The 60,853-nt window shown below is 49.6% G+C and overlaps 1 long non-coding RNA gene across 1 annotated transcript; it reads left to right on the forward strand.

Annotated features, from left to right (window-relative positions):
- Positions 1–22,403: 22,403 nt before the first annotated feature.
- LOC120765389 (uncharacterized) lies at positions 22,404–37,907 on the forward strand. Its single transcript, XR_005704418.2, has 3 exons — positions 22,404–22,693; positions 32,459–32,575; positions 35,902–37,907. It is a non-coding gene; the product is annotated as an uncharacterized LOC120765389 (long non-coding RNA).
- The last annotated feature ends 22,946 nt before the right edge of the window (positions 37,908–60,853 follow it).

Raw genomic sequence — 60,853 nt, forward strand, 5'->3', positions numbered from 1 at the left:
TGGATCTGCCCTGTGTGTGGAGAAAAAATGGGGTAGATGGCGGGGGCGGGGGGGGGGGTGCTAAAGAAATACAATGTACTGAATGGGGACCCAAAGAAGCCCTCCGTGCAGGTTACTACCTCAAAGAAAAATGCGCCTTTTAAGTTTGAGCTGTCAGCTTCCAGTAATTTTAATTCACTGGACTGGCATGATTCACCTTTGAGGTGACGGTAACTACCAGACTGGACAATGTAAAATGTGAGTACCTTGTTGTGGGGGACACTAAACACACAACCCCTGGGACTGAAATAGCCTCAGGGGTTTTACCATCTGACCTAGAGTGGTTTGTTCTCCTGGCATGCTGTGTCCATCCCCCTCACTTCCTTCCTAAGGGCCAAGTGATAGCCCAGGCTCTTTCCAACTCAAATTTACCACCATTGGTGCCCAGACCCCAGGACAATTCTCAATTGGTGGCATACTGGGGAGAAGTTGTGGGGGAGGATAAATCATTGATTTGGTGTGCCCATAGGAAAGGAAGTGATACCATCCAATTGCAAGGAATGATGGACACGGGGGCAGATGTCACTTTAACCCCACCACATAAGTGGCCAACGCATTGGGAGCTGCAACCCGTGGCTGGTAAGGTTTCAGGTGTAGGAGGGACAAGATTAGCACAAAAATCTAGGGGCATTGCACAAATGGAGGGACCAGATGGGAAATTGTCTTCTTTATACCTGTTCATTGTTGACTGTCCATATACCTTGTGGGGGAGAGATGCCATGTCCCAATGGGGGGTTGAATTACAGATCCAGAAAACCTCTCAGGATTTTTAGTGGCAGCCACTGAGGAGTGCCCTACCCAGAAATTTAATTGGCTAACCAATTGCCCCGTCTGGGTAGATCAGTGGCCATTAAGCAAACAGAAACTGAAGGTGCTCAATGAGCTCATGGAGGAGCAGCTATTAAAGGCAAACAGTTGTAGTTTGTTCAGATAGTTTATCCATGTTTCCCCTATGCTCTGTATGTTGTTGGTTTACTCCTGAAATTGTATACTCCCCTTCCTTCCCTACATGGTTATTCCCTGCCTATAGTCCCAGCCCCTTTTCTTGTTTTGTCTCCTACAGCCTGCCTATCCTCTCTGCCAGTTATTGTAAACCCTATCCCCCTTATCCAGAGAGTTCTGTGTCTATTATGCATCCCTTGAAGCCCCATTGGATTTTGTATCACAATCCCTCCCATACAGTAACCCCATTGGTTTCCCTAGTTGTACTCTCCTCCCCTCCCCTTTACTCCTCCCCAGTTACTTCCCATTGGCCAATTCCTTGTATCCACCCCTACCACCCACTACAAATAAAACCCAGTGCTTTCTGGCACTCCCTGCCTTTCCTTGCTCAGAAACCATGATGAATACACCTGTCGACTTGACTCCAAGGAAAGGACTCCTCACAATCATTTACCCTGATCCACGTGGCTTCCAAGGACCACAGGAGTGTGCCTCCACTCCATCACGTTCCACGCAACCTAAGGCTTTGCCAAGGGAGCACAGTTCCCCACTCCTTTGGCAGCTCCAGGGTATGTTACTAGCCAGTGAACCCCGTAGAGCAGGAAGGAGACTGCCACAGGAAACATCATAGAGACCAACAGTTCTTGGAATTCCCCGGTTTTTGTCATAAACAAGCCAGGGAAGGACAAGTGGTGTCTCCTTCACAATCTCGGAAAAATAAACAAAGTTATAGAGGACTATAAAGTTCCAGATTCCTCTACATGCAGCCTATGCTCTGCGGTTTGCATTCTCTGTTCCTACCATCAACAGAGAAGCTCCCTGGAAGTGCTACCACTGGCGGGTCCTTCCCCAAGGGATGAAAAACAGTCTGATGATCTGCCAGTGGTATGTGGCCAAGATCCTGTCCCCAGTGTGTGCCAAAGCAGGGGAGGCTGTCACCCGACATATGCATAATGTCCTACTGTGTGCCCCTAATGACATTGTACTCCCTTATCTGCTTGAGGAGACTATTGCTGCCCTGGCTGGGGCAGGATTTTAGTTGCAACAAGAAAAAGTGCAGAGGCTGCCACCTTGGAGGTATCTAGATCTTGAGATTTCCAACCGCACAATAACATGCCAAAGGTTGGAAACCAATGATAAACCTGAGACTCCGAGGGACCTCCATCAACTGTGTGGGTCATTGAACAGGGTCAGGCTCTGGCTGGGGATCACCATGGAAGATCTAGCTCCTCTCTTCAGTTTGTTAAATCGGGGAGATGAGCTGGACTCTCCAAGGGCCCTGACTCAGAACGCTCAACAGGTGTTGGAGAAGGTGCATTGACACTGTCTAGCCAGCAGGCCCATCGCTGCTGGCCTGACTTCCCGTTCAGTTACATGATCTTGGGGAAACTGCCACACCTCTATGGACTGATTTTTCAATGGGACAAAGACCCAAAGGACCCCCTCTTAACCACAGAGTGGGTGTTCCTAGGTCACCAGTTGTCCAAGAGTATCATCAGGTGACAAGAGCTGATGGCCCAGCTGATCAGAAGGCTAGGATGCATATACGCTTGTTGGCCAGCTGTGACTTTACATGCATTCATCTTCCCATTAAATTATTGACTGGATGCTAACCAAGGAGACCATGGAGCAATTGCTCCAAGAAAATGAGAGGCTGAAGTTTGCCTTGGACAGCTTCCCAGGAAAAATTTCAATTCACTGCCCAGGCCACAAATGGTTTAACACAGAATTTAATTTGGACCCAAAAGAAATACAGAGCTGTAGGCCCCTCAAGGCTTTGACAGTTTTCACTGATGCATCTGGAGGATCTCACAGGTCTGTAATAGCTTGGAAAGACCCTCAAATTTAGCAGTGGGAGGCTGATGTTGACATCGTTGAGGGATCCCCTCAAGTCACTGAGTTGGCTGCTGTCATCAGGGTCTTTGAGAGGTTCTCGGAACCAATAAATTTAGTAACTGATTCGGCCTGTGTTGCAGGAGCAGTGTCCAGGGCAGAGCATGTGGCGCTCAAAGGAGTCTCCAACCCAGTCATCTTTGGCTTGCTTATGAAACACATCCATCTGGTCTCCCACCATGAGCAACCAATTTTTGTAATGCATGTGAGGTCACATACCAACCTTCCAGGTGTCATAGCTGAAGGAAACAGTAGGGTGGATGCCCTAGCCACTCCAGTCCACTTGGTTGGCCCACCTGGCATCTTCCAATCAGCCAAGCTAAGCCATCAGCATTTCCACCAGAATGTTACGGGTCTGGTCCACCTGAGGCACGACTATGCAAAAGTGATCGTGGCCACATGCTCAAAGTGTCAGAAGACCAACATACCATCGTTGTGATCGGGGGTGAACCCCAGGGGGTTTGGGAGTTGCGAGGTGAGGCAGACGGGCATCATTTATGTCCCTCAGTTTGGGAGGTTGAAGTATGTCCATGACTCAGCTGACACCTTCTCCGATGCTGCATATGCCTCGGCCCACTCAGGGGAGAAGACCGCAGATGCACTCAAACACCCGCTGCAGGCCTTCGCCACGTTGGGGGTCCCCAAGTTGAGAAAAACTGACAACGGACTGCTGTTTACCTCCAAGGTGTTCGGTATTTTCCGGCAGATGTGGGGGATCAAACATCAACATGGAATCCCATTCTCCCCCACAGGCCAGGCAGTAACGGAACGCACACATCACACCCTCAAGCAGGTCTTGGAGCGCCAGTGGGAGGACTTCCAGCTCTCATCCCCTCAGATGCAGCTGTGTAAGGTGCTTTTTGTCATCAACTTCTTGAACTGTTCTTTCGAAAATATGAATCCACTGGTAGTCCGTCACTTCAACCAAAACATCAGGCCAAGAGACTGCCAGTCCTGATGAGGGACCTAGAGACTAAAAGGGTGGAAGGTCCTTTTGATCTTATCACCTGAGGACGTGGGTATGCCTGTGTATCCACCCCCACTGGGCCTAAGTGGATTCCCAAGAGGTTAGTAAAGCCCTATATACCGTCTAAGAAAAAAGATGTCACCCCCTGCGCTACACCTCTTCTGCCAGATTCCCCCAAAGGTGTCACGGTTGTGTCCAACCAATGCCAACACAAAGAAAAGGAAGAGCCCGTTTCCCCTTGTGATAGCATGTTAATTAGTTAGTTTAAGTTCTTCAAAGGTTCAGCATTTTCCTTATTTATTTAGTGCCTCCTAAATCTCCTCCTCCCTCCTTTGCTACCCTCCAAGCCCTGCCCTTTCCCCTGCCAGTCTTACATATGTCCAGGCCCTTTGTTCTAGACCCTTCCCCAGACAACACCTACCTAGCTGTCAATCCCCCCTGAACTCTCCCCCTACATCTAGAAAGTTCTGTTATATTTGATAAGCCATTGGTTGCATGAATATGTACCTTCCTCCCCTGTTCCATGATTGAAGTGCTTATCTGTCTGCCCCTGATTGAGTCCTCCTATGGTTTCCCCTGATTGGTTTGTGCCTGGTGCCCACCCCTTGTACCTCCCCCAGTTAAAACCCCATGTTCCCCCTTTGTTCAGCGCTCTTTTCCCTGCTCTCCCTTCCTTCAATAAACCCTCCTTGGACACAGCAGGCAAGACTCCCTCTTTTCCTTCCTCTCAGTGGCTCCTTGACACATTGTAACATTCGGCCACTTAGCAGAAGTGCAGCATAGCCTTCCTGCTCTGCAGGGACACCCTTGGGGGCAGCCCCTATCACAGCATGGCTAGTGCAGCAGCTCGGGCTAGCCTGAAAGGGCTCATCAAAAGCTGCACCTGTGTCATCCCCCTCGAGCTGAATTCTATCTGTTCCCCGTTGTCCTTCCTTTCTTTTTTGGAACCTTATTAACCTTTAACCAGGTGTGTTTCTCTGTTTCAACATTAGAGGCCACCATCCCAGAAGTGAAGATGGAGCTGTTCTGCCTTCTGTTCCTCTTCATTCTCAACCAGTCCATGGAGGTGTTAATCATTCCCCAACCACATAAAAATGTGTGGGTCACCCTCGCCCGTGTGATACGGACAAGATCTTCTCTGTTTATCTTCAGCCGCTGTTGATGACCCTCTGTCCACTCGCCTAGTGGGGATCCTGTTTAGACCTTCAGAATTTGATCAGTTTCCAATCAGAAGTAAACAAAGAGAAAGCTTCCTACCACACCACTGTCCGATCCTGTGTAATGTATAAAACCCCACTCCCAATCACAACAAATCTTTTGGCCCTGTGGCAAGAATGGGTTAAAAAGCTGCAGCAGACAGAGAAAGAATCACAGGTTTTTGAGATTATTGGTTCCTCCCATGCCCCCTTTTGCGTTCATTTCCATTTCAAACACCACAGATATTACCACTACATAAACAATTCAAGCATGTCAAGCAAACCAAAAGGGAATTTACATCTATCCAATGGTGTCAACCTTTGGTTGAAGTCACTATGCCCTCCATGGGGGATGAGTCACCTTCCCCTCTGAAATTAGACAAGGGAATGCTTTAATTTGCAGAGATCAGGCCATGGGCTGGCATCTCCTCTATCTTGTGGGAAGTCCATGCACCCTAGGACATTTGTCCCTGGCTTCACCCAAAATGACCCTAAATTCTAATTTGGATGGGCCAAAGATTCAGAAAAGGGGTCCAAAGAAATTTGATGAACACTGTGATGCCGAAATTTATCATTGGTCAAAGTCTGAAAGGGTTGCTGTATCCTCTTTTTGCCTTGGGTTGCAGCAGCAAAGTTGCTAGGTGAATTGGGCTGCCTGGAATGTTGGGTTACGAAGCAGGTGAACCTTTCTTTGACCACCCTTTGTGAGAGGAAACAACCAGGAAAGCCACCCCTCAAAACAGAGTGGCCATTGACTTTCTTTTATTAGCACATGGGAACAGGTGCCAAGAATTTGTGGGGATGTCTTGTTTTAATCTATCATCCAAGAGCCAAAGCATCCACACCTCCCCTGCAGAAATGAGAAAGATGATGGGAAAATGTTGGAGTCCAGGGCTCATGGAAAATCCCTCAAACTGCCCTGGGGGGTCCGAGACCCTTTGACCTTAGTCCATGGGAAAAAGTTCCAACACTTAGAGATGAATTAAAAGCAACAAAGATTTGAAATAAATAATAGTTTATTTTGTCATGGTGAAAATTTGTAGTTTTGGGTTTTAGTATGGAGATTGACGAGAGCAAGATGGAGGATTTTGGGTGGTGTCTCATCTTCTTCTTCTTCTTCTTCTTCTTCTTCTTCTTCTTCTTCTTCTTCTTCTTCTTCTACTCCATTTTCTGGTGTGACGGTGGTACAGAGACTTTGGAAGAACGGGTTTGATGCAGAAGTTGTGTGTTTAGAATAGGTAGCAATTATTGGCACAAAACTGTAAATATAGTACGTTTTAAGTGTTAATTGTACTAGAAACATTTGAAAGACCTTGGAATTCTCTGGCTGGGTGTGGCAGTGCGTGTTTTATTTTATTTGTTTTATGTATTTTATATTGGATTCTGTAATGGTTTGTTCCAGTGTACCCCCTGTTCTGTGTTGTGGCTCCTTCCTCCATGTGCCTGTTATATAACCATCCGTTAAGAGTCAATCACCCCTCTCCCTCACCTGTTGCTGTCAATCATCTCTCTCTCTCCTTGGGCGCCCTGCCAGTCACTTCGGGGCCCTTCCCTGGTTTCTGGAAAGATCCAGGGAGGGCGTCGAGTAATTGGAGGGAGCCTGGGAAATCCCCCACCCCCATTCAGTTGTTGGATCCCTATTTGAAGGTTTACGCCCATTGTTACACCCCCATGTACCCTGATTGGCCGACCCGTTGTCGCCACCCCTGCATCCTCCCCTGGTTAAAAGATCAGGAGCAGCTCTGTTCGGGGCTCCCTCTGAGCTGTGGCTGTCCGAGGCGGAGCTCCTTGCCAGACTCCCCTCCAATAAACCATCCTGTTACCCTGTCAGAGAGTGCCGACTCTTTATCCGCCGCCGCAGTCGTGACTTCCGTCAGGTCCCGTCGCTGGTGTGGGGGAACCAAGACCCCATAGGGAGGAGGTGGCTTGCCCAGCTTGCTGCCCCGACCCCATCACGCACTAGCCGCAGTGTGAGGCTGAGCTAGCCTGTGGGCTACGCTGACCAAGCGTTGTGGACATCGTGACAGCTGGGGTTCTTTCCAGCTGTGTTTCCCAGTGTGCTAAGCTAGGTTTTACAGTGTGTGGACCTTGAGATAAGAAACTGAATAAACATCTCTAGAGACCAAGAAGCTGCAAGTTCCATTCATCTTTTAACCCCAGTACAGGACTTTGTGTGAAAGAAAACTCACAACTCTCACAGGAAACCTCCAGCAAGAGACTCAGGTCTGGTTGGGAGATGTCCTAAATGCTTCTGTTGTGGAGGTCAGGAGGATAATCAATGATCTCCTATACATACAGAAGGCTGGCTGGAGGACATACTTAAAAACTTTGGACTATCAGGATGGTGGGCCTTGATTGCTAAGGACATTATGTCAATTGTTTTTGTTCTCCTCTTAGTCGTTTCATCTTTTATAATACTCAAGAAAGTGCTGCTAAGCATCTTCAAGAAGTTCTCCCTCCAAATGACAGCAGCAGCTGTCACCCCTGAGGCTTGGTGGGACAGCGCCGAGTCCATGGTGTGAAAAAATGACTTTCTATCTCTACCACTTCTCCCATTTATTGAAATAAGAAGGGGAATTGTGGTAGTGTGTTGATCAGTTCATCTAAATTCCTTATGTTTTCCCGAGTTTCTCCCCACCTGGCACCCTCCTGCCCTAAACCACGCCCAGTCCCCTGTCAATCAAATCTTCACCCATACCCTTTATTCCAGATCCTTCTCTTGGTCACACCCATCGGATTGTCTATCTTCCCTAGGCCTGCCCTTCCCTCTTCCTACTAAACTGTCAATCCTCTCTGAGCCCTTTCCCCTTATCTGGAATGTTCTATGAAGTTCTTTATACTATTGGTTGATTTGACATGTACCCTCCTCCCCTGTTCCCTGACTGGGTTGGTTATTTGGCAGTTATTGATTGGGCCTTCCTATGGTTTTCCTTAATTGGCTGGTGTCTGGTATCCATCCTTTTGTACCTCCCCCAGTTAAAACCCTGTTTTATCCCTTTGTCTGGGGTCTCTTGTTCCTGCCTTCCCATCCAGGAATGAACCTTTCTTGGATACAGCACACAAGAGTCCCTCCTTCCTTTCTCGCTGTCACTCCTCGACACTATATCACTGGCCTCTCAGGAGATGAACAGTTGCAGCCTCCCTGCTCTGCACTGCCACCCAAACCACAGAGTACCTGGAGGCAGCCCCCTATCTAGGCACAGTCCGTGCAGTAGCTGGGCTGGCAGAAGGACTCACAAAATTGCTGCAGGCCGTGTCAGGCAGTTTCCTTGGGGAAGAAAAGAATCCTGGCAAATTGCCTTGGGAAACCCCATCTTCAGTGCCATAAGCAAAAGGCTTATTCACATGCTTTCTATGCAAATGGTTACCAGAAAGTTCTTGGTGTTTGTATTACCACAAGTTAATTTTTGGTGCAAGAATTTTAATATTCCTAATCTTTGTCCCCCATTGGACCCTTCCCTCAGACCCCACCTTTACTCCCCACCCACACTGGGGTGTGTAAGTACCCCTCTCTAACCTTAGAGCTTTTGCCTTTTACCCCTTGATACTGCCTGGATCCTGTTCGGTCCAATACAGTGGATGCCTTATTGTTTGTTATTTCAGTATTATTAAATCTACTTGTCGGACAACGGGATCAAAGATGTCTCTCTCTCCATTAAGTTGCCATTGGGCAGAGTCCCAAGGAAACTCAAAGGGGTCTGATCATCTGGGCTCAGACTCCAGGGAGTTTCAACTGGATGTTTCATACACTCTACTATCCCCAACCAAATGGGATAGTTGAGAGGACAAATAGATTATTAAAAAGGATTAAAAACCAAAATGGGCAAAATTATTAGGTGAAGTAGTGGTACTTGTGAACAACAGATGGGGGGGTGAAGAGTTGCCCCAAAGTTAATGCTTTTTTGTCCCCAAGCACCCACAATCCTGCCTGCTCGTACTAGCTTGGAACACTCCAGCAACCCATCCAGTTCTGACAGTCAGTGCTGGCAAAAATCCTGAGCATCAGTAAGGTACCATTAGTGCGTGATACCCCTTTGAACAAATACACCTGGAGGGCAATAGATGTTTAAGGAAAAGAGCACAAAATTAACACTAGATGGATTATTTCCTCATTTGGAGGTTATAGTTACTTTCTCAGCTTTGGGAGGACTGAGAATCTGTGTTGGCAGGGTGAACACCAGGAGACACTGAGCAGTTTGACTATGTTGATGTTTTGTTCCATGCATTATTCCCTGTTTAATCAATTTAAATCACCATGGTGTTGTGAAATCAACTGACAGCATTAAATATGTAAGGCCACACTGCTGCTTTCCTCTGCATCCCTGCCTGCTCATCCAGCCTGTCCTGCCACCCTAATCCAGCCTGCTGCTTCAACCCGCACCATGACGCTCTCCAGGATCCTGGACCTCCAGTCCAAGTGCCCACTCACCACATGCACTTTTGACTGTTTCCGTGGGAGCTGCACCTGTGAAGCCATGCCTTTCTGACAGCTGTGCAGGCTTATTCAGTAGGAAGACAATCAATGCCCCTCATCATGTGGATGCCAGAAGCACTCCCTGAATAAAATTCTTAAATATAATGTTTGCCTTGTTAGGCTTAATTTTGCACCTGAACTAATTCTAAAAGAGCCCTTCACAGTTTCCCTCAGGGGAATGCAACACTAACCAAATGCTGCTAGACAAAAATAGTATCAAAGACACTCATAGTTGGATTTTTCACTGCAGCCTTCATACAGGGCTTTTGATAGTCATTTCTGGGGAGCAAGATCAGAGTGCCTCTGCATTCCTATTCACAGTGCTGCCTCCCAGAATACATTGATTCTTCTCTATTATGTTTCTTACAGGCCTTGCAGAATGAGGAAATTGAAAAGAAAGGAGGTCGAGGAATGCACAGGAAACAAGAGCGTACATTGGGGAGCCCTGCGAGAGGAGTAAGGGCCTGAGGTGAGAGGAGTTCACAGATTCCACTTTGTTATGAGATCACAGAGCCCTTGTTTGATGTGAGGTTCCAGAGCCCCACTGTGCTCTTCAGTGCTGCTCTGGACAACACTGGAGCAGCAGCGGTGGCAGTGGAGGCAGAATGTTGCGAGCAGGGGGCAGAATGTTCCTGACCCACTACCTCCTGCTCCTCTTTCTCCTGGCCCTGCAAGCACAGAATGCCCGGACTGCTCCAATACCTGGACACGGAGCAGGTAGGCAGGCAGGGGCCAGCACTTAGCCCTGGCTGGTGGCAGTGGGGCCAGGGCTAGGGCTGGCTGAGCCAGGAAGCCGCCACAGTGTGGGAGGTGGGGCAGCCACACCAAGAAAAGAGTGAGCGGCTGCAGCTGCTTCAGGGTGCAGCATGGAGACAGGTTCCTAAGGAGCAGGGAGGTGGGGGGGGCAGTTCAGGCCCAGAACCTCAGCACTGAGTTATCTGCCACTCAGCACTGATTAGCCATCATTCAGCTCTGGTTATGCATCACTCAGCACTGAGTTAGCCACCACCCAGCACTGCTTATCCAGCCTCCTGACCAGACTCCAGGGCTGACCTGCCCACAGCTTGTGTGGGCACGCCATGTGGGCTCTCACTTCATGTGAGAGCTGCCAGCTAAGTGTCCCAAGGGCAGCCAGACCCTCCCTGCAGCTGTGAGAATACAGACCTGCCTGTGTGTCCTCTGTGCCTTGAAGTGTGATCATGAGAGCAGTGCCTGTGATGGTAACTTCTTGGGGGTGTTTGCTTGTAGTTGTGGACACAGAGAGTGCTCCTTCAGCCCCTGAGCTAGAGCCGGATTCCATGTTGATTCCGAGCTGGTACCTCAAGCGTGAGTAGTCAGTCTGTATTTGATCTACTATGCTGATCAAGCATTTCTTTTCCTTATGCTATTAAAGCAAAATGTACCTTCATAGATTAACAGCCCTTTATAAATCTAACACAGGGAAGGATTATGACCAGGTCCCTGAGGAATTCCCTGAGGGATTCCCTGAAGTTCCAGACGAGCTGCTGACAGCTTTGGATGAAGCCCCATCTGGTTAGAATATCTCAGTCTGTTACCCCTGGGACCTGGGAAGCTGAGCTTTTGGTTTCTGTAGGGATGTGCTGTATCCTGGACAGCCAGAAGTGCTCAGTCAGAGTCTTGCTGCAGGGGAACTCCATTTCATACCTCCTGGGGTGAGCCATAGAGATGGTCCAGCACAGCCTCTGCTCCCAGCTGTGCTTCCAGATGAGTTCCAGGGGCATCTCCTGCTGCTGCTGCAGTTCTGCCATTGCTGGCCAGAGCTGCTGTGTGCAGACATTGGCATCCAGATGTTGGGAAAAGACCTGTGCTGAATATGTGTTCACACTCAGCACAGCATTGAGGCAGAAATGATACCCCATGAAATCCTGGCTGCCTGTGCCAAACCTCAGGGTCAGGGATGTGTTGGAGCTGGATCCCAAGTGTGAGGGTGAACCTGAAGGGATTCTCTGTGTGGGATTTGGTTAATTAAGTCTTGGGTTGTTTGGGTGTGCATTTTTTGTTGTATAGCAGAAAATCTGGGTGTGGATTTCTCTTGTCTTTGGGGACAGCAGGCTCATCCCTGCCACTTGCCAGAATTCCCAGGCTCTGGTACCATGCTCCTGGAAAGGGACAGTTACTTCTATGTGTCTCATATTTTTTCTGAGACAGAATCTGAGACTGTGCTGGGAACCATTCCTCTGGAAGGAATTGACAGCGTGCCAGGCTCACATGAAGAAATAAAACCAATAGAGGGCACCAGCCCACTTGTTCAGCCTGAGGAATTTTCAGGTGAGTGCTTGGGAGTTATTGTCCTAGGAAAAGAGCAGCATTTCAGCTGTATCCCTGCAGTGCTCTCCATGGATGAATTGCATGTGCCCTGCACAAAGCCCTGGCTTGCAGCTTGGAGGAAAAGACAGGGGCAGTGCTGCTCCCTGGCAGGGACTGATCTCTGAAGACAACAATCCTTGGGCATCTGAAGTGTTCTATGAGATTGTTCTTAGTGCAGAATACAAACATCGTCTCTTGCATTGTCTCTTACATTGTCCTTTCCCCTACCAGGTTCAGCTGCTGGGCAAAAAGCTGAGACTGCTGGACACTGTGACCCGAGCAAGTACTACGTCCTAGGGACAGTAGCAGCCTTAGCTTTGCTTCTGCTTGGGGCAGTGGCTGGGTATATTGTCATGTATCAGCTGCTGAAGAGAGACTTGTGAGTTATTTATTGCTGCCACTGGCAATGAAGTATTTGCACTGTGCTCGAGTGCCAAGGCAGCTCCTGGCAGTGCTCTGCAGAAACCTCTGTGCTCTAAATTAATATCTGTGAGGAGTCTTCTGGGAAATCTGTTTCTACAGGGAAACCCAGGAAGACAAAGAAAGACCAGGACAAGTCTACGCTGATTCTTCCTGGGGAAGCCATGGTCAGCCTAGAGGTAACGGTGGAGCAAAATCAGGAGAAGGACCAGGAATGGACGAGAGAGCCCAAGCCAGCAGGTTCAAGGAGAGCTGCCACCTGTTCCCTGAGGTCTTTGCAGCAGAGCTTGCCCAGCTGTACAAGAACATGGGCGCAGACCCCTCACCTCTGCCCACGTGTCCCTCCTGTGATCTGGCTGACAGCGCCTCTTCACAGGACCACTGGATTTCCCTGGACTCACCTCAGCCCACACCATCCTGGTGCCCCTGCTACCAATACCAGCAGGAATACTTTATATTAGAGGATGATGATTATTTTAGTGATAGTATATAAATAAATCTATTTTCAAAGGCAGGAAGTTCTTGCCTGTGGTGGCTGTTTCTGTTGGGGTAGAATGCATAGAGCTGGGAGCAGGGCTGGAACGCCTAGAGGAGCTGTGAGAAACCTGCACTGCAGTGCGGGACCTGTTTGTGCCAGCCTCAGCCTGCTTTCCCAGCAATGGCCATCAACATGGGCACTTGCAGGTTCTGTGTGGCTCCTTAATTACTGTTTTGGGATTTGACTTTACTTATGGTTCAGGGAGATTAAGGCTGAGGCAATATACACTTTGGTATTTCCCACTCAATCTAAATTGAGCAGAATGTATGATCGTGAAGAAGGAGGCCTTCCAGGTGGGAAGATGTGGGAACCAAGTTAGCTGAGATGGATAATACCTTAGCCCAGGCAGCTTAAGCCGAAAGCATAAACCTGAGACCATGGGAGGCAGGATATGGAAGTTAGGATACAAATGGCAGCTATTTCACCACCATTACAGTTCTATTTTTGGGCACTCCATCATTCCTGCTCCTCTATTTTTGCAGGACCAGACCAGGAACCACAGTGCAGACTGTGACAGGGAGAAGTGACAGAGTGCCCGTCTCACATCAAGGAATTGCCCTGGGTTCATGAGTCAGAGTCACCATGGTCCTAGCAGGTTTTTCCCCATGTCTGCTCCTGCTCAGCCACCTACAGCCAAAGCTGGAACTGTGAGTGCAGCAAAGCCATTGTCCAAGAAATGCGGCACAGCTCTCTGAGGCTGACTGTCATCTGCAGTGTGTGGGGAGGATATTGACAGAAGCAATTGCCAGAGCGATGCTTGAAGGCATCTCTGGACACTGTGGGGTTTGGGGAGGTTTTGTATACTTCTGACTCAGGCGGTAAAGACTGTCCCAAGACAATGCTATTATTCCCTTTGAAATGGTGAAGAGGAACCACTGAGCTGCTCACCCTTGTCCATCTTCTCTCCACAGCATGTCCAGCTCCACCTCTGGGCTGTCCGTCACTGGCCTCTCAGCAGCCTCTGTGATTTCCATCTCCTGAGAGGGCAGCCCAAGGCCCCTTTCAGAAGAGAGTTTTGCCTCAAGCCTTGAATCAAGCCCTACAAAGTCTTGTCATATGGACATCCATACTTGCAGCCCTGCAGTTGCTCATGTGAACTGACAGCTGTGGGACACACACAGGGTCATGCCCTGGAGTGCCGTTTCTGAAATGCCTCGGCTGCTTCTGAGCGAGCTGACTCCCGATGTGCCACTGCAGCAGGAAAATACCTCTGGACTCAACGGGGTGCAGCGAAAACCGCATCTGGGTTTCTCTTTGTCGTGATCTTGTGTGTTGCTCTGTCCAGTGGCCAGTCCCTTGGTTTCTCACCACATCGCTGTTCTTTCCCACTCCCCCTGTGTCCTGCTGCCCTTCCAAAGCTTCTTCCAGGGTCTCCATCCTGCCCCAGCGCAACTTTGCTCTCTGCTGTTCCCTCCTGCTCATTCCGTCTCTCCTCCTCTGTCCCTGCTGTGTCTTCATGCACCTCTGGTCCCATTCCCTGCCCTGCTTTTGCTCTTGTCTCTCTGTCCAGCTTCCCGTTCCTAACACTTCCCTCTTCCCTGCTCCGTTCCGCTCCCTGCGCCACGCTCAGCTCAGACTCGCAGGCGTCCTCTGCAGCCGGGACGCGGCGGGGAGCTCTCCTACAGCGGCACGACAGCGGCGAATGTGGCCCGGGCCAGGCGCCTCGGCCCTCGGGCCGCGGCGGGGCCGCTCCGAGGCCGCGGAAGCAGCCGGAGCCGCGGCCCGGGCAGCGGGGCCGGCACAGCCCCACAGCCCCGGGCCCGCCCCTCGCGGCCCCGCGCCGAAGGGCAGCGCGGCACGGGGAGCCCGCGGGCTGCGGCTGCGCTGCCTCCCGGCCGCGCCACACGCGGCGGGCGGCCTCGGGGGCACCACGGGTGCTCCGGGGACACTGATGCCGAGCCGCCGAGCAGCACAATGCCGCGGAGTGCATGAAGGGAGAGACAGGGTGTATAGCGAGCTAAGGAACAAAGAAGGGCAGTGTTCATCGGTGCCTCCCCTCTAGGAGCAGTGGCGGGCCCGAGATGGCGCCCAGACCCAAAGCCGAGGCACCTGGCTGGCCTGCCCGGGTTCTGGGTAGGACGTGTCACCGAGAGACCCTCCAGCCTGGTACGGCCCTCTGCTCATTATGTGAGCAGTCTTCAAGGTGAGCAGCGATCTGTGCTTGATTCCAGAGGGTATTCCACTCGGCATTGGCCGAGTTTATGCAGCTTGTCAGCTGGAGACTGCTTATGAACCTTGGAGACACCCCAGAGGTGGAAAGCTGTCAATGCCTCTGTGCTTGTGGCTCTAAACACCTGGGGTTTAACTGGTGCTTCCTGGGCAATTGTACCAAAGGTGCTCCGTATAAGGCCTCCCAAGAGATTCTGAGACAAAGGTGCCTGGCACACATAAGTCATGAATATTTCCTTCCTGGAAGAGCTGCTCAGCCGAAAGGCCACATGTGTTAACTCTTACCTGTGGGAACTGACACCTTTGTGTGTTCCATGGCAGTACATCATGGTGTCCAAGGAGAAACAAGAGGGAGCTCAGGGCCTCTGCAAGACTGCTTGAAGGATCTATGTATTTACTTCTAGTTTTTGTATTTACCTAGTATTTACTTCTGCCCCTTGCAATTAGGCAGACACAGGAAGGTTGTAGAGGTGAGTACCACGTTGTTGGAAATAAAACCAGGCAGGAGATAATTTTAACTCCTTTAATAGCCTTTATTAATTAGGGATGGCTCGAGGGAACGCCTACGCCACTGCTGCTCCCAATGGGCACCGCTAAGGAGGAGGTCTTCGACAGCTTTGCCACATGCGCTGCAGAGTCAGGAGCCTTGCCTCACGGAAGTTCCCAGGAATTCTCTCTAGTCTCTTTCAGTCTGGGGGTGTCTCCCTGCGAGTGCTTCTTAGATCCGGGTGAGAACCTAGAGAACCGTTAGATGTAGTCTGTGGATGCCTGAGCGCTTTCCTCACCTGATGCTGCCTTTCATTCCTTTGCAGTTTATGTTGGCTCGTCGTTATTAGGGGCTGTTAGTATCCACCACGCTTCTGTCTGAGCAGGGCACCCTGGGAGTAGCCCGATTTCCATAATGGGTGTGTGGCGGTGTGTGTGTGTTTTGTTTTATTGGTTTTATGTAATTTCATACTGAGTTTTGTATTTGGTTCGTTCCATGTACTCCCCTGTTTCTGCCTTGGTTTCTACTTGTTTACTCCTAAGTGGAAGTTTGCCCATTATCTGTCAATCATCCCTTCTCCCTTGTTCCAGGCTGTCAATCCCCTCTCCCTCCCCTTGGGTGCCCTGTCTATCACTCCAGGACCCTTCCCTGGCTTCTAGAAAGCTCCAGGGAGGGCGTCGAGTGATAGGCTGGGGCCCGGGAAATCCCTTCCTGCTAATTTGTGGTTGGTTCCTAGTTCCAAGGTTTACACCCCCAGTTACTCCCCAGTTTTCTGTTATTGGCTGACCGGTTGTCACCACCCCTTTCCCCACCTCTGATTATAAGCTGTTGCACGGCTGCTCCTGGTGCTCTCTCTGGGCAGCAGGCATAGAGTGCGGAGCTTCGTGCCCCCTCTCGTCCTAATAAACCTCCCTAAACACTGCTCAGGAGAGTTGCCTCTTCATTCAGTCACCGTGGTCGTGCCTTCCAACATCGTGCCCATCACTGAAGTGGGGATCCAAGACCCCACAGGGAGGAGGTGGCTCTCCCAGCCCGCCGCCCCGACCTATCCACGTTGCTGCAGTGAGAGAGGCTGAGCTGGCCTGTGGCTGCGCTGGACAGTGCTTAAAGGGACACTGGAACATGGGTGGTGTCAGGCGAGGAATAGACGAGAAGCGGGCAGTGCCTCCGGGTTGACAGGCAGGCAGAGAGGAGCTAGTAAGAAGCAGACAGTGTCAATGCTGTGACTGACAGGTGGGAAGCGGCAGACGAGGTGCAGGTGGCTTCGATGGGTTGGTAGACTAACAAGGGAGCAGTGGAGGCTTAATTTGGAACAAGGTAATGAGTTTCAGGATCCTGGGGGAAACTGGGAAAGGACTGTGGAGTCTTGGGGATGGGGATGTACAACATTTGGTAGAGAACTGGGGTTCGGGGTACAGAAGACAGATAACATTGATACATAGAACTGGAAACCTATACAGACAACAGATAACACAGATAACTGATAACCATGAACACTGCACCTTGAAGTTTATTCCTCTCAACCTGGTGCCCTGGTGCTCCCAGCAGAGGTGTGGGGATTTGACTGTGGGCTGCTCTGCACAGTCAAATGTCAGGACTCCAGGCCTGATAGTGGCACATAGGCTACACCTGCTGCAAAGGTAAAAAGGATCTTTGCTCAGTAGTGGGGCTCCTTGAGAGAGCTTTAATCAAGATTGGGGGAGGAAAAGGGATAAACCTGGCTCACTTGGGAGAAGGCTGAGCACTGCACACCTACATTAACATGACAGTAGAGGAGGGAAAAAGTGCTGCCTCCAAAGGTCATGGAACTGTAGCAGAAATAGTGAGAAAAGCAGGTTTCTTGCCAGAATGCTCTCAAGACAAAACTTGTACAAAAGAAAGACACTTGCAGTTGGGTTTTTTAATGCAGCCCTCATACAGGGATTTCAAAAGGGATTTCTGAAGAATAAGAGTGTCTCTGCATTCCTGTTCAAAGTGCTGTCTCTCAGAATACATCCACCCTTCTCTGCTTGTGCTCCTTATAGCCCTGTGCAGAATAAGGAAATCCAATAGTGGGAAGGTGGAAGAATTCACAGGCACCATGGGCATCCATTGGGGAGTTCACAGACACCACTCTGTTATGAGATCACAGAGCCATGCTTGATGTAAGGTTCCAGAGCCCCACTGTGCTCTTCAGTGCTGCTCTGGACAACACTGGAGCAGCAGCGGTGGCAGTGGAGGCAGAATGTTGCGAGCAGGGGGCAGAATGTTCCTGACCCACTACCTCCTGCTCCTCTTTCTCCTGGCCCTGCAAGCACAGAATGCCCGGACTGCTCCAATACCTGGACACGGAGCAGGTAGGCAGGCAGGGGCCAGCACTTAGCCCTGGCTGGTGGCAGTGGGGCCAGGGCTAGGGCTGGCTGAGCCAGGAAGCCACCACAGTGTGGGAGGTGGGGCAGCCACACCAAGAGAAGTGTGAGCGGCTGCAGCTGCTTCAGGGTGCAGCATGGAGACAGGTTCCTATGGAGCAGGGAGGTGAGGGGGCAGTTCAGGCCCAGAATCTCAGCACTGAGTTATCTGCCACTCAGCACTGGTTAGCCATCATTCAGCTCTGGTTATGCATCACTCAGCACTGAGTTAGCCACCACCCAGCACTGCTTATCCAGCCTCCTGACCAGACTCCAGGGCTGACCTGCCCACAGCTTGTGTGGGCACGCCATGTGGGCTCTCACTTCATGTGAGAGCTGCCAGCTAAGTGTCCCAAGGGCAGCCAGACCCTCCCTGCAGCTGTGAGAATACAGACCTGCCTGTGTGTCCCCTGTGCCTTGAACTGTGATCATGAGAGCAGTGCCTGTGATGGTAACTTCTTGGGGGTGTTTGCTTGTAGTTGTGGACACAGTGAGTGCTCCTTCAGCCCCTGAGCTAGAGCCGGATTCCATGTTGATTCCGAGCTGGTATCTCAAGCGTGAGTACTCAGTCTGTATTTGATCTACTATGCTGATCAAGCATTTCTTTTCCTTATGCTATTAAAGCAAAATGTACCTTCATAGGTTAACAGCCTTTTATAAATCTAACATAGGGAAGGATTATGACCAGGTCCCTGAGGAATTCCATGAAGGATTCCCTGAAGTTCCAGACGAGCTGCTGACAGCTTTGGATGAAGCCCCATCTGGTTAGAATATCTCACTCTGTTACCCCTGGGACCTGGGAAGCTGAGCTTTTGGTTTCTGTAGGGATGTGCTGTATCCTGGACAGCCAGAAGTGCTCAGTCAGAGTCTTGCTGCAGGGAAACTCCATTTCATACCTCCTGGGGTGAGCCATAGAGATGGTCCAGCACAGCCTCTGCTCCCAGCTGTGCTTCCAGATGAGTTCCAGGGGCATCTCCTGCTGCTGCTGCTGCAGTTCTGCCATTGCTGGCCAGAGCTGCTGTGTTGCAGACATTGGCATCCAGATGTTGGGAAAAGACCTGTGCTGAATATGTGTTCACACTCAGCACAGCACTGAGGCAGAAATGATATCCCATGAAATCCTGGCTGCCTGTGCCAAACCTCAGGGTCAGGGATGTGTTGGAGCTGGATCCCAAGTGTGAGGGTGAACCTGAAGGGATTCCCTGTGTGGGATTTGGTTAATTAAGTCTTGGGTTGTTTGGGTGTGCATTTTTTGTTGTATAGCAGAAAATCTGGGTGTGGATTTCTCTGTCTTTGGGGACAGCAGGCTCATCCCTGCCACTTGCCAGAATTCCCAGGCTCTGGTACCATGCTCCCGGCAAGGGACAGTTACTTCTATGTGTCTCATATTTTTTCTGAGACAGAATCTGAGACTGTGCTGGGAACCATTCCTCTGGAAGGAAGTGACAGTGTGCCAGGCTCACATGAAGAAATAAAACCAATAGAGGGCACCAGCCCACTTGTTCAGCCTGAGGAATTTTCAGGTGAGTGCTTGGGAGTTATTGTCCTAGGAAAAGAGCAGCATTTCAGCTGTATCCCTGCAGTGCTCTCCATGGATGAATTGCATGTGCCCTGCACACAGCCCTGGCTTGCAGCTTGGAGGAAAAGACAGGGGCAGTGCTGCTCCCTGGCAGGGACTGATCTCTGAAGACAACAATCCTTGGGCATCTGAAGTGTTCTATGAGATTGTTCTTAGTGCAGAATACAAACATCGTCTCTTGCATTGTCTCTTACATTGTCTTTTCCCCTACCAGGTTCAGCTGCTGGGCAAAAAGCTGAGACTGCTGGACACTGTGACCCGAGCAAGTACTACGTCCTAGGGACAGTAGCAGCCTTAGCTTTGCTTCTGCTTGGGGCAGTGGCTGGGTATATTGTCATGTATCAGCTGCTGAAGAGAGACTTGTGAGTTATTTATTGCTGCCACTGGCAATGAAGTATTTGCACTGTGCTCGAGTGCCAAGGCAGCTCCTGGCAGTGCTCTGCAGAAACCTCTGTGCTCTAAATTAGTATCTGTGAGGAGTCTTCTGGGAAATCTGTTTCTACAGGAAAACCCAGGAAGACAAAGAAAGACCAGGACAAGTCTACGCTGATTCTTCCTGGGGAAGCCATGGTCAGCCTAGAGGTAACGGTGGAGCAAAATCAGGAGAAGGACCAGGAATGGACGAGAGAGCCCAAGCCAGCAGGTTCAAGGAGAGCTGCCACCTGTTCCCTGAGGTCTTTGCAGCAGAGCTTGCCCAGCTGTACAAGAACATGGGCGCAGACCCCTCACCTCTGCCCACGTGTCCCTCCTGTGATCTGGCTGACAGCGCCTCTTCACAGGACCACTGGATTTCCCTGGACTCACCTCAGCCCACACCATCCTGGTGCCCCTGCTACCAATACCAGCAGGAATACTTTATATTAGAGGATGATGATTATTTTAGTGATAGTATGTAAATAAATCTATTTTCAAAGGCAGGAAGTTCTTGCCTGTGGTGGCTGTTTCTGTTGGGGTAGAATGCATAGAGCTGGGAGCAGGGCTGGAACGCCTAGAGGAGCTGTGAGAAACCTGCACTGCAGTGCGGGACCTGTTTGTGCCAGCCTCAGCCTGCTTTCCCAGCAATGGCCATCAACATGGGCACTTGCAGGTTCTGTGTGGCTCCTTAATTACTGTTTTGGGATTTGACTTTACTTATGGTTCAGGGAGATTAAGGCTGAGGCAATATACACTTTGGTATTTCCCACTCAATCTAAATTGAGCAGAATGTATGATCGTGAAGCAGGAGGCCTTCCAGGTGGGAAGATGTGGGAACCAAGTTAGCTGAGATGGATAATACCTTAGCCCAGGCAGCTTAAGCCGAAAGCATAAACCTGAGACCATGGGAGGCAGGATATGGAAGTTAGGATGCAAATGGCATCAGTCCAAAATAGGTCATGTCTCTGGGTCTGGTTCTTCATTGCTTCAGGATCTTTGACATATAAAGTCACATACCTATCGCATGTTCGGGATTGGACCCTTGCCCTTAGATAACGTTATATATTGTTAGATTAGCTACGCACCCAGGTCCTTGGATGCTGTCCCTCAGACCATGTTGTCTCTGCATTTGCTATTTCACCACCATTACAGTTCTATTTTTGAGCAGTCCATCAGTCCCGCTCCTCTATTTTTGCAGGACCAGACCAGGAACCACAGTGCAGACTGTGACAGGGAGAAGGGACAGAGTGCCCGTCTCACATCAAGGAATTGCCCTGGGTTCATGAGTCAGAGTCACCATGGTCCTAGCAGGTTTTTCCCCATGTCTGCTCCTGCTCAGCCACCTACAGCCAAAGCTGGAACTGTGAGTGCAGCAAAGCCATTGTCCAAGAAATGCGGCACAGCTCTCTGAGGCTGACTGTCATCTGCAGTGTGTGGGGAGGATATTGACAGAAGCAATTGCCAGAGCGATGCTTGAAGGCATCTCTGGACACTGTGGGGTTTGGGGAGGTTTTGTATACTTCTGACTCAGGCGGTAAAGACTGTCCCAAGACAATGCTATTATTCCCTTTGAAGTGGTGAAGAGGAACCACTGAGCTGCTCACCCTTATCCATCTTCTCTCCACAGCATGTCCAGCTCCACCTCTGGGCTGTCCGTCACTGGCCTCTCAGCAGCCTCTGTGATTTCCATCTCCTGAGAGGGCAGCCCAAGGCTCCTTTCAGAAGAGAGTTTTGCCTCAAGCCTTGAATCAAGCCCTACAAAGTCTTGTCATATGGACATCCACACTTGCAGCCCTGCAGTTGCTCATGTGAACTGACAGCTGTGGGACACACACAGGGTCATGCCCTGGAGTGCCGTTTCTGAAATGCCTCGGCTGCTTCTGAGGGAGCTGACTCCCGATGTGCCACTGCAGCAGGAAAATACCTCTGGACTCAACGGGGTGCAGCGAAAACCGCATCTGGGTTTCTCTTTGTCGTGATCTTGTGTGTTGCTCTGTCCAGTGGCCAAGTCCCTTGGTTTCTCACCACATCGCTGTTCTTTCCCACTCCCCCTGTGTCCTGCTGCCCTTCCAAAGCTTCTTCCAGGGTCTCCATCCTGCCCCAGCGCAACTTTGCTCTCTGCTGTTCCCTCCTGCTCATTCCGTCTCTCCTCCTCTGTCCCTGCTGTGTCTTCATGCACCTCTGGTCCCATTCCCTGCCCTGCTTTTGCTCTCGTCTCTCTGTCCAGCTTCCCGTTCCTAACACTTCCGTCTTCCCTGCTCGGTTCCGCTCCCTGCGCCACGCTCAGCTCAGACTCGCAGGCGTCCTCTGCAGCCGGGACGCGGCGGGGAGCTCTCCTACAGCGGCACGACAGCGGCGAATGTGGCCCGGGCCAGGCGCCTCGGCCCTCGGGCCGCGGCGGGGCCGCTCCGAGGCCGCGGAAGCAGCCGGAGCCGCGGCCCGGGCAGCGGGGCCGGCACAGCCCCACAGCCCCGGGCCCGCCCCTCGCGGCCCCGCGCCGAAGGGCAGCGCGGCACGGGGAGCCCGCGGGCTGCGGCTGCGCTGCCTCCCGGCCGCGCCACACGCGGCGGGCGGCCTCCGGGGCACCACGGGTGCTCCGGGGACACTGATGCCGAGCCGCCGAGCAGCACAATGCCGCGGAGTGCATGAAGGGAGAGACAGGGTGTATAGCGAGCTAAGGAACAAAGAAGGGCAGTGTTCATCGGTGCCTCCCCTCTAGGAGCAATGGAGGGCCCGAGATGGCGCCCAGACCCAAAGCCGAGGCACCTGGCTGGCCTGCCCGGGTTCTGGGTAGGACGTGTCACCAAGAGACCCTCCAGCCTGGTACGGCCCTCTGCTCATTATGTGAGCAGTCTTCAAGGTGAGCAGCGATCTGTGCTTGATTCCAGAGGGTATTCCACTCGGCATTGGCCGAGTTTATGCAGCTTGTCAGCTGGAGACTGCTTATGAACCTTGGAGACACCCCAGAGGTGGAAAGCTGTCAATGCCTCTGTGCTTGTGGCTCTAAACACCTGGGGTTTAACTGGTGCTTCCTGGGCAATTGTACCAAAGGTGCTCCGCATAAGGCCTCCCAAGAGATTCTGAGACAAATGTGCCTGGCACACATAAGTCATGAATATTTCCTTCCTGGAAGAGCTGCTCAGCCGAAAGGCCACTTGTGTTAACTCTTACCTGTGGGAACTGACACCTTTGTGTGTTCCATGGCAGTACATCATGGTGTCCAAGGAGAAACAAGAGGGAGCTCAGGGCCTCTGCAAGACTGCTTGAAGGATCTATGTATTTACTTCTAGTTTTTGTATTTACCTAGTATTTACTTCTGCCCTTTGCAATTAGGCAGACACAGGAAGGTTGTAGAGGTGAGTACCACCTTGTTGGAAATAAAACCGGGCAGGAGATTGTTTTAACTCCTTTAATAGCCTTTATTAATTAGGGATGGCTCGAGGGAACACCTACGCCACTGCTGCTCCCAATGGGCACCGCTGAGGAGGAGGTCTTCGACAGCTTTGCCACATGCGCTGCAGAGTCAGGAGCCTTGCCTCACGGAAGTTCCCAGGAATTCTCTCTAGTCTCTTTCAGTCTGGGGGTGTCTCCCTGCGAGTGCTTCTTAGATCCGGGTGAGAACCTAGAGAACCGTTAGATGTAGTCTGTGGATGGCTGAGCGCTTTCCTCACCTGATGCTGCCTTTCATTCCTTTGCAGTTTATGTTGGCTCGTCGTTATTAGGGGCTGTTAGTATCCACCACACTTCTGTCTGAGCAGGGCACCCTGGGAGTAGCCTGATTTCCATAATGGGTGGTGTCAGGCGAGGAATAGACAAGAAGTGGGCAGTGCCTCCGGGTTGACAGGCAGGCAGAGAGGAGCTAGTAAGAAGCAAACAGTGTCGATGCCGTGACTGACAGGTGGGAAGCAGCAGACGAGGCGCAGGCGGCTTCGATGGGTTGGTAGACGAACAAGGGAGCAGTGGAGGCTTAATTTGGAACAAGGTAATGAGTTTCGGGGTCCTGGGGGAAACTGGGAAGGGACTGTGCAGTCTTGGGGATGGGGATGTACAACATTTGGTAGAGAACTGGGGTTTGGGATACAGAAAACAGATAACATTGATACATAGAACTGGTAACTTATACATACAACAGATAACACAGATAACTGATAACCATGAACACTGCCCCTTGAAGTTTACTCCTCTCAATCCCCCTCTCTTTTTCTTTGATCGGGTTCTCAACCCACATCAATTCTTTTATTATTGCCTAGATACACTTGATATTGATTGTATAGTTTTTCTGCTGTGCTGAATTCTTCTCCATTAGATGTCAGTTTGACTGTATTTGTGGGATTTTTGTGATTATTTTCTGATATTTGGAGACTGGCTTGCACAGTGGAGGTAACTATGCTGATTAGGCAGGGGAGGATGCAAGGGGTAAGGAGAAGGCTGGCTATTGCACTTAAGGCTGTAAATATGATTTTCTTCCACCAGGCTCCTTTTAGGGACCAGAAATTGTCCCACCAGTCCATATTTATAAGGGCAGTCCATTCTTGGGTGCCCACATACTCTACTTTCCTTATTTCTTTTGAGATGTTCCTGATCACTTCGCTTTTATCATCTATTTCTAGACAGCACTCAGATGAATTAAATTTCCCGCAGATACCCCCTTCATTAGCTAGCAAGTAATCTACTGCCAATCTGATTTGATATACTACAATCCTGGTCTGGGCTAGCTGGTGACTAATGTGGTCTAGGGCTAAAGCTGTTTTGTTTGATATGACTTCAAGGACTGCTTGTAATCTGATGATATGATTTAGCATATAAATAGGAGTCCTATACCCCCATGACCCATCCTGAGCCCAGGTGGCTGGCCCATAAGTCTTGATTATTTCTTCTGGGGTCCATACTGTTCCCTTCCAGGTCTGAGTACTGTCGATAGTTCTTTTTTCTCTGTTTCTCTTATCCCAGCTGTCATATAAAGGCACCCCTAAGTCATTCCTTGACTCCCTAGGTAATAGAAAGAAGGCTGGTTTGATTATACCTATCGTGCAACTGCCAGTCCAGTCTCCAGGAAGGTGTGTATAGGCCTTGTCCCCGCATATCCAGAACAGGTGTTCTGGGGCTTTCCAGGAGGTGTTTTGAGTGTCGGAGGGACGTTCCCAATATTTAGACATTTCTCTAAGTCCCCAAAATGGGTTGATTCCCCTGCCAGTGCACTGGTGTAATCGGTATCCCTCATTATAGATGCACCCAGTTGTCCTCTTTCCAATTACCCAATAAGTCTCAGGTTCTCTGGGAATCCATTCTTGAGTGAGTTCTTGTATGAGTAGGGATCTTTTACAGGCCATCTTGCCTACAAAGGTTTTATACCGTCTCCCTGCTCTTCTTATACATTCCTCCCCAATAACCTTAGACTTCAAGTCCCATTGCTCTTTTGTCCTCTCTTTACTACGAGGGGGTTCCTGTTTCATTATTTTCCACCTCAAAATGACTAAGGGAGCTAAGCTGATCCCTTCCCAGGGCAGCACATCTGACATTTGGGTGCTCCCACAAATCCAGCAGTTGGTTATATTAAGCTCGTGGCTTATTTTTTCAACTAAGTCAATGAACAAATTTTTATTGAGGGGTTCCTCCATTTCCATTTTTTTCATGGTTAGAGGTTTTTCTTTTATGAGATCTCTTCCTCCCTTTATGTTGTTTATTTCTTCTAGACAAAACCATTCTCTGATAGGGCACTCCCCAGTCAGGCGCTGCTTAAATGTAGCAGCATTCCTTGCTATCCAATACTGTTTACCCTCTTCCTCGCAGGTGGAGAGTTGGGTAATGTCAAAGCAGGTGGGGTTCACATTAGTATGTACTCTGATTAGGGATTGCAAGTTCTCCCCATCATAGATTGGAGAATAGCACTTTGAGCAAGCTCTGCTAGTGTGTCTACTCATTATTAGGACTAATACTAGCCCTCCCAAGAGTCCAGTATGAACCTTCTCCATCTTGTTCTGGTCTCACCTGGCCTTGCCTCTTGGGTCCTGGAGCTCCTCAGAGCTAATCCTCAGAGTCCTCTTATGCGTCCCCGTCCTCTGGTCATTAATTTAGCTCCCCTAGAGTGTGCCCTATGAGAGAGTCTCAAGGTGCATATAAGGAATCATCTTAACCGTTATATAACAGTCTTAATTACCGTAACTTACAATACTCATACAAACTCACAACTTTTATATAACTTTTGTTTACAATTGTACTTAGGCACTCAAGATCGTTAGCTGTCTTAAATAGTTCTCTATCTGGTCTTTGGTTTATTTTTGAAGGTGAACTTCAGTGTACCAGGTTGCTGGGTGATGGTCCGCTCCGAGTGGCTGGGCAAAGTGTTTGGGTTCGACGGTTGATTGGGGGGTGACGGTTCGTTGGGTCCTTTTACTCTGGTTATATGTGTCCAGCCCTTCTCCTGAGTCCTGACCGCGGTATGAGTAGTAAGGAGTACCTGAAGTGGACCTTCAAATTTGGGCGTTAATGGAGTATTGGTCCAGGATTTTATTAATACCCAATCCCCAGGGTTAATTTGATGGGCCTTTGAATCAAGAGGTGAGGTTTGGGGAACATATCCTTTCTCTCTAAGATCCTCTGGGGTTTTTCCAATGGCTTGTAGATATTGCTGCGCTATAGTTTCCCCTTCTTGGTAGCTTCCCGTACTATAAGGTGTTAGTAAAAAAGGAAGTCCAAACATCATTTAATAGGGAAACCCCTAGGTCGGACCTGGGTCTTGTCCTGATTCTTAGAAGAGCGAGGGGTAAGCACTTGAGCCAGTTCATGTGAGGCTCTTCAATTAGCTTAGTTAACACATTTTTAAGAGTCTTGTTCATTCGCTCCACTCTTCCTGAGCTTTGGGGATGCCATGGTGTGTGGAGTCTCCATTTCCCTCCCAATGCATCAATAGTTCTTTGTAGTATTTGGGCGGTGAAGTGGGGTCCCCTACCTGAGTCGATGTTGTTTATGAGGCCATATCGAGGAATTATGTGTTTGAGTAGGGTTTCTACTACGACCTCCGCCATCTCCTTTTTGGTTGGAAAAGCCTCCACCCAGTGAGTTAGATGATCTGCTGTCACTGAAAGATGTTTATAACCTTGGGCTGGGGGCATCTCAGTGAAATCTATTTGTATATTCTGGAAAGGTCTTGATGCTAATTCCCTTCCCCCTGGTGTGGTCTTTCTCATAGCCCATTGGTTGACTTTCTGGCAAATAGCACACCCCTGGGTTATGGCCTTTTTTAAATCATATACCCCTATACATAGGTGTTTTCTTAAGAAATGGTCACATAATCCTTGGGTACCCCAATGAGTTAGCCCATGGATTTCACTTAACATCCTTCTTGCTAGGGGCTTATTTAGAAACTTTCTCCCATCAGGGGTTACCCATTCCCCACATCTGCCCTGTTGCATCTTCAATTCCTCCATTACCTTTAATTCTTTTTTACTGTATATTGGCTCTTCACTATCCTCTCTTTCCCCTGAGACCTTATTCAACACCATAATTTTGATTGGTTCCCCTGGCCCTTGAGCTGCTTTCTTCGCCTCCTGATCTGCCATCTGATTTCCTTTCTCTTCTGAAGGGTCTCCTTTTTGATGGCCTTTTACATGTACTATAGCTAATTCTAGGGGCTTTAGCAGAGATGTTAGCAAGGCCTTTATCAGTTCTTTGTGTACCAAGCCCTTTTCTTTTGAGTTTAGGTACCCACGCTCTTCCCAAATCTTCCCAAAAGTGTGGACTATCCCAAAGGCATACTTCGAGTCTGTGTATATTGTCTCTCGGTCCCCATCTAATAAGTCCAGTCCTCTTTTTAATGCATAGATCTCGCAGAGTTGAGCTGACCAATGACTAGGTAATTTTCCTGTTTCTAAGGCCTTCATATCTTCTCTGGTTGACCCTTCTATGACAGCATATCCGGATGCCCTTTCACTCTCGAAGACCCATCTGTAAACAGCTTCCTTCCATAGGGTAAGGGCACACTCTCCAAATCCTCCCTTACCTTCGTTTGAAAGCCCATAAGCTCTAGACAGTCATGTTCTAATTCCTGGGGAGGTTCCCCGGAAAGAAATTGCCCTGGATTTAGAGTTTTTGAGATAGTTAGAGTAAGATTTTCTGAGTTCATCGAAGTAATCTCATATTTAAGTAATCAGGAATCTGTTATCCACTCAGGGGCTTTTTGACTTAAAACTGTCTTTAGGTCGTGAGGGGTATGGACCTGTATCTTCCCTTGTAGGGTGAGTTTTTGAGTCTCCTCTACTAGCATAGCAGTCACGGTGATAGCTTGTAAACAAGTGGGCCATCCTCGGGCAACAGGGTCTAACAGTTTGGATAGGAAGGCTATGGGTTTTTTACACCTACCCCATTCTTGAGTTACTACTCCATATGCAACTCCCTCTTCAGTATTTACAAACAGGCCAAATTCCTTCTTTAATCAGGTAAGCTCAGGACAGGTGCTGTGGACAATTTATGTTTTAAATCTTTCAATTGGTTTTCATCTTCTTCTGTTCACTCTAGTGGCTCTGGGTCAACTAGCTTGTTGTAAAGAAATTTTACACTTTGAGTGTATTTGTCGAGCCACAATCTACAATACACGAAGAGGCCTAGGAGCTTCCGTATATCCTTCTTTGTTTTAGGTGCAGGTATAGCCTGGATCCCTGCAATCCTTTTGGGACAACTTTTTATATCCTTTTCCGATCAGGTGTCCTAGGTATATCACCTCCTGCTCAACAAACTGGAGTTTCTTCTTAGACACTCTCAGTCCTTTTCTCCCCAGGAAATTTAAGAGCTGTATGCTAACTGTTGTTACTTCAGCTCAATCCTCTCTGGATCTGATAAGTCGTCAACATATTGCAGCACTTGGACCTGTCCTCCAGGGGCAAACTGTTCTAATAGTTTCTCGAGAGCTTGCCCGAACAAATTTGGAGATTCGGTGAACCCATGTGGTAAGCAGGTCCACCTTAACTGCTGCTTTCTCCTTCTTTCTGGGTGTTCCCACTCGAATGCGAACCTATCTCTACATTCCTCGGCTAGGGGGCAGGCCCAAAAGGCTTCTTTTAAGTCAATGATCATGAACCACGCATGTTTCGGAGAAATCTGACTCAGTAGCGTATAAGGATTTGGAACCACAGGGTGTCTAGTGACAGTTTTCTTGTTAATTTCTCGTAGATCTTGCACGAGTCTATACTTCCCTTCGGCTTTCTTTACTGCAAGTATGGGGGTGTTATGAGGGGACATGCACTGTGGCGGTGCGTTTTTATTTTTGTTGAACTATTAATGAGCTCTATGTATGTTTTAAAATTCTTTGTAAGTTGGTTTGTTCCTTGTACCCCCTGTTTGTCCTTAGTGGTTCTCTCCCTGGACTTGTTACGTAATTGTTCGTTATATGTCAATCATCCCTACCCCCTCTACCCCAGTTGTCAATCCCCTCTCTCTCCCCTTGGGCGCCCTGTCCATCACTTAGGGGCCCTTCCCTGGGTTCTGGAAAGATCCAGGAAGGGCGTCGAGTGGTTGGTGGGTGCCCGAAGAGTCCCCTCCCCCTTTCTTGGGATTGGATCCCCATCTTGTGGTTAACACCCCTTGTTACGCCCCTTTGCTTTTCCATTGGTCGACCGGTTGTCGCCTCCCCTGAACCCTCCCCCTGTTAAAAGTGGTTGCACAGCTCTGCTCGGGGCTCTCTGAGCGCAGTTGCCTCCCGAGGTAGAGCTCCGTCCGTGACTCCCTCAATAAACCACCCTATCGCACTGTGCCTGAGAGTCAGCTTCTTTCCTGCCGCCGTGGTTGCATCACACCTTCTGCTCTGTCGCTTGGTGGGGAACCAAGTACCCACGGGGAGGAGGTGGCTTGCGTGCCTTGCTACCCCGACCCACAGAACACCAGTGGCAGTGTTGCTGAGCTAGCCTGCGGTCTGCATCAAGCGATAAGGCACCGCGACAGCGTTTCTGGTGCCCAACGTGGGGCCCCCCCGGCGACGGAGTGGACGCTGCGGCAAGGATTGGGGCTTGAAGAGCCCGAAGTAGTCCGTGGACGTCACGCTACCCTCGGTCAGAGCGGTTTTATGACTCGCTCCTGAGGGCGGAGAGAACAACTCCTGTACACCCGAGGAGCTCTCTCCAGGCGGCCGGTCAGCGACCCTGAGCTTCGCTGGATCCGAGGAGGGGTAAGTATCCCTGCTAGGGTGCTTACTAGGGAAGGTTTTCTCCCCGGGGAGGGGGAGGAAGACTGGATAGGGAAGGAATCGCTCAGGGCGGTTCTGGCTGCTCAGCCCGGGGGAATTGGGTTTGCCCTTTTTCTCCGTTTGGAACCCTCTTTCGGATCCCCTTTAGTTGTCTTTCGTTTGTATTTTTAGTTTGTGGTTGGTTGGTTGTTTTGTTGATTGCAGTTCCCCGAGGAGGTGGGATCCTCGCTCGGTTTTAAGTGAATTTTGCTGTTTGTTTTTGGTTTAATTTTATTTTGCTCAGGTGTCAGTTGAGGGCAACACCTTTTAAGAAAGCATGGGTGTGAAGCTTTCCGTTGCCCAAAGAGGCGTGTATGATAGTTTGAAAGTTGTTGTTAAAGATTCCAAGTTATATGTTTCAAAAGGCGAATTAAAGCGGTTTGTCGGCTGGCTCTTTTTGTACTTCCCGAGAATATCCCCCGATCAGCTCCACTCAGCCCGATTTTGGAGCAGTGTGGAGAGAAAATTATTTCAATTGGCAGGGACGGGGGATGAAGAGGTCCAAAAATATTTTAATTTGGTCGCACAGCTGAGTTCTGCAATCAAAAAGCAATATGAAGCACAAAAGGAGCCAGATAGGAGACAACCGTCCCCCTGTTCTCCTTCCCCCAAGCCTTCCCCAAAACCCCTCTGTCCCCAGAAGGGCATTTTGAAAGGAGCGGCAGGAGCTCATCCTGCCCGCTCAGGCTCCTTCAGAATGCCTGAATCCCCCCGCCCGAGCAGTCTCGGCCGGACTGCCCGGGGTCTCTCGAACCATCCTGGCCAGATGGTGTGAGAACCTTCCCTACCCTCATCATTCCCAGTTCATAAACCCCGTGTTAGCATTAGTATAGATGGAGAGATTCAACCCCAAGATGGCTCCCTCGTCCTTTCCCCACAAGATGGCGGAGACCGCATGGCTCGGTTCTCCCCATCCCCCTTTCCTCTTCCCCACAACCCCTTTCTTCTCGCCCCTACTCAGACCAACCCCTTCTTATCCCCAACCCCTCCCCTTTCTTGCAAGACTCCTCCCTCGTCTGCCCCCTGCGCCCCTCCCTTTTCTCCGCCTTCCCTGATGACCCCTCCTCCTGCCCCTCCCCTAACTCCTCCCTACGAGTCCGCCCCCAGGAACGCCCCTAAGATGTCATCGTCTGTCCAAACCACTCCCCCTCTCGGAAGGCGTGGCGCCTCGGCTTCCGGTTCCCACGCTCCCCCTTCCGGTTCCCGCAATAGGGGGCCGGATGGGGATGAGCCTGGGCCTGAGCCCGGGAGCCCACCCCAGTCCTCTCCTATCCCAAGCCTTGCCCCAGTTGTATATAAGCATACCCGCGGAGGGCATCACGTGCGTCCAGTTTATCACCCATTCCCTCAATCAGCTATCAAGGACTTGTGCAAAGCCCACAAAGATTACGGGCAAGAGAGTCCCTATTTCAGGGGACTTCTCCGCTCTGATCTTAATGTGGCTGCTGTAACACCTGCGGATCTGAGGCAGCTGTTCTCCTGCCTGATGAATTCCACAGAGTTTCAGCTCTGGGAATCGGCATAGAGACGGCTGCTATCAGATGCTTTGCCAAGCCTCCTCGTCGACCCTGACACTGCAGTCGATGAGGAAGGGAATGCCCTCACCCTAGACCATCTTATGGGTGAGGGACGCTGGACAGCACCTGTTGATCATGCAAATACCATCCCGCCCAAAGCGCTTGATGTTATACGGGACCATGCGATGACAGCGTTTTTTGGAATGGTCCCCGATGGCCCAGTAACTCCTTATTGTAAGATCTTTCAGGAGCCAAAGGAGTCCTTTACAGCTTTCGTAGAGCGGCTCACCAGAGCAGTGGAACTCCAAATCCCAGACGTGTCAGCAAGAAGGGGAATTCTAAGGGAAACGGCTTTCAATAACGCCAACTCAGTGTGTCGGACAGCGATACTCAGCCTTCCCTTAGACCGCCCCCCGCTCTATCAGATATGCTGCGCGTCTGCCAAGTTAAAGTCCCCTTACTGCAAGCCGGTGAGATGCAACAACAGATTGAGACTCCGAAAGTCGCAGCGGCCATCACACAACCATCTACGGGGCCAACCCCACAGAGAAGACCATATGTTCCCAATAGACAGCGCTGCTACCTCTGTGGGGATGTGGGGCATTGGGCAGCGCAATGCCACCTGAAGAAAGACTTGCACAATCTTAAAAACAAAAAAGGGGGAGGTGGGGGAGATGGGCAAGTGGGCCCGAATGACAATCAAAAAAATTAAATGGGGAGCGCAGGTCCACCTGGCGCCAGGACAGAAATAGGGTGGACCAAGTGAAGGGGGGAGCGGGAGACCACCAGAGCGCCAATGAAATGCTGCCCATTGCATTTAAAGAAAGAGATACAACTTCGCCGGAGGTGACAATTCGTACAGACCATGACCTTTCTAAACCAATTTTTTCAACAGATTCCAGGTATTCCCCGTACCGGTTGTGGCTCACTGAGGGTCTGCACCTGAGGACCGCCGACTGGGTCCTAGCGTCGGTAAATACCGAAGAGCAGGGCCCCTGGCCAGTCGAGGAAGGTGAGTTCATCGTGATCGGCGACTGCAAACACACACCGCTAGAGATCGAGATTCTCCCAGGCACGCTGATCAACAACCCTGGGAGACTCGTTCTCTGGCTGCGCTGTGTCCACCCACCTACTTACCTAGCAAAGGGCCAAATCATCGCCCAGATGATTCCTACCCGGGGACCAAAGGTACCATCTGAAACCCCGATGGTCTGTCCTGTACAGGCTATAACAGAAGAAAGACCCCGGGTAGCTTGTGAGTTTAGTGCGGGTGGGGAGGCCCTAAGAATCACGGGCCTGTTAGACACGGGGGCAGATGTGACGGTCGTGCCCGCCAAGGACTGGCCGTCGCATTGGGCTCTGCAAAACGTAGCCGGACACGTACAAGGTGTAGGGGGCTTAAAATTGGCCAAGCAATCAAAAAGCGTAGTTCAAATTAAGGGGCCGGGAGGGCAATTGGCTAATATTCACCCTTTCGTGTTAAATTACAAAGAGCCCCTGCTTGGAAGAGATCTTATGTCCCAATGGGGGGTCACAATTGACATTCCCGACCCCTCTCAGGATTTTTCCGTAGCGGTCACTGAGGAGCGCCGTACCCAAAAACTGAATTGGCTAACGGATTCCCCAGTCTGGGTAGAGCAGTGGCCGCTATCTAAAGAAAAATTAAAGGCGCTCGAAGAGCTCGTAGAGGAGCAGCTGGCCAAAGGCCACATTGTTGAGACAAATAGCCCTTGGAACTCCCTGATTTTTGTAATCAAGAAGCCGGGGAAGGACAAGTGGCGGCTCCTCCACGATCTCAGACAAATTAACAACGTCATAGAGGACATGGGGTCTCTACAACCAGGGATGCCTTCCCTGACCATGCTGCCCCAAAATTGGCAATTAGCAGTGATAGACATCAAAGATTGTTTTTTTCAAATTCCCCTACACCCTGACGATGCCCCGCGTTTTGCGTTCTCGGTGCCAACCATCAACCGAGCAGCCCCAAGGAAACGATACCACTGGCGAGTTCTCCCACAAGGGATGAAAAATTCTCCTGTCATCTGCCAGTGGTTCGTGGCTTCCTTGTTGTCCCCTGTCCGCGCAGCCGCGGACAAGGCTATCATCCATCATTATATGGATGATGTCCTTGTGTGTGCCCCGAACGATGACGTTCTGTCCCACGCGCTCGACCTGACAATCACTGCATTGATTGCTGCAGGGTTCGAGCTGCAAGAGGAGAAGGTTCAGCGGATGCCACCTTGGCGGTACCTTGGACTTGAAATCAGTAAGAGGACCATTGTTCCTCAAAAATTGGAAATCAAAACAAAGGTAAGCACCCTCGCAGATCTCCATCAGCTGTGTGGGGCATTGAATTGGGTAAGGCCCTGGCTAGGCCTGACCACCGAGGACCTAGCCCCCCTTTTCAATTTATTGAAAGGGGGAGAGGAGCTCAGTTCTCCCAGGACCCTTACCCCAGAGGCGAAGGAAGCCCTGGAGAAAGTGCAAGACTGTATGTCCACCAGGCAAGCCCACAGATGCGACCCGGGCTTGCCTTTCAAATTTATTGTAATGGGAAGATTGCCACACCTCCATGGGGTGATATTCCAATGGAGCGACACCATCAAAAAGGATCGAGGCGGGAATGATCCTCTCTTAATTATAGAGTGGGTCTTCCTTAGCCACTAGCGATCCAAGAGGATGACCCGGCCACAAGAGTTGGTAGCTGAGTTGATCCGCAAAGCAAGATCGCGGATCAGGGATTTGGCCGGGTGCGATTTTGAATGCATACACATACCAATTGGATTGAAATCGGGCCAAATTACTAAAGCAATGTTAGAACATCTGCTTCAAGAAAATGAAGCCCTGCAATTTGCCTTAGATTCCTTCACAGGTCAAATTTCAATACATCGGCCTGCCCACAAAATTTTTAATCAGGACGTTCAATTCGCTCTTTCCTTAAAAAGTGTTCAGAGTAGGAAACCACTCGAAGCTCTGACCATTTTCACCGACGCGTCCGGAAGATCCCACAAGTCAGTTATGACTTGGAAGGATCCTCAGACTCAGCAGTGGGAGGCAGATATTGCTGAGGTGGAAGGATCACCTCAAGTTGCCGAGTTGGCCGCCGTTGTTAGGGCATTCGAGAAGTTCCCTGAACCTTTCAATTTGGTTACTGACTCTGCCTATGTGGCGGGGGTGGTTTCTAGGGCAGAACAAGCCATCCTGCAGGAGGTATCTAACATTGCTCTTTTTGAATTGCTCTCGAAACTGATAAAGCTTGTTTCCCACCGAGAGCATCCCTTTTATGTTATGCATACGAGATCGCACACCGAGTTGCCAGGGTTCATTGCGGAGGGTAACAGGAGAGCTGATGCTCTCGCTGCCCCTGTCGCAATGGCCCCCCTGCCAAATGTTTTCGAGCAGGCGAAACTCAGCCACCAAGTCTTCCATCAAAATGCGCCTGGCCCTGTTCGCCGGTTCCACCTCACCCGGGAACAGGCCAAAGCGATTGTGGCCGCGTGTCCGTCCTGCTCCAAATACGCACTGCCCACCCTAAGTGTGGGAGTGAACCCCAGGGGTCTTAAAAGCTGCGAGGTGTGGCAAACAGACGTCACCCACATCCCAGAATTCGGCCGAGCCAAATTTGTTCATGTATCAGTGGACACTTTCTCCGGAACAGTCTTTGCCTCTGCCCACACAGGGGAGAAGTCCTCGGATGCCATCAAACATCTCATCCAGGCCTTCTCCTTCATGGGGATTCCGAGGGAGCTTAAAACTGATAATGGTCCGGCGTACTGTTCGAGGGAATTCTGCAGCTTCCTGCAGCAATGGGGGGTGGAGCACAAAACCGGCATCCCCCATTCCCCCACAGGTCAAGCCGTGGTCGAAAGGACCCATAGGGACATCAAACGGGTCCTACACCAACAACAACAGGTGCTTAAGACAGAACCACCCTCAATCCGATTGGCCAGGGCACTGTTTACGATCAATTTCTTAAACTGCTCCTTCGAGGGATTGAACCCCCCAGTCGTGCGGCACTTTAGTGCAAACCCTCAATTCCATCAAAAGGAGAAGCCGCCGGTCATGGTCAGGGATCCTGAGACAGGACGGATGGAGGGGCCTCACGATTTGGTCACGTGGGGTCGTGGATACGCTTGCGTGTCCACCCCCACTGGACCCAAGTGGGTTCCATCAAAGTGGGTGAGACCCTACGTCCCGAAAGTCTCTGGATCCCATGGAAAAAAGTCCATCCAGGTAACAGCAGCAGCGTGGAGGCGCAGGAGGAGGGAAGACGACCCATGGGAAGAGCTCCCTTTCCCCCCGGATATTTCAAGCTTCAATTAATATATGTTCTTTTAGTTTCTTTCAGTTCAGGATGAGCCCTGCCAGAGCACAGTTTCTTCCCCCGAGGAATTTCCATCACCTCCTCGGGGTCTGCCTGATCGTCAGCAGCCTCAGTCTCCAAACCGCTGGATGGATCATACCGCAGCCGAAGGCCAACGTGTGGGCGACGTTGGCCAGATCAATGGGCCAAGATCACATCTGCCTCACGGCTGCGTCAGCAGATGACCCTCTCTCGACCTGTCTCGTGGGGATCCCCTTTAAGCCCGAGGAGTTCCCCGCGGAACTTCTCAAATACTTGAGAACAGCTAACCAGGTCCGGCCCCACCCTTATACTTTAAAAGGCCCTATTAAGAATCCCTTTGCCATATGGTCAGGTTTTGAGCACTCCCTTCCCCAATTGGTTTCTTACCCCACCGAATTAGAGCTTCTAAGTTCGGTTAATGCCTCCTTTTGCGTTAAGTTCATTTATACCCCCCCAAAGGAACAGGATCAACTTTACCACCAGATCTGTCCCCATCGCCTAATGCCAGACGGCTGGTGCCAGGACACCGTAGAGGTCCATATACCAACTACCACCCGTCATAAGCCCCTTAAACTCCCAAAGGGAGTGTTCATGATCTGTGGTGACTGAGCGTGGGCAGGCATCCCCCCTCTCCCCACAGGAGGTCCTTGCACATTAGGCCAGTTGAGCTTGTTTACCCCCAACAAAACTTCTGTGGCTAATTGGCAACGCAAATTATCTCGTAATTCGGCTATTCAAAAAAGAGATCTCAGTGCAATTGACCCCGAATGTGATCATGAAATTGTCCATTGGTCAAAAGCTAAAGGAGTCACAGTCACCATTTTCTTGCCTTGGGTGGCGATTGCAAAGGCTCTAGGTGAATTGGCCCACCTAGAGTGCTGGGTGGCTAAACAGGCCAATTTAACAACTGATGCCTTGACGAACCTCCTAGGTGAGGAGGAAACATCGAGGCAGGCGACTCTTCAAAATCGGGCGGCCATTGATTACCTCCTCCTACTGCATGGCCACCGATGCGAAGAGTTTGAGGGACTCTGTTGTTTTAATTTGTCATCCAAGGCAGAGAACATCCATGCTACCATCCAGCGGATGAAAGACATGATACCATACATCAAACGGGAGACAGGTGGCTGGCTAGACGAACTTTTCGGGAACTGGGGACTCACCGGCTGGGTTTCATCCACTTTGAAGACTTTGTTACTGTGTTTGTTTATTTTACTACTGACTGTGATTTCCTTTGGACTCCTCAAAAGAATGATCTTAAATTTGATTTCCGCTTCACACCCCCCCTCAGTTAACCGAGTCACTGTAGAGCAAGAGGAAGAAGGAATGGAGATGGACGAGTTAGACAACGATGAGGGTAGGAACCCCGATTTGGAAGATCATGGACTGGGGTATCCTACCCAACATGAATGGTTCGCCTCCAGTTATCCCAATTCAGAATATCTCCCTCCTCCCTTTCAGTTTACCTCATCATAAAACAAAAAAGGGGGAGATGTGGCGGTGCGTTTTTATTTTTGTTGAACTATTAATGAGCTCTGTGTATGTTTTAAAATTCTTTGTAAGTTGGTTTGTTCCTTGTACCCCCTGTTTGTCCTTAGTGGTTCTCTCCCTGGACTTGTTACGTAATTGTTCGTTATATGTCAATCATCCCTACCCCCTCTACCCCAGTTGTCAATCCCCTCTCTCTCCCCTTGGGCGCCCTGTCCATCACTTAGGGGCCCTTCCCTGGGTTCTGGAAAGATCCAGGAAGGGCGTCGAGTGGTTGGTGGGTGCCCGAAGAGTCCCCTCCCCCTTTCTTGGGATTGGATCCCCATCTTGTGGTTAACACCCCTTGTTACGCCCCTTTGCTTTTCCATTGGTCGACCGGTTGTCGCCTCCCCTGAACCCTCCCCCTGTTAAAAGTGGTTGCACAGCTCTGCTCGGGGCTCTCTGAGCGCAGTTGCCTCCCGAGGTAGAGCTCCGTCCGTGACTCCCTCAATAAACCACCCTATCGCACTGTGCCTGAGAGTCAGCTTCTTTCCTGCCGCCGTGGTTGCATCACACCTTCTGCTCTGTCGCTTGGTGGGGAACCAAGTACCCACGGGGAGGAGGTGGCTTGCGTGCCTTGCTACCCCGACCCACAGAACGCCAGTGGCAGTGTTGCTGAGCTAGCCTGCGGTCTGCATCAAGCGATAAGGCACCGCGACAATGCACGGCTCTAGGATGCCCTATTTTCAGGAGTTTCTCTATTTTTCAGGAGTTGCTCTATTATTGGGGCTAGTCCTGTCTTTCCCTCTGGGGAGATAGGGTACTGCTTTATTTGGACTGGAGAATTTCCTATTTGTATCTCTATTTTGATTGGTGGAATATCTAAAAAGCCACTCTTCCCTTCCTCAGCCCAGACTCTCAGATCGATTTCTTATAAGTCCTTTACTGTCAATTTCATCATTTTCACTTGCATCTTGCCTTTCCCCGGGATAACCCCTATCCCCAGCTGGACTTGTAGGTCCCTTCCTAGCAGGTTGGTTTCTAGGTCAAGTAGATAAATGAAATCAGCAATTACTTGCCGGGAGTTTCCTTTTATTTCAACATTGTCTATAATGGAAGCCTTAAACGGCCTCCCCTCTGCTCCCATTAGTTCACAGGTCCTTTTGCTAATTGTCATTCCTGCGGGGAGCTTCTTAAGACTAGAGCGGTCTGCCCCAGTGTCAACTAGAAATTCAAAACTCTCATGTTGGGGACCCACTTCGAAATTTACTATGGGCTCTTCCTGGTGGTACATGGGGTCCCCTATTGTATAGAGCCCATGACACCCCTAGTCTTCATCCCCTTCCCCTTTCAGCAACCTTTCTAATTTGTCTTGTTCTCTTGTGATCGCCTCATCAAATGTCACCTTACGGCAATCCTTTCTTAAATGCCCTTTTTCCCCACAATAGAAACACCTTCGTTCCTCTCCCGTCCTCTTCTGGATTCCCCAAGGTGGTACTACTTCTTTTCTTTCTTTTTTTGGCCTGGCGTCTCTCTTATCAGAGGGGCCCTGACTTGGTATTGCCCCGACACTCTCTCTTCCTACTGCCACCATTATTCTTGCTTTTGCTTTGGTCTTTTCTTCTTCCCTTCTCAAACAGACCCTTAAGGCCTCTCTCAGTAGCTCATTCACCCCTTTCTCTTGCCAGTCCTCCATCTTTTCTAGCTTTCTCCGGATGTCGGGCCATGATTTGGTGACAAATTTAGTTTTTAATACTATTTGACCTTCGGGACTGGCAGGGTCTATGTCTGAGTATAACTGAAAATTCTTTTTTAACCTATTTAGCCAGGTGGCTGGGGTCTCATCCTTCCCCTGCATACTGTCGAATGCTAGTCTGGTGTTACTGCTTTGGGACACCGACTCTTTAGTTCCTCTCACCATCAGATTTCGATAATCCTCCATATTTCTTCTATCTTCCTCCCTGTTAGGATTCCACCTGGGATCTACTACTGGCAACTTGTAATTCCCTGGGGGACCCATCCTGTTTTCCCTTTCCCAAATCCGCATCCTCGCAGTGCGGATCATCCTTCCCTCTTCAGGGCTGAATAAAATCTTCACGATAGAGTTTAGCTCCTCCCAAATATATATATTAGCGCCTAAAAATTGGTCTATTTGATTTGAGACTCCAGTGGAGTCTTCCACAAGGTTTCCTAGTTCCTTCTTAAAATTGCAGACCTCTGATGCCGTCAGGGGAGCGTTTACAAACCCTACCCCTCCAGCAACTCCTGCCATTGGTACTTCCCTCAGGGGAAAGAGCTTTGTCTTTGATCTTGTATTATAACAGGGCACCTCTAAGGTCTCAATTGCCTTAGTTGGAGTGGCGATGCTTTGACTGCCACTGGGGGAGAGCTCTGTACCTGAGGTGTAAAGACTCAATCCCCAATTAAGGGGTGGGGCTGGGAGTGTAGATGGTAATGGGGAAGACACTGGATTAGGAGAGACTGAAGAGGGGGCAGAAGAGGCTGCAGTGCTATAGAAGGGATTGGTACCGGGATGAAGTGGTGTTCCCCCTGGGGGTGTATTTACAGAAAAATTAGTAGGAGGGGAATTAGAAATAGTCAAAAGGTTTTGTAGATTAAGAGGGGGAACTGGATGGGAATTGGTCGCGGGCTGGGGAGGTTGGAAAGGGTTGGCTAGTGGGTGTTGAGGGCTCGGAGGGATATCTGGGTAAATAAGTGGGGAAGGTAGGTGATCTAGAGGATCCCAAGTAGGGTTATCCTCTTTTTCCTTTTTGTTGTCTTTCCTTTTTGGTTCCTGAAGTTTACATATTTTTACTTTTTCATCTTTAGGGCTGGGTTCCAACCAGCAGGCCGCATACCTCATATGTTCTATTTCTGCATTCCCTTGGGCCCTTAGATGTTGATTTAATAGTGAGCACATCCAAGGGTCGTTGGTACCATACCACGGCCACTCTCCAGGCAGATTCAACACAGGCCAAACCTCTACACAGTAGTGGATCATCTTAATCTTATCTAGAGGCTTGGTCATCTCGTTTCTGTCCCACTGCTCAAGCATATCCCCTAATGGGCTGCCTAGGGGAATATTGGTCACTTTCTCCCTCTTTCTCTCTCTCTCCTGCTTTTTGTCTTGTTGTAGTCTGCTCATACACACCCCCATTCTTTCCAGGTCAACTGAAAACTCTTACGGTGCCTTTACCCGAACGGAACCGATAATTCAAGGCAACACAAACTAGAATTCTTTGACCTCTTCTCTTGAACTAAAATTTCCTCTAAGGTGCCCCTACATGAACGGAAATGTACAGACGGGCAACTTAAATCTAAAAACTCATTCACCCTGTGGGGACTCGTAGGTAGCCCTAGTGACCCGCCCTTAGGGTTTAGGCTCTACCTCTGTCAGTTCCCCAGATGGCCTGTGGGCCCACCCTCAGGGCCTCAGCCACTATCTTCTCTCTCACTCTAGGGGACCCGTGAGTAGTCTCTGCTACCCCTGCCAATCCCTCCGGATAGCCTGTGGACCCACCCTATCCTGCACCTGGACAGCGTCTTTGGACCCCCGACCAATGCAGGTCCCTTGCACTCGGATTGCGTACCTCTCCACTAGGCACCCCCGACCAATGCAGGTTTCTCCTCACTCTCTCTCTGGCTCCCACTATCCTGCACCCGGACAGCGTCCCTGGATCCCCGGCCAATGCAGGCCCCCAGCCTAGATAGCCTGTGGGCCCACCCTCAGGCCCTCAGCTACTACTCCTCTTCCTAGCGGGGCCTACTACCAGCCGCCCTATGACGTGCCACTCACACCTAGATAACCTCCGCACGTCCGGAGGGGGGCCCACTATGCCCCTGGAGATGCCTCACTCTCTCTGTCTCCTCTTGCTTCCCCCTGTTCCCGGCTGGCCCCCTGGCAGAGGTCCGGAACCATGGTACTGAGGGGTCCCCACTTGCTTTGGGGTCCGAGCTGCCGGCCCCCATCTCAGTCACACTCCACTCGCACACCTCCACTCCTGCCACCGGTTTTCTAACCAGCGCTCCACAGCGATGTGTCAGTGGTGGTGTCCCTCGCTGTTCTTCGGTCCAGAGTGGCCAGCTGTCCCGGCGGTCCGAGGCTGGGCGGTGCCTTCCCATCCTGGATCCTCTTCTGGGCGTGGCTTCTCCCGGACGAGAATTGTTGGAAATAAAACCGGGCAGCAGATCGTTTTAACTTCTTTAATAGCCTTTATTAATTAGGGATGGCTCGAGAGAACGCCTACGCCACTGCTGCTCCCAAGTGGGCACTGCTGAGGAGGAGGTCTTCCACGACTTTGCCACATGTGCTGCAGAGTCGGGAGCCTTGCCTTGTGGTAGTTCCCAGGAACTCACTCTAGTCTCTTTCAGTCTGGGGGTGTCTCCCTGCAAGTGCTTCTTAGATCCGGGTGAGAACGTAGAGAACCGTTAGATGTAGTCTGTGGATGCCTGAGCGCTTTCCTTACCTGATGCTGCCTTTCATTCCTTTGCAGTTTATGTTGGCTCGTCGTTATTAGGGGCTGTTAGTATCCACCACGCTTCTGTCTGAGCAGGGCACCCTGGGAGTAGCCTGATTTCCATAATGGGTGCGTGGCGGTGTGTGTGTGTTTTGTTTTATTGGTTTTATGTAATTTCATACTGAGTTTTGTATTTGGTTCGTTCCATGTACTCCCCTGTTTCTGCCTTGGTTTCTACTTGTTTACTCCTAAGTGGAGTTTTGCCCGTTATCTGTCAATCATCCCTTCTCCCTTGTTCCAGGCTGTCAATCCCCTCTCCCTCCCCTTGGGCGCCCTGTCTATCACTCCAGGACCCTTCCCTGGCTTCTAGAAAGCTCCAGGGAGGGCGTCGAGTGATAGGCTGGGGCCCGGGAAAGCCCTTCCTGCTAATTTGTGGTTGGTTCCTAGTTCCAAGGTTTACACCCCCAGTTACTCCCCAGTTTTCTGTTATTGGCTGACCGGTTGTCACCACCCCTTTCCCCACCTCTGATTATAAGCTGTTGCACGGTTGCTCCTGGTGCTCTCTCTGGGCAGCAGGCATAGAGTGCGGAGCTTCGTGCCCCCTCTCGTCCTAATAAACCTCCCTAAACACTGCTCAGGAGAGTTGCCTCTTCATTCGGTCACCGCGGTCGTGCCTTCCAACATCGTGCCCGTCACTGAAGTGGGGATCCAAGACCCCACAGGGAGGAGGTGGCTCTCCCAGCCCGCCGCCCCGACCTATCCACGTTGCTGCAGTGAGAGAGGCTGAGCTGGCCTGTGGCTGCGCTGGACAGTGCTTAAAGGGACACTGGAACATGGGTGGTGTCAGGCGAGGAATAGACGAGAAGCGGGCAGTGCCTCCGGGTTGACAGGCAGGCAGAGAGGAGCTAGTAAGAAGCAGACAGTGTCAATGCCGTGACTGACAGGTGGGAAGCGGCAGACGAGGCGCAGGTGGCTTCGATGGGTTGGTAGACTAACAAGGGAGCAGTGGAGGCTTAATTTGGAACAAGGTAATGAGTTTCAGGATCCTGGGGGAAACTGGGAAAGGACTGTGGAGTCTTGGGGATGGGGATGTACAACATTTGGTAGAGAACTGGGGTTCGGGGTACAGAAGACAGATAACATTGATACATAGAACTGGAAACTTATACAGACAACAGATAACACAGATAACTGATAACCATGAACACTGCACCTTGAAGTTTATTCCTCTCAACCTGGTGCCCTGGTGCTCCCAGCAGAGGTGTGGGGATTTGACTGTGGGCTGCTCTGCAGGACTCCAGGCCTGATAGTGGCACATAGGCTACACCTGCTGCAAAGGTAAAAAGGATCTTTGCTCAGTAGTGGGGCTCCTTGAGAGAGCTTTAATCAAGATTGGGGGAGGAAAAGGGATAAACCTGGCTCACTTGGGAGAAGGCTGAGCACTGCACACCTACATTAACATGACAGTAGAGGAGGGAAAAAGTGCCTCCAAAGGTCATGGAACTGTAGCAGAAATAGTGAGAAAAGCAGGTTTCTTGCCAGAATGCTCTCAAGACAAAACTTGTACAAAAGAAAGACACTTGCAGTTGGGTTTTTTAATGCAGCCCTCATACAGGGATTTCAAAAGGGATTTCTGAAGAATAAGAGTGTCTCTGCATTCCTGTTCACAGTGCTGTCTCTCAGAATACATCCACCCTTCTCTGCTTGTGCTCCTTATAGCCCTGTGCAGAATAAGGAAATCCAATAGTGGGAAGGTGGAAGAATTCACAGGCACCATGGGCATCCATTGGGGAGTTCACAGACACCACTCTGTTATGAGATCACAGAGCCATGCTTGATGTAAGGTTCCAGAGCCCCACTGTGCTCTTCAGTGCTGCTCTGGACAACACTGGAGCAGCAGCGGTGGCAGTGGAGGGAGAATGTTGCGAGCAGGGGGCAGAATGTTCCTGACCCACTACCTCCTGCTCCTCTTTCTCCTGGCCCTGCAAGCACAGAATGCCCGGACTGCTCCAATACCTGGACACGGAGCAGGTAGGCAGGCAGGGGCCAGCACTTAGCCCTGGCTGGTGGCAGTGGGGCCAGGGCTAGGGCTGGCTGAGCCAGGAAACCACCACAGTGTGGGAGGTGGGGCAGCCACACCAAGAGAAGTGTGAGCGGCTGCAGCTGCTTCAGGGTGCAGCATGGAGACAGGTTCCTAAGGAGCAGGGAGGTGGGGGGGCAGTTCAGGCCCAGAATCTCAGCACTGAGTTATCTGCCACTCAGCACTGGTTAGCCATCATTCAGCTCTGGTTATGCATCACTCAGCACTGAGTTAGCCACCACCCAGCACTGCTTATCCAGCCTCCTGACCAGACTCCAGGGCTGACCTGCCCACAGCTTGTGTGGGCACGCCATGTGGGCTCTCACTTCATGTGAGAGCTGCCAGCTAAGTGTCCCAAGGGCAGCCAGACCCTCCCTGCAGCTGTGAGAATACAGACCTGCCTGTGTGTCCCCTGTGCCTTGAACTGTGATCATGAGAGCAGTGCCTGTGATGGTAACTTCTTGGGGGTGTTTGCTTGTAGTTGTGGACACAGTGAGTGCTCCTTCAGCCCCTGAGCTAGAGCCGGATTCCATGTTGATTCCGAGCTGGTATCTCAAGCGTGAGTACTCAGTCTGTATTTGATCTACTATGCTGATCAAGCATTTCTTTTCCTTATGCTATTAAAGCAAAATGTACCTTCATAGGTTAACAGCCTTTTATAAATCTAACATAGGGAAGGATTATGACCAGGTCCCTGAGGAATTCCATGAAGGATTCCCTGAAGTTCCAGACGAGCTGCTGACAGCTTTGGATGAAGCCCCATCTGGTTAGAATATCTCACTCTGTTACCCCTGGGACCTGGGAAGCTGAGCTTTTGGTTTCTGTAGGGATGTGCTGTATCCTGGACAGCCAGAAGTGCTCAGTCAGAGTCTTGCTGCAGGGAAACTCCATTTCATACCTCCTGGGGTGAGCCATAGAGATGGTCCAGCACAGCCTCTGCTCCCAGCTGTGCTTCCAGATGAGTTCCAGGGGCATCTCCTGCTGCTGCTGCTGCAGTTCTGCCATTGCTGGCCAGAGCTGCTGTGTTGCAGACATTGGCATCCAGATGTTGGGAAAAGACCTGTGCTGAATATGTGTTCACACTCAGCACAGCACTGAGGCAGAAATGATATCCCATGAAATCCTGGCTGCCTGTGCCAAACCTCAGGGTCAGGGATGTGTTGGAGCTGGATCCCAAGTGTGAGGGTGAACCTGAAGGGATTCCCTGTGTGGGATTTGGTTAATTAAGTCTTGGGTTGTTTGGGTGTGCATTTTTTGTTGTATAGCAGAAAATCTGGGTGTGGATTTCTCGTCTTTGGGGACAGCAGGCTCATCCCTGCCACTTGCCAGAATTCCCAGGCTCTGGTACCATGCTCCCGGCAAGGGACAGTTACTTCTATGTGTCTCATATTTTTTCTGAGACAGAATCTGAGACTGTGCTGGGAACCATTCCTCTGGAAGGAAGTGACAGTGTGCCAGGCTCACATGAAGAAATAAAACCAATAGAGGGCACCAGCCCACTTGTTCAGCCTGAGGAATTTTCAGGTGAGTGCTTGGGAGTTATTGTCCTAGGAAAAGAGCAGCATTTCAGCTGTATCCCTGCAGTGCTCTCCATGGATGAATTGCATGTGCCCTGCACACAGCCCTGGCTTGCAGCTTGGAGGAAAAGACAGGGGCAGTGCTGCTCCCTGGCAGGGACTGATCTCTGAAGACAACAATCCTTGGGCATCTGAAGTGTTCTATGAGATTGTTCTTAGTGCAGAATACAAACATCGTCTCTTGCATTGTCTCTTACATTGTCTTTTCCCCTACCAGGTTCAGCTGCTGGGCAAAAAGCTGAGACTGCTGGACACTGTGACCCGAGCAAGTACTACGTCCTAGGGACAGTAGCAGCCTTAGCTTTGCTTCTGCTTGGGGCAGTGGCTGGGTATATTGTCATGTATCAGCTGCTGAAGAGAGACTTGTGAGTTATTTATTGCTGCCACTGGCAATGAAGTATTTGCACTGTGCTCGAGTGCCAAGGCAGCTCCTGGCAGTGCTCTGCAGAAACCTCTGTGCTCTAAATTAATATCTGTGAGGAGTCTTCTGGGAAATCTGTTTCTACAGGGAAACCCAGGAAGACAAAGAAAGACCAGGACAAGTCTACGCTGATTCTTCCTGGGGAAGCCATGGTCAGCCTAGAGGTAACGGTGGAGCAAAATCAGGAGAAGGACCAGGAATGGACGAGAGAGCCCAAGCCAGCAGGTTCAAGGAGAGCTGCCACCTGTTCCCTGAGGTCTTTGCAGCAGAGCTTGCCCAGCTGTACAAGAACATGGGCGCAGACCCCTCACCTCTGCCCACGTGTCCCTCCTGTGATCTGGCTGACAGCGCCTCTTCACAGGACCACTGGATTTCCCTGGACTCACCTCAGCCCACACCATCCTGGTGCCCCTGCTACCAATACCAGCAGGAATACTTTATATTAGAGGATGATGATTATTTTAGTGATAGTATATAAATAAATCTATTTTCAAAGGCAGGAAGTTCTTGCCTGTGGTGGCTGTTTCTGTTGGGGTAGAATGCATAGAGCTGGGAGCAGGGCTGGAACGCCTAGAGGAGCTGTGAGAAACCTGCACTGCAGTGCGGGACCTGTTTGTGCCAGCCTCAGCCTGCTTTCCCAGCAATGGCCATCAACATGGGCACTTGCAGGTTCTGTGTGGCTCCTTAATTACTGTTTTGGGATTTGACTTTACTTATGGTTCAGGGAGATTAAGGCTGAGGCAATATACACTTTGGTATTTCCCACTCAATCTAAATTGAGCAGAATGTATGATCGTGAAGCAGGAGGCCTTCCAGGTGGGAAGATGTGGGAACCAAGTTAGCTGAGATGGATAATACCTTAGCCCAGGCAGCTTAAGCCGAAAGCATAAACCTGAGACCATGGGAGGCAGGATATGGAAGTTAGGATGCAAATGGCATCAGTCCAAAATAGGTCATGTCTCTGGGTCTGGTTCTTCATTGCTTCAGGATCTTTGACATATAAAGTCACATACCTATCGCATGTTCGGGATTGGACCCTTGCCCTTAGATAACGTTATATATTGTTAGATTAGCTACGCACCCAGGTCCTTGGATGCTGTCCCTCAGACCATGTTGTCTCTGCATTTGCTATTTCACCACCATTACAGTTCTATTTTTGAGCAGTCCATCAGTCCCGCTCCTCTATTTTTGCAGGACCAGACCAGGAACCACAGTGCAGACTGTGACAGGGAGAAGGGACAGAGTGCCCGTCTCACATCAAGGAATTGCCCTGGGTTCATGAGTCAGAGTCACCATGGTCCTAGCAGGTTTTTCCCCATGTCTGCTCCTGCTCAGCCACCTACAGCCAAAGCTGGAACTGTGAGTGCAGCAAAGCCATTGTCCAAGAAATGCGGCACAGCTCTCTGAGGCTGACTGTCATCTGCAGTGTGTGGGGAGGATATTGACAGAAGCAATTGCCAGAGCGATGCTTGAAGGCATCTCTGGACACTGTGGGGTTTGGGGAGGTTTTGTATACTTCTGACTCAGGCGGTAAAGACTGTCCCAAGACAATGCTATTATTCCCTTTGAAGTGGTGAAGAGGAACCACTGAGCTGCTCACCCTTATCCATCTTCTCTCCACAGCATGTCCAGCTCCACCTCTGGGCTGTCCGTCACTGGCCTCTCAGCAGCCTCTGTGATTTCCATCTCCTGAGAGGGCAGCCCAAGGCTCCTTTCAGAAGAGAGTTTTGCCTCAAGCCTTGAATCAAGCCCTACAAAGTCTTGTCATATGGACATCCACACTTGCAGCCCTGCAGTTGCTCATGTGAACTGACAGCTGTGGGACACACACAGGGTCATGCCCTGGAGTGCCGTTTCTGAAATGCCTCGGCTGCTTCTGAGGGAGCTGACTCCCGATGTGCCACTGCAGCAGGAAAATACCTCTGGACTCAACGGGGTGCAGCGAAAACCGCATCTGGGTTTCTCTTTGTCGTGATCTTGTGTGTTGCTCTGTCCAGTGGCCAAGTCCCTTGGTTTCTCACCACATCGCTGTTCTTTCCCACTCCCCCTGTGTCCTGCTGCCCTTCCAAAGCTTCTTCCAGGGTCTCCATCCTGCCCCAGCGCAACTTTGCTCTCTGCTGTTCCCTCCTGCTCATTCCGTCTCTCCTCCTCTGTCCCTGCTGTGTCTTCATGCACCTCTGGTCCCATTCCCTGCCCTGCTTTTGCTCTCGTCTCTCTGTCCAGCTTCCCGTTCCTAACACTTCCGTCTTCCCTGCTCGGTTCCGCTCCCTGCGCCACGCTCAGCTCAGACTCGCAGGCGTCCTCTGCAGCCGGGACGCGGCGGGGAGCTCTCCTACAGCGGCACGACAGCGGCGAATGTGGCCCGGGCCAGGCGCCTCGGCCCTCGGGCCGCGGCGGGGCCGCTCCGAGGCCGCGGAAGCAGCCGGAGCCGCGGCCCGGGCAGCGGGGCCAGCACAGCCCCACAGCCCCGGGCCCGCCCCTCGCGGCCCCGCGCCGAAGGGCAGCGCGGCACGGGGAGCCCGCGGGCTGCGGCTGCGCTGCCTCCCGGCCGCGCCACACGCGGCGGGCGGCCTCGGGGGCACCACGGGTGCTCCGGGGACACTGATGCCGAGCCGCCGAGCAGCACAATGCCGCGGAGTGCATGAAGGGAGAGACAGGGTGTATAGCGAGCTAAGGAACAAAGAAGGGCAGTGTTCATCGGTGCCTCACGTCGGTGTTATGAATAGGGCCAGGAGACGAATATCCTTTTAAACGTCTTTATTAGGACAGCTTTAGGTGGGGAACCCGAGGGGTCACGGACACCGATACTGCTCCCTTGTGATAAACGCTAATGACTTGTTTTAAAATTTTAAAAGTTTAAAAGTAAATAAGATGGTTATAAAAATAGACTTAGAGTAAAAATTGAACAGTTTTAGAGATAGGACAATACGAGACAATAAAAACAAAGTTACAGACGTCTGGGTGCCTCTCCTGAGCCACAAGCTCTGGAGAAGGACCCCTGCTAACAAAGGACTATCTCTTAAAAGCAATAGCCTGTTGAATATTCATATATTTTATACATGATGCATAAACTTGATTTAAACAAAGAACTGTCTCTGGTTAGTATCACTTTTTCCTTTAATCTCTGTGGCATTCTCAAGGCTGAGAGAGGCAGGAGGAGTTGGTTTCTTCTGATGAGGAAGTAGGAAATTCTTTTTCTCTGAAAGATTTACGTCTTCCTGTGGTTGGCATACAAAAACTACACTTTAACTACAAAACGTCATTTACTATACTATTAAAATATTAATACAACACCAACAATTAACACAACACAACACATATAGTAACTATCTTGCATAGAGCCATATAATATGCACTTTTCACATCCCTGAAGCGACGAGGAGGAGAAGGTGAACAGCTTTGCCAGGCAGCCAACAGAGGTGGGAATTCCCTCCTCGCAAGGAGTCGCAGGATGTGCGGCTCTTTGTCTGAGGGTGTCACGCAGGTGCAGTTCTGTTAGGTTATGATGACGGGGTGGAAAAGACTCTGGTCGGTGGTTTTATCTTCTTTAGTGTTTTTCTCACCTGGGAGTACCACTTTTAGTCTTAGATGTTATACTGGCTCATTGTTTCTAGGGGTTTTATCTTTGAGTGGTACCCCATGAGTACCTGATGTCTCTTCATTTGCATATCATGTCGCATGCCATTTTGGGGAGCAGTGGAGGCGAGACCTGACACAAAAGGGGGTACTGATACAAGGTAGGGGAGAAACAACTAGAAGCATTAACAATTAATAAGAACATTGACAACAGGGTGATTAAAACATTAACAACAGGTATTCAAACATTAACAACAGTGATTAACTGGGTCGACACCTCATAAAAAACCTGTGTTTGGGGATTTATTCCCCACACTTGGGGAGCAGTGGAGGGCCCGAGATGGCACCCAGACCCAAAGCCGAGGCACCTGGCTGGCCTGCCCGGGTTCTGGGTAGGACGTGTCACCGAGAGACCCTCCAGCCTGGTACGGCCCTCTGCTCATTATGTGAGCAGTCTTCAAGGCGAGCAGCGATCTGTGCTTGATTCCAGAGGGTGGCATTGGCCGAGTTTATGCAGCTTGTCAGCTGGAGACTGCTTATGAACCTTGGAGACACCCCAGAGGTGGAAAGCTGTCAATGCTTCAGTGCTTGTTGTTATAAACAAGTTCTATTCAAATGATCTATGTTTTAGTTACTTAATTGTTAAGTAATTCCATTAAGATTGTTAATGCTAATTCTGTTTAAAGAATTTGCCTTATTCCTGTTTTAATATTGATTAATCATCTTATTTACTTGTTTGTTAACTAAGAATTCACTTTGTTACCTGTATCTCTGCTCTCATTCATCGGATAGCGTCTGAATATGCAAATAAAAAGAACACTGGAATTCTGGGAACAACTCAAGAACGAGAGACTCTAAAAAGCAGAGAACCAAAGTAGAATCCAGGACTGAAGTCACACTTTAGACTAGTGCAAGGGGTAGGGGGGTCCGCCGAAGCAGCTCTATTTAGTCGCCGTGACCGGAGGAGGAGTTCCCCATCACTGGATGACCCCTGATAAGCGAAGCAAAGATGGCTCCCTGGCAAGGGAAAAAAAGCCCGTGAGGGGTGGGGGAGTCCCAGCTTCGCTGTGGAGCAAAGCTGTTTGTACCTCCTCCTCCGCGTTGCCAAGGGAGCAAGCAAGCTCCCCCAGAGCCAGGCTTGATAATAAAGGCATAAAAAGGAGCAAGTCTCCTGGCACTTTTTTTTCCATGATACTTGTGGCTCTAAACACCTGGGGTTTAACTGGTGCTTCCTGGGCAATTGTACCAAAGGTGCTCCGTATAAGGCCTCCCAAGAGATTCTGAGACAAAGGTGCCTGGCACACATAAGTCATGAATATTTCCTTCCTGGAAGAGCTGCTCAGCCGAAAGGCCACTTGTGTTAACTCTTACCTGTGGGAACTGACACCTTTGTGTGTTCCATGGCAGTACATCATGGTGTCCAAGGAGAAACAAGAGGGAGCTCAGGGCCTCTGCAAGACTGCTTGAAGGATCTGTGGCACACCTAGTATTTACTTCTGCCCCTTGCAGTTAAGCAGACACAGGAAGGTTGTAGCGGTGCGTACCACCTGGCGCCCTGGTGCTCCCAGCAGAGGTGTGGGGATTTGACTGTGGGTTGCTCTGCAGGACTCCAGGCCTGACGGGCTACACCTGCTGCAAAGGTAAAAAGGATCTTTGCTCAGGAGTTAGTGGGGCTCCTTGAGAGAGCTTTAATCAAGATTGGGGGAGGAAAAGGGATAAACCTGGCTCACTTGGGAGAAGGCTGAGCACTGCACACCTATATTAGCATGACAGTAGAGGAGGGAAAAAGTGCTGGGTTTTTTAATGCAGCCCTCATACAGGGATTTCTGAAGAATAAGAGTGTCTCTGCATTCCTGTTCACAGTGCTGCCTCTCATAATACATCCACCCTTCTCTGCTTGTGCTCCTTATAGCCCTGTGCAGAATAAGGAAATCCAATAGCGGGAAGGTGGAAGAATTCACAGGCACCATGGGCATCCATTGGGGAGTTCACAGACACCACTCTGTTATGAGATCACAGAGCCATGCTTGATGTGAGGTTCCAGAGCCCCACTGTGCTCTTCAGTGCTGCTCTGGACAACACTGGAGCAGCAGCGGTGGCAGTGGAGGCAGAATGTTGCGAGCAGGGGGCAGAATGTTCCTGACCCACTACCTCCTGCTCCTCTTTCTCCTGGCCCTGCAAGCACAGAATGCCCAGACTGCTCCAATACCTGGACACGGAGCAGGTAGGCAGGCAGGGGCCAGCACTTAGCCCTGGCTGGTGGCAGTGGGGCCAGGGCTAGGGCTGGCTGAGCCAGGAAGCCACCACAGTGTGGGAGGTGGGGCAGCCACACCAAGAGAAGTGTGAGCGGCTGCAGCTGCTTCAGGCTGCAGCATGGAGACAGGTTCCTATGGAGCAGGGAGGTGGGGGGGCAGTTCAGGCCCAGAACCTCAGCGCTGAGTTATCTGCTACTCAGCACTGGTTAGCCATCATTCAGCTCTGGTTATGCATCACTCAGCACTGAGTTAGCCACCACCCAGCACTGCTTATCCAGCCTCCTGACCAGACTCCAGGGCTGACCTGCCCACAGCTTGTGTGGGCACACCATGTGGGCTCTCACTTCATGTGAGAGCTGCCAGCTAAGTGTCCCAAGGGCAGCCAGACCCTCCCTGCAGCTGTGAGAATACAGACCTGCCTGTGTGTCCCCTGTGCCTTGAAGTGTGATCATGAGAGCAGTGCCTGTGATGGTAACTTCTTGGGGGTGTTTGCTTGTAGTTGTGGACACAGAGAGTGCTCCTTCAGCCCCTGAGCTAGAGCCGGATTCCATGTTGATTCCGAGCTGGTACCTCAAGCGTGAGTACTCAGTCTGTATTTGATCTACTATGCTGATCAAGCACTCCTTTTCCTTGTGCTATTCATAGGAAATGTACTTCCATATGTAAATGTTCTTTCATAAATCTAAAACAGGGAAGGATCCCCAGAGGATACCTGTGGTTCCAACAGGGCTTCTGAGAGCATTGGTGAAAGCTGCATCTGGTTAGTATATCCCACTCTGTTAACCGTTGGACCTGGGAAGCTGAGCTTTTGGTTTCTGTAGGGATGTGCTGTATCCTGGGCAGCCAGAAGTGCTCAGTCAGAGTCTTGCTGCAGGGAAACTCCATTTCATACCTCCTGGGGTGAGCCATAGACATGGTCCAGCACAGCCTCTGCTCCCAGCTGTGCTTCCAGATGAGTTCCAGGGGCATCTCCTGCTGCTGCTGCAGTTCTGCCATTGCTGGCCAGAGCTGCTGTGTTGCAGACATTGGCATACAGATGTTGGGAAAAGACCTGTGCTGAATATGTGTTCACACTCAGCACAGCACTGAGGCAGAAATGATATCCCATGAAATCCTGGCTGCCTGTGCCAAACCTCAGGGTCAGGGATGTGTTGGAGCTGGATCCCAAGTGTGAGGGTGAACCTGAAGGTTCAAATCCCTGTGTGGGATTTGGTTAATTAAGTCTTGGGTTGTTTGGGTGTGCATTTTTTATTGTATAGCAGAAAATCTGGGTGTGGATTTCTCTTGTCTTTGGGGACAGCAGGCTCATCCCTGCCACTTGCCAGAATTCCCAGGCTCTGGTACCATGCTCCTGGAAAGGGACAGTTACTTCTATTCTATGTGTCCCATGTTCTTTCTAAAGAGACAGATCATGACATCATGCAGAAGATCTTTCCTATGGGAGAAAGTAACAGCCTGTCAGGCTCAGATGAAGAAACAGAAGCAGTAACGGATACCACCGTAACTGTTCAGCATGAAAGACATTCAGGAAGTGAGTGCTTGGGAGATGTTTTCTTCGGAAAAGAGCATTTCTGTTTTATTCCTGAGGTGCTCTCCATGGATGAATTGCATGTGCCCTGCACACAGCCCTGGCCTGTAGCTTGGAGGAAAAGACAGGGGCAGTGCTGCTCCCTGGCACACACTGGGCTCTTCTCCATGAGAACTTTAGGAGATCCCTCTTGGTCCCTGGTGTTAAGACAGCAGAGCCAGAGGGACTGATCTCTGAAGACAACAATCCTTGGGCATCTGAAGTGCACTGTGGGATTAACCCTGGTGCAGAGTACAAACATTGTCTCTTGAATTGTCCTTTCTTCTGCCAGGGTCCCCTCATGAGCAAAAAGGTGAGACTGCTGGACTGTGGATACTCAGCAAGAACTACATCCTCACGTCTATAGCAGTGTCGGCTGTGCTGCTGTTTGCAGCAGTGGTTGGATATATAGTGATGTATCACCTGCTGAACAGAGACATGTGAGTTGGCCTTTCCCTTGAGTTACTTATTGCCGGTGTGGGTGATGAAGTGTTTGGACCATGGTGGAGTGCTAAAGCAGCTCCTTGCAGCACTCTGCAGAAATTTCCACCATGCAGTCCTTTAGCTGTGTTTTCATCTCATATCTGAGGAGTCTACTTTGAAATCTGTTTCTACAGGAGGATTCAGGGAGATAAAGAAGCATCAGCAGAATCCAACAATTACTCTTGTTTGGGACAGCAATGATTAGAGTAAAATTAAAGGCGAAGCAGAGTGAGGAGAATGCCCCAGAAGGGATCAAGAGAGCCAAAGCCAACAAGTTTAACAACAGCTGCCACCTGTCACCAGAAATCTCTGTGGCAGAGCTCGCCCAGCTGTACAATACCATGAGTGAGACCCCCTCACCTCTGCCTGCATATTGCAGGTGCCATTTGTCTGATGGTGCCTGTTCACAGGTGTTCTGCGTGACCTAGGTGTTTTTAATATATCTTTATATAAAAACATGTGTAACCTATATATATATATAAAACATATATCATTGACATATATCTGTATGTCAGTCCACGCAGTCTTTGTCACTTTGTCACTTATGCGGGTTTTTAAGGCCCAAAAACCCACATAACAGGACTTGTGTGTTTTGTCCTGGGTTCATGGAGGGAGCGATGTGCTGGGTCCCTTGGAAAAGAAGGAATGGACACACACAGGCACTCTTTTGTTTCTCTCTGGGCTCTGGGTGGGATTGCTTGGCACAGGTCTCCAAGCAACAACCTGAGAAGCTGCACTCTACTTTGTATTTAGAAAATCAAAGTCCTCTGCTATGTTTAGATTGCCTTGATCTTTATTTCATCAATGTGTGAAAAGACAGAAAATATTTATATCTTTGTGAAAACTAGCTACAGCAGACCATGAGGGCTGAATTCCCTCTTCTGGGAAGGCTCTGATGCCTGATTAAAAAATCCTTTCATTTTTTTAGGAGCTTCACAATATTGGAGGTTTCTTCCTGAGGATAGTGTTCTTGCAAAACTTCTCTTGCCATCAATCTAAAATTATTTTCCAGGATATTCTGCACCCTTGTCCTATTTGGTTAGTTTTGGGGGAAATGACCAAAAGCACTCATTCAGTCTTTTTCTGGATTTCACAGAATAAATAGGGGGAAAAAAATCCCAGAAGAAATTATTGGGTGTTTACTTGTAAAAAGGATAGAGTTTTTAAAGGTAGCTCACATTTTTTCTGAGAATTCAGTTCCTGACTTTTTACCTATGCACCAAACAGTGAGAGTGTCATTCTGGTATTTTAATGAGAGCTGATGCTGAACTAAGAGACTCAGACATGCATTGAATTACAACTGATTCCCTTTTAAATTTTAAGAATTCAGTTGTGAGAGAAGCACCACAAAAACGTATTTAGACCATCCAGTTTCTCTCCCAGCCTCCCAGCTGAGAGAAACCGAAACCTTCTCTCAGCTGAAGGTTTCAGCTTCAATTTTTATCATTTCCTATGAGCCAGCAGAACTGTTGCATGACCCAGAAACTCCCAAACTCTTTTCAAGGGCAGTAGACTGTTCAACATGTATGAAACTGATGATCATCAAAAGACTGGGACCTAGAATTTGTAAAAGAGCTATTCAGGTAGAACATTTCTAAATATATTTATCAGGTACCAGACTTAAGTAAATTATCTTTTCAAGTGATAGATTTTCCAACTTCTTTTCACTTCTCATGATTTAGTGAGTTAACGGGAAAAAGAGTCTTTGATTCTTCATAATAAAATGAAAGAAACAGCAGTGAGAGTTTACACAATCTGTTTTTGTCAGAGTAATTAAAGAAGCCACCGTGAGGATAGGAAGGAATGGACAATCCCAAGACACAGGGAAGATCACTATTTACCTAAAGCAACATCAGGAAGGAAGTGAGTAAATACTGAAAAATCTCTGAAAATTTTGTTTTATTGTGATGCCTGTATTACTGTGCAGAGTTATCCACCCTCATCCAATCCAAGTCCTCCCACTTACTTTTATCCACCCGTGTTTCTTACATTACAGTTAAATAACTGCACTAAAGTAAAATCTATCTTCCTGCTTTTTGTTGAACAGTACCTTGCAAGTTACTCCCATGGTCTGGCTGAGGACAGTAGGTGCTGTAGAAATAAATCAAAAAAAAAAAAAAAAAAAAGTTTGGGTACAGAGAATTTGATTAAAGAGAAACCAAGATTCACCTACATAAAGAGTTGACAGATGAGCCGGGCTTTAAAAATGTGCAAAAAGAAAAGAGACAGACACACAAAAAAGGACAAGGAGAAGATATTATTAGGTTTAATACATGCAAAGATATCATGACTGCTTCAGAATATCTGAAAAACAATATGTTATGGGCCAGGAAAATATATTTCATGTCCAGTCACTGTAGATGATACATCTCTGTGCTAGAGATGGTAGACTAACCAACCATGGCCAATCCAAAGCCCTCATATAAATGACTGATACTGAAGAAATGGAGGTATGATGAGCAGTCAGAGAAGGGAAAGGAGACTGGAAAGTTTGGAAAACCCAGGGAAGGTGCAACTTTGAGAAGTGCAGGTAATGGAAAAAAGCGAGAAAAATACAGCTGTCAGAACTGGAAAACAACCAGGTTATGAAGCGTATGAGATACACCTCTCTTCATTCTGGTCAAACCCCTTGCAAGCAGGGTTGGAAGTAAGGAAGAGGAAAATGATAGTTCCCGGAAAAGGTGTCCATGTGTAGATCAATAAAAATGCAAATCAAAGTAAAATGAATCAAAGTAAACAGAATATATAATCAAAGTAAATAGCAGCCTTTCCCCCTGTCACTGGTATCAATCGGTGTCTATTTTTTTGACTGAAAATTATACTGGTACCTCATTTTTGTTTAATTATGAAATCAAGTTCTTCTAGCTTGCCTTGGTTAGGGTTATTCTTCATTGTGCTGCAGATTGAGTTATGCCAATAGCGGAATCGCAGACTTGTAGCAATTCACTGGAGGGAAAATCACTGCACCAACCCAATATAATTTTTTTTACTTCACTCCAGTCACCCACTGATCCAGATAATTTTTTGGAGCTGAAGTATTTGACAGGAGTGGGGAACTGCCTAGCCATTGCTAGTGCCTTGGGCAGAACTTTTGGGGCTTACAACCCCAAGTCACAGGAGGAGATCACGACAGGGCTCGGACAAAGGAGAAGGAGGAGGCTCTCAGTGTGAGGTTCCAGGAGGTTTATTGATGCTGAAGGGTTCAGGGAGAGAGAGTGAGGAACAAGGGGGTGACAGGGCCTTTTAAGCAGGGCTGGAGCAAGGGGTGGATACATCACAGCAACCAATAGTAATTTTGTGGGGGAAGATCACAGGGGGTGGTCCACAAGGTTACATCCAATGAGGAATCAGAAGGGGAGGTTACAATCTTGGGGAACCAAGGGGGCCTCGAGGAAAACAGGACTTTCTAGAGCAGGGGGAAGTAACAATTCTCAACAGACAGGTGAGAGGTTGGAGCAAATGAGGATTGACACAGAACTTTCTGGAACAAAGGCGGGAACAAGCTTAAGGTTAACTAATTGCTTAAGGATTACAGTAGGTCAGGGATAAACCATTTTGGGAAAACTTAACACTGCAACAACCCCAAAGTAAGCAAAGAGTTTTTCTTTTTCTATCCAGAGGGGAAGTGAGCACAGCATTAGATGAATTGCAGTCCTCGGTTTCTGACATTGAAATCAGCCTTACAGTCAGTTGTCCATGCAATCAAATAACCACAACTAGCCAGACGAAGGTAGAGCATAAGCTGGGAGTATAAATGGAGCACTTCTTTACACAGGACTTTCAGTCTGTCTCAACAAGCTAACACCCCCCCCCCCCAAACTAAGTATTATAAACTAAATTCTTAGGAGCAGTGGTATTGTAACACGTTAAAGAAGCACAAAATCTCTAAAATCCTCTCTGGTGATCTTTCTCTTTGACTCTATATAGGGACTTTGGGTCTCTAGATACTCTTAACAACATCCTACTTAAGTATCCTTGAATAGTTGTGCAATGAAAACCTGTTTTTAGAAACCTTGCAAACAAATACGGGGGACTTTTTAGCAATTCCTTGATCTACGTAAGTGAATCAGAGGAGCCCACTCCTCTCTTGACTTGAGACAGCAGGAGCATATTTTAGCAGATTCAGGCTACATCTATGCTCTATTTAGAGCATTTAGAGTGGGTTCTGGCTCTTTACTGATGTGACTTGGAGTAAATTTCAGGATTTGGGTGGGTCCAGAGGAGATGAGGTTGCATTGTTATGCACTCTTTGATATGGCTTGCTGCCAGCTGGGATGGACAGTGTGAGCTGTAACCACACACTGCTGTCAAAGTGAAAACACTGCCCTAGTGCACCTTTTTGGAATATGCTGCAGCTAAAGTACTGTGCAGGCAAGGCTCACAGCTTGCTGAGGTCAGGATGTGTATTTCACAAAGGCCTTGTGGTCACACTGTGTCAAACAATGATACAGGAAAAAATAAAAAGACTTAATTCAAAGATTTAGCTAATTTCATCTCTGTTTAGAAATACAGAATCTGTTTATCTTACAGGACGTTGTCATTTAAGGCTTACCTTCTGTGAATTTACTCTGGGACTGTTCTACAATGCTTTATTCCGGAATATAAATCCAGTGTGTTGTGATGTGGACAGATGGTAAAATGCTGCAACCTTCCTGAAGCGTCTCCAAGAGGAGGGTGCTCCAGCAGGCAAGCAGCAAACATCATACTCACACGCAGCAGTTGACTATCTAAACGAGGAAGGCAGAAAGGGTCTTTGTGTGGATATCCAGCAGTAGTTTATTTCACCTACTCACTGAAGGGATCCAGGGACAAAGACAAAGATGGGCAGAGGGTCCAGGCTTATATATGGGTACAAGGGGACAGAGCCAGCAGTAACAGCCAATCAATGGAAGGGTTAGATGGGAGAGTAGTTACAGATACCAACAGGGAAACAACTAGGGTAGACAAACAGGTACAGACCAATGAGGGCCCACAAAACAGAAGCTTCTGGAAACTGACCCTGTATAGTAAACTGGGGATGTAACAGCCAACGGGCCAACAGGGGGGTGTGTGGCACTGGGGTTGTGTTGCAGCAGGCAGAGATGGTCCCAAATCCACCAGTGCCCCGGCTAGCTCCAGGCAAAGTGTACCGGTGCCACACAAGGTGTGGGGAACCGCCTCGGTGTGGGTGTTTGCCTTAGGGAGAACCGTTAGAGCCACTTGCTCTAAGACATTGGGTTGGGCCATGTCAGGGAGTGTGTAAAGGAGGAGGAGGATACTCTCATTCTGAGGTTCCAACAGGGTAAGCTTTTTACTGCTGAAGGGTTCAGAGGAGAGAGTCCCAAACAGGGGAGAACACTGTTTTTTAAACAGGGGTGGAAAAAGGGAGTAGATACATAATTGTAACCAATCAGGACTTTACAGGGGAGGAGCACAGGGAGGGACTTGCAAAACTTTGACTAATGGGGGAGCACAGGGGGAGGATACAACTCAAAGGGACCAACAGGGTGTCGAAGAACACAGAAGTTTCCAGAACTGTGGGCAAGGACTGGGGAGGATTGACAAGTCGGTGGGAGGAGGGAAGGGCAGGTCTAGGGAAGATGGAAAACTAAGGCAAACCAAACAACATAGGGAGAAAGGAAAAGCCCATCAAGGGTACAAAAACAAACACCACAACAGCACATGAAACAGAGAAGCTGATAGAAACTGACCATATATGGTAAACTGGGGGTGTAACGGCCAATGGGCCAACGGGGGGGCATGTGGCACTGGGTTTGAGTCACAGCAGGCAGAGATGGTCAGGTGCTGCAACCTTCTCCAGGGCAGTATCTTTAAAAAGACATCCTGGTGGCACAGGCCTGTCTACTCTGCTGCTCAGCTACCTAAGTGATTTCAAGCTTTTTGGTGAGCAGCAAGCCACTCAGATGACACAGGGAAATGTGGTAGTGTTATAAACGAGTTCTATTCAAATGATCTGTGTTTTAGTTACTTAATTGTTAAAATTCCATTAAGGTTGTTAATGCTTCTTCTGTTTAAAGAATTTGCCTTATCCCTGTTTTAATATTGATTAATCATCTTATTTACTTCTCTTTGATAATTAAGAGTTTACTTTGTTACCTGTATATCTCTGCTCTCATTCGTCGGATAGTGTCTGAATATGCAAATAAAAAGGACACTGTAATTCTGGGAACTACCCAAGAACAAAGGACTCTTAAAGCAGAGAACCAAAGTGGAATCCAGGACTGAAATAGTACCTCTGAACTGGCGCAAAAGTAAAACTGTCCACTGAGGCAGCTTTATTTGGTCGCCGTGACCTGGGGGGGAGTTCCCCATCGCTGGACGACTCCTGGCTAACGAACCGAAAATTACTTCCCCGGCAGGGGAGAGCCCACGAGGAAGGGGGGAATCCCAGCTTCGCTGTGAAGCAAAGCTGTTTGTACCTCCTCCTCCGCATTGCCAAGGGAGCAGCAGGGAGTGTGCGCAGTTCCTCAAGCTCTCACCCAGAGCTAGGCTTTCTAATAAAGGCATAAAAAAGAGCAAATCTCCTAGCCCTTGATTTTTTTTTTTTTTTCTCCATAACAGTAGTGTGTTAAGTAATTAGTTTAGGTTCCTTGACTCTTCAATATTCCCACATTTGTTTGGTGCCTCCCAAGTTTCCTCTTCCCTCCACTTGGTAGCCTCTGACCCTAAACCCTGCCCAGTCCCATGCCAATCTTACCCATATCCAGGCCCTTCATTCCAGATCGTTCCCTGATTTACAGCCACTTGGTTGTCAATCCTCCCTGAATCCTTCCCCTCCTTCTTGAAGGTTCTATTATACTCAGTAAGCCATTGGTTAACCTGATACATGCCCTCCTCCTCTGTGTCCTGATTAGTTCCATGACTGTCTGTCCCTGGCTGAGCCCCTGCTGTGTTTCTCCATGATTGATTGATGTCTTGTATCCACCCCTTGCCCATCCTTCAGTTATAACCTCATTGTTCCACAACTGTTGTCCCTGCCTCCTAATCAGGGAATAAATCCATTCTTGGGTGAAGCTCACAAGAGCCTCTCCTTCTTTCCTTGCCGCTGCTCCTAGACACACT

Source organism: Hirundo rustica, chromosome Z (genome assembly GCF_015227805.2).
Source record: "Hirundo rustica isolate bHirRus1 chromosome Z, bHirRus1.pri.v3, whole genome shotgun sequence".
Classification (NCBI taxonomy): Eukaryota; Metazoa; Chordata; class Aves; order Passeriformes; family Hirundinidae; genus Hirundo; species Hirundo rustica.